This window comes from Aphis gossypii, chromosome 2 (assembly GCF_020184175.1).
Source record: "Aphis gossypii isolate Hap1 chromosome 2, ASM2018417v2, whole genome shotgun sequence".
Taxonomy (NCBI): domain Eukaryota; kingdom Metazoa; phylum Arthropoda; class Insecta; order Hemiptera; family Aphididae; genus Aphis; species Aphis gossypii.
Window position 1 is genome coordinate 2,344,683 of NC_065531.1, and position 72,089 is coordinate 2,416,771.

General features: G+C 29.4%; 1 protein-coding gene across 1 annotated transcript; it reads right to left on the reverse strand.

Annotated features, from left to right (window-relative positions):
* Positions 1 to 743: 743 nt before the first annotated feature.
* Positions 744 to 50,691, reverse strand: LOC114123722 (transcriptional repressor scratch 2-like). The gene is made up of 5 exons (XM_027986787.2): positions 50,227 to 50,691; positions 39,651 to 40,477; positions 17,971 to 18,073; positions 15,118 to 15,563; positions 744 to 7,574 (listed from the first exon to the last, which is right to left on the reverse strand). The coding sequence occupies exons 2-5, from the start codon at positions 39,913 to 39,915 to the stop codon at positions 7,039 to 7,041; spliced, it is 1,350 nt and encodes a 449-aa protein (XP_027842588.1). The 5' UTR covers positions 39,916 to 40,477; positions 50,227 to 50,691; the 3' UTR covers positions 744 to 7,038.
* Between the last annotated feature and the right edge of the window lie 21,398 nt (positions 50,692 to 72,089).

Sequence of the window (72,089 nt, forward strand, 5' to 3'; positions counted from 1 at the left end):
TGAATATATTATCATCCGTCACTGGTGTAAGCGACAATTATTTATATCATTATACCTACTCGTCGTCGGCTATGTACCTATTATTATTATTATTGCATTTCTTATGTTCATCGACGAAGTAAAATTAAAATAACTTACCTACGTCAGCTTTGTCTGCTTCTGACTTATTGTCTAAGTCGTTGACAAATGCAGAACATATCTTTTGCGCACATCCCTCATCGTTAGATTCAGGCCTTTATGTAAATAATTCAAGTCTTGCCCACAATTACCGGCCTCTCTCTACCCATTTACGCATAGAAGTTCTAAAATAATGTACCTATTAGTTGATTTGTACATACGTACTTGTAATTCGTATAACGAATAATAATGCACCTTGTGGCGCGACCATCAGTTATAGACAACTGAAAAGTGAAAACTATTACCTATGAAATTTAAAATACGTGTAAAAAAGAATAATAAATTATTTTAATGATTTCCATAATGGTCGTTGACTCTAAAACATACAAAGACCGAAATAATAAGTAGGAAATGATATTATCAGCAAATAGTTAGCTTATAATATAATAAAACTATATGTTTTTACGCAATACCCCAACGATGTTTTGCGATCGACTTTTATAGCTGAAAAATAAAATTGAACGACCAATAATAAATAATGCACAAACACTTTTGATTTCATTTTTTTTATTAACTAGAATCGTTTATTAATGAAACAATGTAAAAAAAAAAAAAAGTTCACATGATATTGCTCATTATTATTTATTATTGCCAAGAGAACATAATATTATGTCGTTGTTATTATTATCATAATTACAATATACATATTAGACTTTCGTACAATATGATATTATTATTACCTATCGTACACACATTGTGATACAATATTACAAACGATTTATTATTTAATTATATAGCGATCATTTCCTGTAAACGAGACTGAAACTTCCACGTGTAAATATAATATAATAACAATGTTACGGATATATCTAAGCACTTAAAAAAAAAAAAAAAAAAGAATGTTTGTTTTACAATACAATTATATAATACAAATACATACGTAATACTATTCTGAAGCGCATGGCGTCAGCTTAAAACTTACAAACAAAATATTATTTTTGTATATAAATATACTTGTATATTCCAAAACATGTCACGGATAATTATAATTATTATTTTTTGTTTCAAAAGTTTGGTCGTTTTGATTTTAAAATCAATTTCTCTTGCGATAGGTGATATTATTAAATATTATATTTTAGTGACAAAATGAATAGGATATATTTTATCACCAGTAACATAAGCCGTAATTCTATCACAACTGAATTCAATTAAAAAAAAAAAAAAAAAAACAGGAATGTGTGAGCTTTTATCGATGATTACCACGAGATCAATTTTTTACAAGTTTAGCGTTTACGTTTTTTTATTTACTCTAGCCAATCTAGAGATCTATTAATAAATCGATATGGGTTATAATTGTTAAATGAGTATGTATATGTATTATATAATATAATATGATTTTATTATTATTATTATTCTTATTTTTTTATTTTTTTTTTTTATACAAGCGATATAATAATAAATAATCAATATAAAAAAAAATAAAAACATTGAAAAACTACGGTAATAATAAATTACAAGAATAAACACGTACAAAATAAGGAATAAAAAAAAAAAAAACACTTAAAACAAACATAAAATTAGAATGGAAGGTTAGGTTAGGTTGATATCTAACATTATCATAAAATAGTAATACTTATACGTGACGCATGTGCGTCATAGTCATATTTATTATTATAGATTAATTAAAGATATTGGATGTAAATGACTAGATATTAAGGACTAGACGAGTATATGACTAGATTTTTAGGACGCGAGAGAAATTTTATTTGAGTAATACTAAAGACCGTAACAGACTTTATAATATTATATTATATATACAACATACTAAAAAGCCTGCGCGAATAATATATTATCTTAAAAATAATTTTTAAAAATTTCGGCACTGTATGGGTTTTAACGATTCTAATGTATTACAGCATAATATTACGGATAATTGTGTAATATTTTATACGAGTGGTACTGAAGGCTGCCGTTTAAAGTCCTGCCATCACACGGGTTGTCTGGTTATAACGGAAATACATGTTTAAACTACGGTTATATAGACAATTCAAGAGATTGCTGCAAAAACAAGATGAAATTAAAACTTTTAGGAATAACGAAAAATATGTTTATGATTATTTAATTCTATAAAAGATACTGGAAATAAACATTATATGGAACCTGTTGGTTCGTCAACTGTTTTATTAAGATTTTATAAAAACGTAATGGACTTAAACCGTCATTCAAAGAACTTTCCTCGTAATCGTCATTATATGTTTTTAAATTATTAATTTAATTTCAAATGAAACAAATCTGTATTTTACATTAACCAAGTTGTAGAATACATGTATACATACAACTTATATTTACTAGTTAAAATGTATCACTACATTATGCAATAATAAAAAGAAAAGTATATAAAACTATACTTTTATACATAATGGATTAATCTGGTTGCTGCGCCAACTTGTTGAGTATTTTTTATTTAAAAAAGTGCATTTAAAAATTGATGAAAGTGTTAGATTTTTGCAGCAAACACTTATATTATTTATCTAGTACTCGTGAAATCGAGAGGATTAATAATGGTATTATGTTTTGCATGATATTACGGAGCTTGATACAAATAAATAATGTATTTTTATATTCTTTACATTAACTATGTTTTTACTTTATCAAGAAGTCTTGTATAAGTATAACTCATAAGTTATTCAGCGAAAAACATTCAGACAATCAGACGTCGGACGGACTTCATTTCGGCAAAAGGTGACAGCCCCATAGTAGGTAACAAGTTTTGATGACGCACGTCGGCGTTTCCGGTAAGGTTACACTCGACATAGGTCTCTCCTCTATAGGCGCACATTATATAATATAAATACCTACGGCGTACACCAAATTATTTACGTTCAGCTTGTACTTGGCCCCTGAGACATAAAAAAATCTAATAAAATAATAATATCATGACGAGCAGATTTCGCGTTCGCGATACCGAACCGACATTGGCGAATATTATAGCAATTAATATTGTTCTTATAGTATTTTACCATTGCGCTCTATCATAGTTAAGTTTTATCTGTTTTAATATCGCTTTATCGTCGTTTAAACGCTCATCAGTGAACCAAATACGCGCAGAAGTGGAGGGGAACATTCGTATCAGTACAATAATAAATAAATTATAAGTCGCTAAATACTATCGTAATATAAACTACGACCGTAATCGGCGGCACTATTGTCACAAACATATGTAATATTAATTACAAATACCTTTATGACTAAAGCGTGACTTAAAAACTAATGTATGTTAAAATAAAAATAAATCGGTAAAACCCGCTACAAAAAATTATGTTAAAAAAAATTCTAAAAAATGTCTAATTACAATAATAATAATATTAATGATGACGGTGGCGATGCGATAATAACCATCGCAATGAGGCTAGTCATATACGACGCGATTGCTCACGATACAATAATATGATAAATATTACAACTAAAACGGATGAACGTATTTTGTTCTCGTTCACAAATCAGTACGATATATTATCTCATAAGAATAATAATAATAGTAATAATATTATATCGTTGCGTTATATAAAACTAAATATTTAAAATTTTATTGAGCATTACAAATCGTGGTTATATAAATTGTTTATAATATAGTCTCATAGATCATGTTCCGAAACCCTATCTATTAGTAAAATGTTAAATAACATAATCAATAATGATGATAATGATGATGATGATAATAATAAGTTATTACCACATACACTGCGCAATGTAAAATTGGTATTTACGCGTCGCGCCTAATTCTATACTTTAATATATAAATGCATAATGATTAATATATTATTATTACAATACTATATTTATATACAGAGTATGATTAAAAACGATAAAGCAAATACAATGTATACACATAATATATGTATATTTGTGTACACGTATATGTAAATTGATATATATTAATATATACGTATTGTACAATAATAATATTACTATACAAATTAAACTACCAAGAATAAAATACTAAAAAATACGATTCATCTCTCTTTCTCTCTACATCTTACATTAATAATAACATTGTATGATAATATTGCCAAAGTTATAATAATAATATATAATTTATATTATTATTATTATAAGTCTCTCTATTTACGCCAACGCGTGGCGAGCACACCGTGCCGTACCTATAAAATATTGGAAGCTTCGTGTGTATGCTATTGCGCGCGTTTAATCCTAAAATACAAAATATAATGAAAACGCGGTAACTTAGAATACCTAATATTATATTATATAATATATAAAAACGTCTAATGATATACAAAAGTGTTACTAAACTGTCGATCGTCGTGGTACGGATGGTCGTCGGAAACGATTTTCTGAAATCTCAAGATGAACATATTGTTATAATGTTATAGCACGATGATATTCGGGGCAGAAGCGCATAAACTCGAAATCGGAAAGAATTTATCTGCCACCGACCCGAGATCAAAACGGCGGTATCAAAACATGGAATACCAGACCTATGACTTAAAATATGACAAAATATATTATAGGATGATAAGGAATATAATGATATTATATTACTTGTTTATTATTGTGCAGAATTAAATGCTGTAAAACAATAAGATGTGATTTGGCGCAATACAAATAATGCAAAATGTGTATGTGTTTGGATTTTCAAAAAGAACTGTTGAAAATAAATAATTTGAAGTAAAAAGTAGTTTTTTATAGCGTCTTTTGTTCCACGACCATCGTACAACGTAATGCGAACCCACTGACGGGAATTCAATTTCTAGACTAAAATAATAATAATAATAATTATGATAATAGAATATCGTCTTTGGAAACAATAACGTTGCGGCGGTTGCAGGTTTTCAACCTTCATTGGCCATATTCGATAACGAATATTTCGGCGTGCGATTAACGATTGGATCATTAATTCGGATGAGACGCTGATACTGTACCACGGAGCATAATAACAATTAGTCTGAATAGTCGGCCAAAGCCGTGCATTTCGTAAACGTCTTTTTAACGACGTTCCTCGTCTCCCGTCGTGTGATTTCGCTGAATGTTACACTTAAAAATAATACTGGCTCGAAATGATAACGTTAAAAAAGTCGTTTTTCACAAATTTTCAAAGTTTCATTTCGTGGTTTAAAATACTATTTTAATTAAAAATACACAACCGCGTATGGGAATAAATTCGATTGCTCCCGTAACGGCCACCTACAATTTTCAGATAACCATCTCAACAGCAGGAAAGGACGGACCTACCTAACAAACTATTATTCACTATAATCTATAAATATTAAGTTTATACTCAGCCTTTGGTTAAATTTAAAAATGGTAAAATGTATAATACGTTTTATCACTCTAAAATACACTATCGTAAAAGTTTATAAGTAATAAAAATTGTGCTAAATAAACGCGTTTTTTGTATTATTATTATTATTTTTTTTTTTTTTGAAACTTTAGTTTAAAAACCAAATTAAAATCAATTTCGATATAGCACGAAAATTATTCAAACCATCAGTTCAAATTTTAAAATACTTGTATAATCCAAAATCACAGCCTGCTAATATATTATTCAATCCTATTTTGTCGTGTTCAAAAAGTTTAATTTAATAAAGAAATATTTGTACATAATTTTTTTTAATTTTTTTTGTGAAATTAATACCTCCATCTATGGTATAATGATGATAACAATAATCTTGTATTTTTGCTATATTATATTATAGAAGTTTTATCGAAATACTACGACTTATCAAATATACTTTTACCACATGTGCGAGCATATTTTATAAAACGTCTCCGTTAGATTTAAATTTTCAACTATCGAGCAATACACAAAATATATTATTACGCCAAACGGTTTTTAAACATTCATCACGCGTATAATAATGTAAAGGTTTGTATAAAAAGTAAAACGAAAAAAACATGATATATTTTTATTACGTATGTTCACCTTGCAATATTTGAGCAAATATTTTTCTGAATATTATATAACAATATTATTGAATTGTTGTATAACATCCGCCCAATAGTCAAAATCCAAAAACGGCTCAAAAAGCTTAGTAATATTATTAAAAAAAAAAAAAAAAACGTCTATTAAAATCATATCGTTGTATTATTGATCGACCAGGATCATTATCGAACGGACATATCATAATTTATATAAATTTGATAATACGTAAAATATCGAAATCGACGTCGTCTAACCATAAAAATTGTCGTAGAAAAAAAAACCGTATAATAAACACACATACCACGACGAGGATCGCCAAATCATATAAAATGAATAATATGACGATGAAAAAAAAAATTTCTCTAAAAATATATAATGACAGCCTAATACTGCTTAATGTATACTACATTAATATTATTGCTCGTTTCAAAACACACTACCTTACCTATATTATTTATAGTATTATGATATAGGTGAATAGGTAAATAAACTTCGCGCGCTTAGAGGTACTGCTAGGCACAGGCTGTGGTGGTGATGATGATGATGATGATAATATTAATAATATTGCGTTATCTTAAAAACTAGGCGATAATACTGCTATCAGATATAATATATAATAAAAAATAAGTGAAACCTATCCTCATACATATATACCTATGTCCTTAATAATATTAATAAGTAGGGGTACCGATATCGATATATCAAAGACTAAATACAATATAATATATCGTATGATCGTACCACTATATAATTATTACAATAATAATAAAAATAATAATATAATTATTTTATAGTTGGTGTCACAGTTGTCTGTTCCGTGTCTTTCGATAAAAAAAAAAAAAAATCTTTAAAATGTTACTTCGAAGGCGGCTGCTGCTGCATTAGTCCGACAGTTGGGCGGCGTCGGCGGCCGTGGCGGCGGCGAACCGTATGACCGACGTCCGCCGGGGCGTCTGCTGCTGCGGCGCCGCTCGACGGCGTTATCCGTCCCGGGTGGCCGTGTCCCGGTCGTCTTGCTGCTGTGGCTGTTGCGGCGAAGACGGGGACGACGACGACGCCGACGACGACGACGAAGTGGCCGAGACGGCCGCCGCCGGGGCGCAGCCCGCCTCCAGGTGCTTGTTCAGGTACGACTTGAGCGCGAACGACTTGCGGCACCAGTGGCACGCGAAGTTCTTGTCGCCCGAGTGGGTCATCATGTGCGCGCGCAGGTTGGACCGGTCCGCGAACGCTTTGCCGCACTGCGCGCACGCGTAAGGCTTCTCTCCGGTGTGCGACCTAAGGTGGCCCTGCAACAGCCACGGCCTGCTGAACATCTTGCCGCACACGCCGCACGCGTGAGACAGCTTGTGAGTGAGCAAGTGCATGGCCAGTGCTGGCATGCTGACGTAAGCCTTTCCGCAAGCGTTGCACCGCTTGGCAGACTGCGAGTCCAGGCTCCGGTGCGTTTGCTTGTGTCGGGACAGGTTCGACGAAGTGGCGTAGTGCTTGCCGCAATCAGTGCAAGTGTAACGGGCTGTGGACAGATAAAAACGGGCAGTATAGAAGTCAGTAAGTTAGTTATTTATTGTGACAAGTATAATATTATATAATACTATACGACAGATCGTTTACCGGGCAACCCCTAGTTTTTCGTAATAGGTTAAGTTTTAATTATAATTTTTGTTCAAATCCAGAGATTCGCTAGTTTTAAATACGCTCAAAGGCTACATTATCAAATCATCGACATTGTGTGTGTGTGTGTAGTATAAAATAAGTGTACGATACAGAATCTTGTTTATTCTTTTTCAATTGAGAACGCTATTTGCTAATTCGACTTTTGAACACGTTTTTTTTTTCAGATATTAAAATGATCGTATCAAGGAAAACGGTAAGGAAAAATATTTAATAAGGGATAATATATTTATTATGTTTGCTTTTATAAATGTTTTTTGTTCATAAATTATTGATAAATATATTTGTATAAATTAATAAAATTATTTTCAATTTCCCACAGTGATTCTAAAAACAGGACGTATAACATGTGGATATCTATTTCGGTTTGGTGTAAAATAGACCAATTTTTTCCTTGGTTTTTGTAAGGGCGAAAAAACAATGGGTTTAAGTCTACTGATTCACGCGAATGCAAAAATTCAACGATAAATTATACCTACGCTTGAGTCAGGCATCTCCCACCCACCATCGCTTGCAGCGTATAACAGACACAGAGCTCATAATCGGATGATATTTTTTCGCATAAATAATAATGAGAGTAAACATTTTTAAAACCATGGAGAATATTGTATACTACCAGAGAAAATTAATGTGGTGGAAAAATAAAAAAAAAAAGTCGCAGGGGAAATTATTAACATAATAATATATTATATTATGTGCACCACAGACAAGCGAAATAGAGAGCTTGGGACTTGGAGTAGCAGAACGGATTGGAAACTAAGTGGAAAAAAAAACAATTGATACGGTGAGGATCTTTAAATAAAATATAATAATATATATTATAATGTGAAGTAAAACGACGAGTAAAAAAGCCCTCAAAGAGTCTCATGTCAAAAGAAATACGCGTAACCATGTTGTAAATCTTAACGCCCTAGGTATAATTTCAAGGCAAATACGATTAAAGAACTCCGTGGCCAAATAGTGGTAGTGGATTCGACACCGAGTTGAACCGGAAGTATAAGGTGTTACTTAAAAAAATAACGATTGTAGTTTAAACGATTTATCATTTATTATTATTTCGGTATGGCTCGCGGTAAAATTGACGACTACGGATAGTGTGCGTGTTTTACGCCCAATATTTATTATTATAATTATAGTCCAACCGACTATAATACTCTATAGGTAGAAGGATTATTATTATTACAAAACGTTCATGAACCGAAACGTTCTCATTTTATCCGTTTGCCTCCACCCGAAACATTTAAAATTCGTAATAACAACTTGTACAAATAATAAACAGTTAGTAAGGTAAAAATATTCGTGTACCTCTCAGTTATAATGACGTTAATGCAGTATTTAAAATATTTGTTTTTTTAGTTAATTTTATATCAACTCGATAGTATGGAATGAAATATACTATACGTTTTAAATGTATTTATTAATTTCTCAAAGCAAACCAAAAATTGACTATTTTAAATAATTTTTTTTTAAACCTTTAAAAAATCCGAACATATTTTTTTGAAATTTATAATTTGTTTTTACGATATTAAAATACTCGGATTACTTTCAGTCATAATACTAAAATAATAATTACGTGGCGTGTCTGATCGGAGATTGAATCGATTACGACGGACGTCCGTGCAGTGACCAAGGGCAATAAATAGTAACTACACTAAAATCACCGGGGAAAAACTCAATATTATTAATATTATTATATCCCGTGATAGGAAATGAAATTATCGAGTTTCCGAAATGTTCGTGACCATTCTATATATGTTTGTGTATTGTCATTTTTTCCAACTTATACATTTAAAAAACTATTTTGATAATAATAATTATAACTATAGTGGTATAATAACGAATAGTAATTTTAACAGTTATCTTTGTATGATGTAATTACTTTATATTATCAGAATACATTTGGTAATTTGATTAGCAGAAAGCGTAAAAATAGATCGGAAGAGATGATTTCAGATTATTTTATGTACCTACATAAACTTAGTAGTAAAACATTGTGATTAATAGATAAATATTAATAAATTTTTATGATTCAGTTATCTTTTTAATAAAATATATTTAAATCATCTCTGCAATGGTCTATGTTCCCATCGAACCAGTTGCGTTAGAGTCTATCAATAGAGTGCAATTTAACTTAAAAATTGTAAATTGTAAATAAGAATTTCATTTTTGAATCACTCAGTACTCGTAATGTTTACAGTTTGAACAAAAAATTAAAATGGGAATTCATCGATTCGATCACCAAATTTGAATAACATTACTGTATCAAATACGTGGAATACGTTGTTTTCAATTACAGGAGTTGAAATGGCATACAGTTAGTGTTTGCTAGTCAGATGAATATTTTAATACTCTCTATCTCTATCTGTCTAGACCACAACGTGCCTTTCCCAACAAATCAAACGGTGAAAGGCCATCAGTTTGTTTTAGATATTTATCTATTGACGGTTTGTTTTCGGATCAGAGATGCTCATTTGTGGCCCAAATTCAAATAAATATATTGCATTCCCTGCAGATATAAGTATCCCAATTGCTCTCTAATACACCTTGGTTCATAAAATAATATTTATAATGACGAGTATTTAATTTATTTAAAACATAATTTTAAGATATTAAATATTATTATGTCTTAGAAAATAATCATGATAATAATAATAATACAGTCAACTTTGAGTGTATAATAATTATAATTTAATAATCTATAATTTTTTGAAGTTAAAATAAGTATTTTAATGGAATAAAATAATAATATATAAGTATAAGATGTTCAATACATTCACTCACTCGTCAACGCTCAAACCAAACTACTGGATCTAGTAACATAGAGAAGAAATAAGAAATACTTTTTAAAAAATTCGTATTTTAAACATGAGCTTACACGGAAAATTTGTTACGGTAATGTTATATTTTGTATAAATACCTAGTTTCCGTTAGTTACAGGAAATATAATAATAAATTATAGTGATAACGTAGAGCTTTCAAAAGTGACTCTTAACTATTAAAAAAAAAATCCTTTGTATTATTATTATTATTTTTTTTTAAATGTATCTTGTGTCTCACAAATGAATAATATTAAAACATATTATGGTTTATAAATGCACATATTAAATATAATAATATCGTATTAAACACACACATTTAATTGTCACGTTCAACGCCATGATAAATAATTAACAAATACATCATTAGCGGATGATCCTTATTCAAATCTATAGTTTACGAAAGATTTTTATAAAATAAATATTACAATTTATATTCAGCGCGATCTGATACATTTCTATCAACATATTATTTTTCAATTTCCAACTCATAAATGTAATTGTATATTACAAATTTGTAAAATTGTTCCAAGTACTTAATTCTCTAGATATTTATTATATTCAGTTATAATATCTATCAAAAACTCAGTATTTTCTACCTATACTGTATACATAGGGAATTGCAATAATCGGGATGTGAAAATGAATAGAGGCCACCGAAATCGGGCGATCTCTCCGTCTGGTTTTTACATTACGGTTTCCTGAATTTCGTCCTGAGAGATTCTTGTTGAACGAGAACCGTCCGTACCTTTATATACGTGTTGTACATATTATTATATTATAATATTATTGTATATAAATGTGTATAGTATGTACCCAAAACATGCATGTCATATGCGATGTGCGCATAATGATATGCGGGTAAAAAAAATCGATAGCCCGCTGCGGTAATACAACGGACATCGCGACGACTACGGTTTTAGCGGTGTTGCGCGCTAAAAACGTCTCAGGGCCGCGCCCGGCTGCCACGGCGTGTATATTTCTACGGGAAACGATATTAACGGTATAATACACGCGGGTAAGGTCGCAAAGTTCGTTTACGAAAAACGAAAACAAACTCGGTTGTTTTTTTTTTATTGGGAAACTTTTAATCGCGCGCGAAATGCGAGAATATCGTTTCGAAACGCGCGGTCGCTTGTTTTCGACACGGGAATGGAATTATGTTATACAATTGGTATTACGTATTAAGTTTCACGACATTTCCGATAATAGTCCAAAGGCGTGGGCATTGACTGAGTCTAGTTAAAAATTCAAACCCGAGTCAAAAAGTTAAACGTTTCGACTTTTGAACTTAACGGGTTAATCGATATTGTAATAATTTTCTTAATAAATTAAAAAGTTTAAACGTCCACTTTACATGACTAAGTTTTTTCCCGGTTAATTCAAAAATTAACATTTAGAGTTAAAACCATCTTATACGTCATACGCTCATACTATTTACGGCATATGTATAAGAACTAAATTAGTTAGTTAGTTTTGTTTTATGTCCTATCACTCTGCCTACACGCTGCTTTTAAGTAAAAATAAACAATTAAAATATATTTCTTGCTGTTGTTTAACTTAATACAAACGTATAATTTTTTAAACTTACTACATTTTCTAAATAATATTCTAGTATGCGATATTCTTAATAATAAAATACAAGTTGTTAAACTATATTTAAAAACATTTTATGTTCCTCAAACATTATATGCACGTGACGATCTTGAAAATGATAATTTTTTAACCGAGTTTATTTAATAATTTTATTCATATTAACTTAAATAAATTATTTCTTAACTTCTAATTTAAAATTTGACGTTCTTAACGGTAACTTAGCTTAGATAACTATTTTGAGATAGTTTCATGATTAATTCACACACATTTGGATAATACACACACAATATACGTTTATATGATTTTAAAAGTATCTACTATAAGTATAGGTCCTAGGCATAAATAAAAATGTAAAGTTCATCTCTGATTGGTATCTAACACCTTTAATCGATTTCTGATATAATAAGATGTTTTGGTTTTTATATTTTTAAAATCGATATGCATGCATCCTTTCTATAGTAAATTATGCGATATTCTTGGAAATTAAAATAGCATTTTTGCGTTTTCGCTCGCTCTGCGAAATTAATGAAAAAAAATCGTTGCGACATTCCGACGTTTAATGCCATCCACCATCCGATTCCTTATCAGTCACCCCGTTCGTATTATTATATTAATAAAATATTACATTCAAATATCGAATATCGTTCTTTTCTTATTCATTTCTATTCTTATTATTTCTTCGTAATACACTCCGTGCGTAGGCGAATTACACCGAAGCACCGCTTATGAAAATTTTTTCATACATATAATATATCGTATTTGTCGACGTTATACGTATATAATACCATAATAATATGAGTACAACTCAACGGCACGAGTGGGCCGACGGTTCACACCGGTGTGCTGAATTATTGAAATTTTGCCGAGACAGGTCAATTTAATATACATGAAACACGGCGACGGTAGCGAGCGGTTCAATTAATTATATCGCGAGAATATAACACGAGCTATCGTATATTATGATGTATATACATATATAATATTATAACGTACTCGGGTGCTGCTGGCGAAGAACGCAAATTATTCATGCACGGCGCCGACGAATTTCGAATGCTTTGATTAATAATGAAATAACTGAAACAGCGCACACACGCCTTTCCCGGTTACGACTGTTTTGTACCGTGCACGGTAATAATACCTAATACAAATGTGATGTGTTCGAGTCGGCAGTTCAACAAGTATTGTACGAAATAATGTACGACATCACATCTCATGCGAATATCATTATTATATTAATCATCTTTACTTTGCGGTGTACGAATATATACAATTGATAGTTATAATTGTTATTATAACTACAACGACGATTACATATTAAAAAATCACGATTTATAGTTAATTACGTGCATTTTTATGAATATTTAAACCAAAAAAGTAGGCCTTTTTTTGCTAGTTTTTTTTCTGACATTGAATACCATAAGGCTCTTTAATTTAGTTTTTTGGACAGATTTTTTGAACAATATAAGTGATGCTTAAATTTTCCAGAAATTGACGGGAATTAAATAATAATATACAATTTTAACAATACAAATCAGTAATTATTTCAACCCATTAGCATACGAATTTGAGTTAAATAGTTCCAAATTTTTTGTGACGTGTACCACTTGTCACAGTCACAAAACAATAAGTAATCGTCGATGAGGAAACTGACAACAAATTGGCTAAGAATTAATATTCTGCAATAATTTTCCTCAAATTTGGTTATTCTCAATATTGAAAAATATGTACCGCAATTTAGTAAACAATGATGGTGGAATAAATTAATTTAAACGTATAATTTAAAGTAAAAATATTAATTGTATTGAAACAAGTATATTTAAATTACATTTTCAATACAATTATATAGGTATTCAACGAATTCAAACTATTCTATATGGTTATTTGCATATATTATATTCATTATATTTTTTTCATGAAATTTCCTGAAATCAACTATGACATTATTTTATTTCCAGATTAAGTATTTTAGTATATTCATATAATACGATTTCATTGAAATATTTAATAAAATAAAAAAAGTAAAACCCTGTGATATAATATTAGTTATTGTAACTCGGACGCTCAGGAAAAAAAAATCTCAAATGTGATTTAGTAATTATGGTTTATCGGCTGTACGTAATATACTCGGATATCAGATGTATCAGTATAATTGTTTGGAAATGTAAATTCGGAGCATCTAATACTATAAATATACAATAATTAATATTAGTATTCTAACATTGTAAGCATACCCATATAAAAGCAAGTATGATTAATACTGTATTTTATTATTAATTTTCCACTTCATATCATAATATTATTATTTGATATAACTTTTTTTTTTCTACGAATTTATCGATTATTTAAATTATAGACATTTTGACAATTTCATGACGTCAGTAGTGGTGTATAAATAAGGTGTTTTATTTATATAATATGTTACATTTATATTATAGCCATATCAGAGTATATAAAAAAACATTAAAGTAGAGCTTTGCAGCTGAATACAGTTCAGGTGTTCAAATGCCGTAATATATAATTTGAACAAACGTTTGGGTGCTTATAACTGTTATAATCTAGGTTAATACGGATTAATACCAGTGTTTAATAGTTAGGTTAAATCCTAAAAAAATTAAGAGTAATCAGAAAGGTGTCATAAATATATAGTTACTACGAGAGAAATATTTTTTAGATATTATCTAAATAATCTAGCTCTTCAATATGTAAAAAATATTTTCATTTAACCTATCCAATACAAATGTTCGTAATAATTAATTATTTAAGTTTAATTTAGTTTTTAGTTGTCAACCGTAATGACTTATTCGGGTTAATTCTGGTATTTGATTTTTTACGGGGTTTTATAAGTGTTACGGATTCGAGTTAACTCGGTCACAAAATATATTCCTTCATTAAATTCGTGTTATTTATGAATACTAATACCTAAATCATAAATTAATTGAAGTCTCAATTTTGACAATATTATTGAACACTGACCTTTGTTTCCGGAGTTGCATCCGACTACGACCTGGGTGGTTGTCGTGGTGGTAGTAGTGGAGGTCGACCGACGGTGTTCCGCGGTTGTCGTCTTGCTGGTCTTGACGTTTAAGTCTCTTGACAACAACGGATCATACGACCCTCCGTCACTCCTCTCGATAACGTAATCGATCAGGCTGTATACGGTGGTGGTAGCCGTAGCCGTGGCCACCACGACGGCCGAGGCGTTGGAAGTGCCACTTCCTGTGTCTGCTGGTATGTTTTCAGCGTCCGACGAGTACTCTGAAGCGGGTGGTGTAAGAGGCGCTGCCGAGACACCCGCGGACACGTACACGAATTGCGGTGACGCTGGGCACCCATCATTCGCTCCCGGGCCAAGAGGTGTCTCGGGTGGCGTGGGTGCGGCGATGGTCACAGTACTCGGTGGTGGCAGTGGTGGCAAAGATCTAAGCAAATAGGTAAAAAACCAAAACGATTAACTATATAATACGTATTACGAAGAAGCAGTGTAGATAAGTTATCGCAGTATTGTAGTGAAAAATAACTGGAATATTATGATACTCTCAAAAATATTCTAGGTGCTATCGCTATCTAGGCGGAACCGGACACGATTAGAATCAAAACAAAATAACTGATCAAGTTGCTTTGAACTTATGCTTAGCTTAGCCGTATATTAATATTTGTGTAATTGTATGAACTTTCGAGCCTATCTAATAAAACCAGGAAAAACTTTCAAAATTGATTCATTTCATTTGGTGAATCATCTTGTATGATAATATTCGGTTAATATAAATCTTATAACATATCACTTTATTAATATCAAAAAAAAACACACTTAACATCTCACATACCACTATAGATCCAGTAAGAAATTACATCTACTCCACGATATCGTATCTAATATTATAATAAAAAAATCCAGATTATTCGGATTACACAAGCGATCATTTTATCATTATTATTATACTATACCTATATAATTTTGCATTCGATATTCAAGATTATGCTTTAATTTAATTTTTTATTTTTCCAGTCGTTTTCGAGTTCGAGGAAATTCGTTACACCGTATTCGTGATATCATTATATCTACTGAAATAAATCCCCTTAGTTTATTCAAAACGTAATTCCAGCCATTTCATAATGGTATATATTATTTTCTCCAACAATTTTCCAAGAAGTATCACAGACGTTTTTTTCCGCATGGATCATTACGACGTTTATATTATTATGGTATATTATAAAACAAATTATATATTATTACTACTATGAAAGCGAATCAGAACACATATATACCTTAAAACCTACCAAATTCTTGTATTTATATATTTTTTTTTTTACAAATTATTGATACTCATAATATTAAAATACCGAATTAACCAATATAATAATGTATACTATTTTTAAATATTATTATTTATATGTAAATTATAGTCAAAACGTACACGCCTGTATTATATAATATGTTCATTTTTGCGCATACATTGAGTTATAAATAATAAATGATACAATGATGTTATAACTTTTATCATAATTATTGATTTTAAAATATAATTATAAAATGTATATTGTTAATAATAAATAATAATATACATATTATATTTTATGAACAATTGTTTTAAATAGTCGATTATATTTTTCATCTATTTCTGTTAAGTATAACATTGGCATACAGTATGTATAAAATATTTTAAATGTAGACTAGATGACTAGATGATTGATTTTGGATCATAAGCTCCTTTAGAGAAATTAAAAAATATTACCAGAATATTATTGTACGAAACCCATTACATAGATGTTATTATATCCACTCCGTACGCGTTTTACCTAATACGTGTATTCTTTTTTTTTTTTTAATACTTTTACGGTTAGTTTTCGTTCAACAACGGACACTGTTTTCATTCTATTATCGCTTCGGGACGATTAAAAAGAAACACATCTATCTTTGTAAAAGTTTCAAAGTTACCACAATAGAGAGTAAGTTTTACACGAAAGAATATGAAACCGACTGGAGTGGATAGTATTATTGTCACAAATTTTTGTGGGTATGGTGAAATTCGTGTCGAAACGAAACTTTTTAACTGAGTTATTTCGATTTCAAAGAACCCCCTCGTCGAGCCTCGTAAAATTCCCGCTTGCACAATAATAATAATAATTTCAAAGGATTGTTTTAATTTCAAAAGTTATTGGCCTCTACGGATTAAATTCTATGCGTTTTTTTTTTTTTAAGACTACTTTTAACCTATTATATTTATTTTTCGGTAAATTATTATAATCCAACATTCAAATATTATCATTACAATGTCGAATCTGCATTTATAATAATACTAAAAATCCTATTGATTTGAAACGTATCAATAAATAATCATTCGTCTGATAGTTCTTGTGGGTGTGTCAGTGTTTTTTTAACGGGAAAACTTTGTTAACGAGATTTGCGTCCCGAAAGCAATAATAATAATATATTACAATTAAATGCAACCTAAGGTCTAACAATTGCGGTGTAATGGTTTTCGATCATATAATTTCATAATACACATGTTATAGATATATTATTATTTATTATATTCACTGTCGAACGTTATTTTTACACAAATTCACAAAGTTCGAAGAAAAAAATACAGAAAAAGGGGTTAATGGTAAAATTAACCACATCATTTTGATATACACTCACATATAGCGATTTTTGTGCACATATTCTAATTATCAATTAATTATTGATTTTTAATGTTATTCGGTGATAAGTTAGGTTAGGTTTAATATTTATATTTTTATAATTAAACTGTAACTCTCACATTATTTTTAAATATTATTCAGAAAAAATATTTTATGAAGATTATATTAAGAAGAGATTTTTACCTGGAGAGTTCGAGTAAGTCGTGAGCGGCTTCAGTTTCTTCTTTGCTTCGCTCCTTGAATAAGTTTTGTTTTTGATCCAGCTCATAACAATACTTCAAATAATCTGAAAATATTAAAACGATTACTATCGTACATACTCGAACGCTAATATGTAAATTAAAATGTGTATGTGCACGAGAATTAATTTAAATAAAGACAACGGATTTACAGTATTGTGGTTATCGATCACAGTCAGTCTACCCTATCCTTTAACTACAGATTTGTTGTTAAAGATATTTTTAAAATCATCTTTACTTGTATGTCTAAAGAGATAAGAACTCATTTTAATAAATAATTATGGTGCTCAAAGTAAATAAAAATAACATTCAACATCGAGTATAATACATTGTAAATTACTTTATGTATATAATAATATACTGAAGCATGTCCATAGGCAAAAACTGTTGTGCCAAACACTGCGACGACTTTTTGACTTTATCTCGGATGAGGCAATAATCGTAAATTATCATTTTTTTCGTATTTGTGAACTTTACTTAACATTTCCCAGTTTTTTCTTTACTTTCTTCGAAAACATGAACGTTCGTTACACCACTTTTGACCCGTCATTGCTGTCGACTACTGATTGTACGATAATGTGTTATTTTAAACGAAAAACCCTCTAAAATATCAACACATATTTTTGTTTTATAACAATGTTATTCTTTGAATGTTAATGAGATGCTCGTATCCATACAACTACATGTATTTTTTTTATAAATATAAACACTTCGTATTCCGCTTGGGTTCAACTGCAGTGTATTATATTTAAGTATACAATATATAATAATATAAAAATAACCCACGAGTAAACGTTATTATTTAATTTAAATGTTTAGATATAAAATAAATATCTTCAAGTTTACGCTTAGAATTTAAAGATACCACATTTTTAAGTATTGTTTGGTATTTGGTTTAATCAAGCAAGTGTTAATTGTAGTTTTGCTATATTTTATAGCCAATAAAATAGCGTAAATACTGTCTCTTAAACATACTTGACCGACTTAATTTGACCTATTTGTGAAAGGTTACATAAAAGTGGAAAATATTTAAATGTTAGTCTTAATGAGAGAGACATATATATTTTGAGAAGACGCTTATCTTTGAGTTCACTTGTGTTTGTAATACTAAAAATAATCATTTCTTAAGACTCTTGAGCAATTATGCTCAATATAAAAGGAAAACAGAGATTAAGTTAAGCGAAAATATAACCCCAAAATGTCCAACATTGTGACAAGGTTATCACCAAAAATGTAGTGCTGATATTTTAGTGTTTTTAATAGAACAATGAAACGTGGTGTATAAGCTTCAACTCGGTTAATTTACGGTCCAATTTTCAATCCACATTATTTTGTTACAAAAATAAAAAAAGAGTTCAATTTCACAAAAACACGTGTACGATTAAAGAAAATTTTGACGAAATTTATTTTGAAATACTACCTCAGATCTATTATTCGAACACGCTGTACACACAATGTGAGTATGTATGCATTTATTGCATCATTTTGCCGAACGAGGGAATGGCACCGAATCTACTACCTCAAACTCCGCCATCACTACTACTGTTGCCGCCAACGCTGCCAAACGGACTTACGGACGTGACGAATTCGCGTGTTGATTCAGTGACAACCTGTAGCGACGGCGACCCCGCGTACAGGTTGCTTTCGACTGAGGCGTTGAGACCGACAGGTACATGGTTTTATATTATAATATTAATAATAGTAAGTTGTTTATGCAGCTCACAAAATACACAGCGATATCATCAGTAGGTATACTAACGATGACGTAATCATGATTTTAACTGAAATAACTGTAAATTTACCTTTGCCAAAATAAATAAATTATTATGCAACATTCGCTAGAAATTTTAAGTAATATTAACGGCATTAAATGCGTGTGAGATAATTTGGACCATCTAAACATGATGATAACTACTGACTTAAAAGTATATACCGTGTCATTGGAGGTTAAAATAATAATGATATAAAAATATGAATTCGGTCATCAGCACGATACGCAATGTGACAAATTTAATTTGACTAGGTCATCCGAACAGATTTTATAACTATATATTATCGTGACACCGTGCTTTAACTCAGTGTCCACCTGTTATCAATGTGAATAACGATTTTATAATATCTGAAGCTTTTAGACATAAAATTACATTACGTTTCCAACGAGATTTCCAATAGCGTATTTCATTTATATATTTCCATGTACGTGGTGTCGTGCCTGGCGAAAAAACTACATTCATTCTTTCCTTACCGAACATTACACACACACATATACAGAACTAAACAAACGATTGGGTGTTGGGGGAAAACCAATTTCGTCGAGCCAACACTCACGCCACAACCCAAGACAAATGTGCAACTTTAAAATATCGTTGAAAGGTTAAACGGTGAAGAGCATCACATCTACACAGATGGTGTGAGTGGGTGCGTTTTCTGCTTCGAAATTAAAATGCCAGTACTGCAGCCGACTCGTTTGTCACAAGCAAAAGCCGTATTTCGACACACGACTACGGAGCTTCTACATGGTCTAAAGTCTAAACGAAACGTTATTTATAGATGTTCAAACTCATAGGTTAGGTAGGTTCGTTTTGTTTACATGTATTTGAGATCATCATAATCATCATCATTATTTTTCGTCAAGAAATCTTTAGAAACGACTGCTGAGCGACAACTTATTTATTATGGATATAATAATATTATATATACGATTTCAAATAAAAATAAAATATTTTAAGTAACCTATAATTTTGGATTATACTTTTATCTAATATAATGAAGAAATGGTTTTAATATAGTTTATCGATAAACGTATTATTATACTAAAATAATATAACATCATAGTATTAACAAAAAAAAAACTGCCCCACGACAGCTATGTACCTATTTTGCCTATTCAAGACGCCGGGCATAATAAAATGGTATACGTAAAATTATTGCTATAATAGTATAATACATAAACATGACATTGGGTGATGTATTTTATAATACAGGGATGGCCAAACTTTTTTTGGACATGATCTACTAAAAATATACTTCACCTTAGAGGATCGACTTCCATAGAATTTTATTTATTATTGAATAAATATAATTATTAGGCCACATATAGGGCACGTTACAATAAAAATAAATTCTAACATAATTGACTTTGAAATTGTCCACGATCGAGTGTTTGGCCGCCCCTGATATATTAGCTGGGTACTATATACAGAATCATGTAATCATAACATATTATATGAGTAGTACACCATAATTTTTTTCAAAACATGAATACAGAATCTGATGGTTTGTATCATTGTACGTATATCAGTCACCAATACGTTTCAGAACTATCTGTCAAGATATTAAAATATATCTAGTCGTGCACGTTAATACATATTATTATAACATTGGTTTGCATAATATGATTCCTTATTTTCATTTATACCAAATCATGTACTCATATTCAACTAAAATTTTAAAATCGGATAATTAATTCTATACCTTCCGATTAAAATATGTTTGTCCGATATTATAATACTGTCTTGCACATACGAATGTGTACTCAGGTTTTTGACTAACGGATGCTTTTTTTTTTGGTGACTCTTCTCTCCCTGGCTAAATTTAAATTATTGAAATATACATTTTATAGTTTTTATATGATACATAACACACACTTACGATACGATACACAATTTCATATTAAAACATATTTACTAATAGAAATAACATGGTAAATATACGTTTTTTAACAGTTATTTTAATTGCAAGAACTTATAGAAATTATTTTATATCCGACATTAAGTATTTTCATTGATACAACAATAATTAAAAAAATAATAATGAAATCAACCTAAGTTCTATAGTGAAATTATAAATATTGTATTTTCAACATAAAAATGTAAACAAATCTGATTTAAAAAATATATACAGCAGGATACAAGACAATTTCTAATGCGATAGAATAAAAATTAAATATAAATTAAATTTATCAATAGTATATAATATGTTAAGTACATATAAATATGTCCTCGTTACATAGATAATAAAAGCCAAGATAGGTGTTCCACTATGTATACAAAATTGAATATATATAAGTTATAATATTATAACTGAAATCTGATATAAATTTGATAATCGGATGAGTGATATTAGTCGTTTTTGTCAAAACTTAAATTAAGTAAAATCCTATATATTAATACTATAAAATATATTTTTGTAATTAAAATTACTATTACAAAATATTAAACTATATTTATATTATTATACCGTATTAATTTAACAGTAAATAATCATACCATTTTAGTTTTATTCATATATTATAAATTAAATTAGAATATTAAGTTATTATTTTATCATTTTTTATTAATGATGTAAACAAAATATGTTCATTTAATACGATTTTAAATTATTTTTTTCAAAATTATCATTACTATTTGAGTAAAATAATTATACTAATATAGTAATATCATAATTAAAAAATACTATCTAGGAATGAGTATAAAAAGATCCACCAGGTGAGAGGATATCTCCGCGCTTAATACCTCTCTAACGCGAAGGTCATTCGATTTTACCACTTGGTACTGTCTGAAAAGTTACTGTTAAAATATCCCGTGAGTATAACAGTTTGATAAAAACCATAAGCTATATCATGAAGGTGGATAGTCGACATTTTATATTCTACTTTTTTCCCGCCACTCGCGTACACGATTTTCGTTTTAACACGTTGCACACGCTACACGACTACAACAACGACCTCTAAACACGAAGAATCGCATATATATAAATGCATTATATATGTATATATGTATTTATATATGTGTACATTTATAGTGTAGTCTGTTCAAGCGAAAACCGATTGACACGGCACTGGTGAGTCGGATGGTGAAAGAGAGCGGTAGGTAGAAACAGAGAGAGAATGAAAATCTCGCTCGACAAGCGGGCTCGTTACCGCGACGGAGCGTACGCGAATAAAAGTGGTCTTGATTGAGTGGTGCCGCCGTCGACTTAAACGAACCGTGTTAAAAAGTTTACGGTCGTGGAGGTATAGGGGTTACCGTGTCTGGTGGTGGTTGAGGGATGGTAAGAGAACGTAGATGTGTAGGAGAGTGTAAGAGCTAACGGATTCGGAGGGGTAGAGTAAAAATGTTATACGTGGTTTGTTTATATTAAATTATTATTATTATTTAAAAGTGTATAAAGTACTTTGCGCCACTGCTAATATAAAAATAAAGGCATCTGGATTAAAATATTTATATAAATAAAATTATAGTGGTTAATATTAAAGTAGAATCTATGTCACAGAAAAACAACCAAAAAAAGTATGATAATATGACATTTAAATTTAAAAAATATCTCGATTCACGAGCCATATGGATATTGTCGTCATTATTATATTAGTGAAAAAAATAATGATCTATTATTTTGTATTTTTACATGATAAAAATATTCAAACCTAATGAAACGCAAGACTGGAAAGCCCCTGTACACAGTACGCATCAAGAGATTTTAACTCAACAGAAACAAAAATACTGCAGCTTTTCGTGAAAATTATACGTAGGTACACACAATGTTCACAAAGCATTTTAATTCCCATATTTTTCCTTTAGTAATGAATTTAATCAAATTATGATTTTAAACTTTGAACTAGTATATTATTTAAATACTATTTTCAGAATCATACAGTTTTAATATTCTTCTAAGGTGATGCAAACTTTTTATTCTCTTAAAGAAAATTATCCTTTTTTCATTATAAATTCTTAATCAGAAGACTCTTTTGATGATATGTTGACGTTTATAGATCGAAGTTCAATCGAGCGGTTTTTTAGTTATTTTATTTTATTCATAAAGAATAATATAGGTTTATGATAATGGGTTTGAAAGAAATGAAGCTATAATGATTTGAAATCTTGAATAATCGATATTAATTTAACTTCGTTTCATAGTATTCTGTATAAATATCCCAGTATAACAAATACAATATTTAATTCAACATCTGTTTTATTAAAATTATCAAAAGTTTTAAGGATTATCATTTTTGTTAGGTGATATTTTATATTTATTTGTACATTATATTTTTTTTTACTTATAACGTAGAAACAATTTAATTGCATTTTAACTCAGAAGAATAAAAAAAACCTCTACTGAAACTCTAATACTAGTATAGGTTTTAAATATATTGTATCAATTTAGGACATTAGGTCTTAAGTGGTATGGTACATTTTTAAATCGATAAAAACAATTCAAAAAAAAAAAAAAATGTAAAAAAAATATTTGGTAAATCTATGTTATAACGATGACGACCAGTCCTTAAAAGCTTAATTCAACTGAACCCCAAAACTATTATACGCACTATATAGTTTTATCATTTTTGACCGTTCAAAGTTAAATAAAAGGCCAAACCGATGGTAAATGGCTATGGTACAGGTTAAATATATCGTTTGCTCGTCATCAGTAATTAGTGTTGATTTAGCGTATACTATTTGTACCAACCAACAAATATAATATCATACAAGTCCATAATATTATAATTGTGTACTTGACATAATTCTATACACCTACCACTTACTACTCTCAATGTCATAATATTTTGAGTGTATTTATTATAGCTTGCATTCCTTCTGGGATACTATATATTTTTACGCGTCCACCGAATCGCACCGTTGAACCACTAGGATTGAAAACAGAAAATAATATAATGAATGCAAGTAAGCTATATTCTGGAGTGAACATCAATAGAAGAAGATATATAATCTTCTTAGAAATAATTCACAAGCCAGACAAGAAATAAATGTATATAAGACGGTGTATCACGTGGCATGCGTCCACGTGCGTATCTACCCGATAACGGCATTATGGATAAATACCGGATTATCGTGTAAATCGCAACTTTTTACTGTGTTTACTAAATCCTATGGAAAAAGTTATAAATCTGAATCAAGTGAAGTAGATTAATTCAACCAAAGCTTTATTTTTACTCCGTTTTGTAGTTTTCTCTTTAAATGAATATTTAAAATTGTACGTCTTCAGAATTAAATTTTTTCGTTTTATTTCAGTCGTTGTAATATAATTTTTGTATTATGTATAATAATTAAACATAATACAAACATTATATTAACAACAATAATTATTATTGTTTATATTTTTTTATCGATATTGTTGTTGTTAAATAAAAACAATGTAACAAAGATACTGAAGCTTCAGATATATTATTTGTATACAAAAATTAAATATAATATTATCCATAATAATTCTGAATATTATGGTAAAAGGCAAATTGTAACTGCAGGGGAATACAAACTTAGAAATGTGCTTTCCAGTAAATATTGATATAATGTTGAAAATTAAATCAAATTCACTATATGTATACTTAATATACAAACACAAATATTAAGATAAAAATAACTAGTAATAAACAAATAATTTCTTATGTATACATTTAAAATATTGTTATTTTATAATTATTCCTAATATCAACACAAACAATGAGACTGTTTACATTTTGGCATTTAAATTTTACGCTTTTCATCTCTCTTCTGATTAAAACCTGATTTTTGGTCATATAATATAACCATTATCCGCTAAAAGTAGTCATAAAAGTTTTTTTGTCCAACACATTTAGTTTATCAACCGGATCTAGTCGTATACCTAACTTACCACGAACAACGGTTCCATCGCGTTTACATGTCCGTAACGAACGGATATAATATTATTACTTTAAAATAAAAGTTCTAAAAAAGTTCCTAAAAGATTTCAGTACTGAAATCAGTATAAAAATAATTTCCCTTCAAGAGCAACTTGTTAAATACGTATACTTTATGTCAGTTAAATTTTCTCAGAATATTTCAACTTGGTGGTTAAAAGCCGTATATTATCGTTTTTTCTTTTAAATTATAATCTTAACAAGAAGACTCAACTAATGTTCATTAAAAATGTAATATTTATTTATTTTTTTAAAAAGACTATTAACGATACATACAAGTACCTGTAATTTATTTTTCTACAAAAATATGCACTCAAAACGTTATCAAAATGTTTAATGCCCATGACATTTTTATCTTACCTACTCTATATAATATTTTTTTACAATATTCAAACACTAAATATAAAGATATATTTTATTTTTACACAGCATCATTCTAAAAAAAAAATAGAAATAATATTCTACTTCAGAGATTTAAGAAAGTTTTCCCTCGGCTGTTTCACGATTGTTATTATTATTATTATTAAAGACGAAGGTAATTCAGCGCCAGTCAAGGACCTCTTTATTTAATGTCGGTGTGCGTTTTATTATTAAAATTTTTTAATCGAGTTTACTTAAATCATGCGTATATAGTACAACGACTTTCTGAAGTATCAATTACGTAAGTTTTTAGCGTAGTTAAATGTAATAATATCACGTTGAATACATATGAATAAAAAGTCTGATAGAAATATTAAATAATAAATTAAACACGTTCTTATCATTATATTATTTTGGGGTTGGCAAAATCACAATATTAATAATGTACATAATAATAGTTATAATATAAATTATGATTAATTTAAAAGTATATTATTAACGCTTATTTTTGACTGGAAATTGAATACCTATACAAATTTTTCATTGTGCATTATTATCTCAATAACACTCAATAAAAGCAGATTATTCCATTTAAAATTATTTATAAGGACTACGTCTAATTTTTAAGGCATATCATTATTAGTCAATTTATTTCTAGTTCTGATAAACTGGAAAAAAAATTAAAAACTTTAAAATAATAAATCGTGTGGATTATTTCAAATGAACAAGTAATACATCTTAAAAATATAATTTTAAAACAAATATTAAGATATTTCAATTTAAAAAAATAAAAATTAAAAAGTATGAGATTCTACCAAAACACTGTTTTATATTTTCTGGTGATTTATTTTTTTCACGCAAAATATACTCCAAAGATTTGTCGAGTATTCCCAACTGATATAAGTGTAAAACGCTCGTAAAATCAGATTTATTGGTACCAAAATCAAATTTTTACAGACATTCATCTAGAGTAAGCTCCCCTAACCTCTTCTCCGTTCACTACAATAACTCGCAAAATCTTACCGCAACGATTGCATTTCGTCTGTCCGTCTAGACGTTGAGCATTTATGATGGCAATTTGACAATACAAACTTATACAATAATAACATCACATTGCGTTGGGTTGTCATCGATAGAAAATCTTATACCAAAAACACTTCTGCTTTGAACTATCAAAATTAAAAACAGCGATTGCCACGAAAAAAATGATACAAAATAACCAGTTATAAATTTATAATAATTGTTAAAGTACTTTGACTAAAATGGCAGTTAAATAAAGCAATATTATCGTTTTCTGATATTTTAATACACAATTATCGTGTTTTTTATCAATAAAAATATCACTGGTTCACTTTGTGAAAAGTTTTACGGGTTTTTTGTATAAAATTAAGTATGATTTAATAAATATAAATATCTATTAAACAAGGTATGTTATCTATAATTATTTCAAATGTGTTTCTAAATTATATATTTACATTTATTTGGAAGTAACATATTTAATACAAATAGTTACGGTATTTTATATAAATATTATTATAGATTCTAAACGATAAAAAAAAATCAAGACGAAGAGAAAACTTACGCATAAAATGTATGATTTTCGTTTGAAACTAAACTTTCACTATTTTTTTTTTTAAACAACCATTTTGTAAACTCGGTATGTAGAAGATGCAGAAAGTTCATTATAATATAATACTGTTTTTGACACGTACACGCGAATAGTATACATCGATTGACAAAATTAGTGAATTTTAAATTTAAAATGCAAAATATAATAATAGGTATTTACATATATATTTTATAATATAATACACATAGAAATGACGGAACTTCTATCAGCCTAGATTCTATTGATTTACTAAAATCGTACCAGATTCCGGTGGTGTACACATATCGACTACCAAACCTAGGCACGTATGATTTTTTTCTTAGAAAATTTGATTAAATTGACGAGATACTATCAACGCCCCTTAAAGTTCGTATGAGTATTTTATCGGGTTATATTTTTTGGTAAGAATATCAATATAGCCAGAAAATACAAAACCATGTTTTTCATTTGTTGTTTTTTAAAGTTTATTATTTATTAAATTATGATTAAAAAAAAAATAATAATAAATGTAATCAATTTGACTACGTCAGTTACTTGAAGCTATTTTATTTAGACCACATTTCCCGTTCTTGGTAATAAAAACAAGCGAAACTCGCAAAATGGCCATTGGGTCATTATTGGCCCCTATTTAAATACCGTCGCGTATATTCTATATAATTATAAAATTCTAGCTTGGGTAGTGAATACTGAATACCGTTGTTAAAACATTAAAATACGGTCTAAACTCGAGGCAATTGTAAATTTACGTTATAAATCGTATTGGACATTATAACATAATAATTAAAAATGTATTAGATTATAATTTAAAGCAGACACTCGAGTGCAAAGGAGGGTGTTAAAAAAAAAATTATTTAACCGTTTACTGCCGGTGCTAAAATGTAAAAAAAGAATAATAAACACAAGTAGACGAGGAAAACCTATCCTCCTGAAAGCACCGAAAGGCTTTTGTCCGTCCCGGGTCGACGACGACAATTTAATCGTGTGTATATACACGCCACCGGCGGTGAATCCGACTCCGACGATAATAACAACAGCAACAACAACAACAATACAATACACGACATTATTGTTATACGAGCTGAATTTACACACGCGCTCCCTTTGCATTTTGAAAGCCAGCTCGCGCGTTATTTATATTAAATTTAGAATATTATTGTGTTTGCGAAACTCTCGCGCCAGTGTGTGCGTGTATGTGTATTCTCGACCTACGCAGTGTTGCAGCAGATAACCAACGATGCCACATATAAATTACAAGCGGAATAGGATCGACGGGGTGGGGGTGGCTGGGTAGTACAATGTAAATTTTGCGAGGAGGTGCGAAAAACGAGTTTCGGCTTTTATTTTTTCAACCATTGTGTGTCGTTTGTGGTAGACGCCTCTGTGCTGCAGCAGGTCTCTGTTCCTATCTCTAACGCTATCTTTCTCGCTCTATATATGCCAGTTATTCTCTCTCTCTCTCTCGTTTGTTATTGTATTCTCTGTCTGAGTTAGTGTGCGTTTATCATAATAATTATAGTGTACGACGATAACGGGTCGTTTTGTTTTGTTTTTATATTACGTCTGTAATTTGTTTCTCGACCACGCGAAAATCGGTCTGTGGTATTAAATATGTGTATTATTATTTGTACTATCATAATACGATCATTGTTACTACGCTAACCCAAAAATAGGATACCATACATACGTATAAACGTGATGCGACGATCCACTGTATTTCTGAACAACCATTTCTCACATACAACCGATAGCGTAAAAAACAAAATAAAAAAAAATAATCGATTTCTTCCAACCCAAGTAAAATTTATGAACTATAATATGAATGTTTTTGAATTTTTTGCTATTAGTTTACAATTCAGGTATTTTAGGTTTTAAATCTCAAGTTGAACCAAGAATGTAGTATGGTATCGCTGATTCTAGGGTTTTACTATATTAACTGTAATATTTAGTGTTATGCAAAATCGATTAGAGTCAGAAAATCAAAATGTTTGTACTCAACCCAACAAAATAGATTACATATTAGACATTTTAGAGCAAAAATCTAAGCTACTTAATAAATAACAATATTATAAAAAAAGGTTTCCACTGAATCTCTAATGTCGATATTGTTTTAAACTTGTATCAATAATCAAAAAAAAAAAGATTTCATGCAAAACAATTATAATGGAATAAATAATAAATATATAATAATAAATAAATAAATAATATTAATGGAAATATTTTTGCGGTTTCCGGTGGTCTTTCAATACGTCATTAAAACAACTCGATACTATTAAATAATTAGAACGTATTCAATCTACAGTTGCACTGGTAACAGGTGGTAACCACGAGGTGTCTAAAACATCAGCTCCTACCGGAAAATTATGTTTAACGAGAACCAACGATAAATCAAAGTTTTTATATCATTATTATTATAATACCATAAAATCAGAAGAAATTTCTATGTGAGTTAAAATACTCAAATATTATGAAAATTTTTTTTCAGCAATCGATACACAAACACACAGAGTTAATGAATATTGTTCACCGAGTGCATCATAAACGAGCCCCAAAACGAACTATGATCGTAAATGTGCATAATTATAATTTACGAATTATTATAATTACACAAGGAACAGGTGTTAATGACGTCTGTGATTTGTGCGTTTCGAATTTAGAACACACTTTACGCGGTTTCGTCAGATATTGTATAATAATATAATATGATAATATATTGTAATACAATATGACATTATTCACTACCGGCAACATATTATTCACAACAACAACATAATAATATGTAACCGCGTGTGTAGTACCCTTTTCTGTGCCAATACAACACTCAAATCAGACCAAAATTATTGCATGTTTAATATTTAAATATATATTTAGTTTTGATACGGCTAAAGGGGCCCATTTGAGAAGAGGGGACTCTCCGCTGGAATAATAATATGAACTTCAAAATATATTATTATAAAAATACAAACTTTCATAAATGACTCGACAGCATAAAAGTATATTCTTTTCTTAAAACTGATTACCTATATGAAATAAATATTGTTTAAATTAAAAACATTGTTTCATTCAGCTAAGGCCAGGTGCAAATGGTGTGTGCACGATGAGCGTTCATAGTGTGATCTTATACAAGGGTAGTTTAAATTCAGCATGATATTAATATATTTAGAATGATACCAGAAAATTAGTGACTTATATCTACTGCTAATATTGAATAGCAAATTTGATTGTATTTAATTTTTATTGTACAAGTCAAAATTCATTTAAACTATATACATACGTATATTAATTATTATATCATGATAATTTGTATTTATTTTGACAGCTGTCCTTTCTCCGCATAGAATTAGATGTGAGTGCCAACGAATGCATCGTATAATTCCAACCGAACATTTATGTTAGAGCTATTGTTTTTATTAGGGCTATAATTTTGACTTGGCACATAAAAGGTAATAACCATGTTATCTGTGCATCGTAAATAAAAAAAAACGTTCCATAACCTTTAATATAGACGCACTAATACCCGTATAAATTCAAGGTAAAAATTGTTGATGTTGGTGTGAATCGTCGATTTATCGATATGTAATATTTTAAAATAACAATAATTCACGATCATTCAAGTAAGTAATGATGTTTATTATAACCTAACCGGCAATGATTCGTTCGATGAAAACTTCGCACAGTAAACAGACAAAATGAGAGGTGTAATTCTTAATATTTTATAGTAATTATTATAGTTTCGATCATTGTTATTAATAATCTTACTTCTATAAAATGTGTATGTAAGTTTAGCGCTTGACCCATAAAAATTGTTATTTTGGCGATTTTTATATTTGTTTGTGCGCTATTTCGGTACTGGAATCGATTGTTAAAAATTGACAGCGTGCCAAAACAAAATATTCTGTGCAGGCATATTATTATATTGTAGTGGATATTTTTTAGAGTGTTTTTGGTTTTGAAATATACTATTCTATATTTTCTGTTTGTTTCATGTGTCTCATATATTATAATATTACAAAATATACAACATTTGTTTTTTGTTTTTTTTTTTCAACAAAAGATAAAAAAAAAGAAAGAAGAAAAACTGGTCTTCTACATAAAAAAATGTAAGTACGTACAATAATATTCAAATGTTCTCATATTTTTGAGGTTTGACGAAATATTGATAAAATAAAATGAATATTACATAACTTTAAGGTTTTTTTATTCAAATGTTAATATAGTTATGTCGAATATATTGATAAGATACTCGTATCCGAATTGCAGTATATATTTCATAGGTATTTCAATCATAATACTAATATACAACTACAATACATAATTATCATTTAATGAGCAGATAAAATGATATTAAACGTAGTTGTGAGTATTACGTGACACCCACTCTATATATTTCACGTAGAAAAACGTTTATTTTTTATTACACCTACAGAATAATTTAAAACTCTCAGTTACCTATATTGCATATAATCATAATAATATACATCGTTTTATTTATGACAATACGGCCCGTATGATAAACTATTTTTATTCTTTCGGAAAATTTGTTATTCGATAACTGTCTCGGCTGTCAGCGGGACGCGTCGCCATGGTCGTCGTCCCGCAAGAGAAATCTTTATTAAAAATATTATTATACTCTCGAATATTTTATATACGCTTTATATCCCACCGCTAACCTCCAACGACACTGCAAACAACAACGTTGGATTGTTATAATGCATATTGTAATTTCTTATACTTTTACGGTGCTGTCAAATGTTATTCGTAATTTGTTACACTTCCCTTCCCCCTATGATACACCATCAAGAGTAAACCCCGATCCGTTGTCTGCAAAAATAATAATATTGCACAACCATGCATCTCATCGAATTTGGACGTCTCAAAAAATCTATTCAGTAAACAAAAGTTTATGCAGATTAATATCGTAAATTTAGATGCATATAGCAATTTAAATAACGTCAATATATATATGGGTGCAAGACATAAACATTTGCTCAATCGATATTTGGAGTTTTTTTTTTTTTTGTAATATTCTATAATCTATATTAATAAAATCCAACGTTTATATTTTCGTAAACCTCAGACAAGTCTATTGCACTTACAGTTTTTAAATTTAGCACACAGTAATCCTATACCCGAGAATGTGCATCTTAAATCCAAACAAACTAAATTATTGATTTAAGCATCTTTGGAGTTGTTAAATTTCAATGGGTTTAAGAAGGGGTATATATACGAGTTTAATTCTTCACTGACAACTTCGTGTAGGATCTGCTAGTAGATAATAATGTATTAAAGCAAATTTTTATCACAATGTAGTTTATGACTTTGTCATTAGATTTTTTTATCGCTCTTTTTCTAGACTTTTAAATCAAGATTGAAAATTAGAAATTGAACGACAGAAGTGCATATGCAGCGTATTATACCCTAATGCTTTTACCAGTGGTACGTACGTAGGTTTTGTTATTGACGTTGCACTTGTCTCATCTCACCCACGGCGAACAATACATTATGCAGTATACAGTATGCACTATAACCGATTCGAGTAGTACCTATAAAAGTTTAAGTTATGCGAGAAATTGTTTCAAACAACAATCGACCCAGAAAACGATAACGATCTATCGTTAAGAGGAAGTCGCGTGTTGTCCGTGTCTGCTATACATTGCAAATATGCGTTCGGAAAGATAAATTTCGTGCCGTCAACTTAAAGTTTGATGTTATTATTCACTGTTCTAATATTATTAAATCTAACGAAGCAAAATCAGTTCTTATTAAATCGAATTTCCTATTATAATACTAAATTGTACGTTCGTTAGACGAAAATAGCGCGCATATGGGCGTGGCGTGTTTTTATCGTTGCCGTTTCCTGTTTCGATCGAAGTTTGAAACAATGTTTCGTACTGAGATAACATATATCACCGCAAAGCGCAATAGAAGAACCTCAACTGCAGTATACAACAATATAATATTAAATAATAATAATAATAATAATAATAAGGATTTTATGGTGGTATAACCACCAGAGACGCAGCGCACTTATTTAAACTTTGAGGTATCTTCGAGAAAGAGAAATATCGCATACTTGAGTGCTTTAAGAAACCATTATCAATGAACTATCGTATAGTGATCAACTATTAAGTGAAACACACATGTGTATTTTAATAACACGTCTTTCCAGGATCGCAGCTTATATTATAATACTATTTAAACGCATAAGTACTCTTATATTATGCAATTGATATCTTATTATTGTTATTATTTTTTTTTTGCATTTACAAAATATAAATCGTTAATACAATTACTACATACGTCGAATAATAATTCAGTCATCTAGTGTTTTAGACTGTTAACTTCACACACAATACAATATGATTTTAAGCAATAGCATTGCACCCTTTAAATTACTACTTTATAATATAACTATACAAATTTTACACATACTATGCGTATATTAATTTCAATACTACAAAACAATCATTATTAGTATCGCTGTAGTAGATGGGAATAAATTCGTATTATAGAAGTAAAAATGTCAATTTTTTTAAAAAGTGATAGTTGAAAAATAAAGTATTGAAACCCAAAATAAAATTTATTTTATGACATTATTACTAAAATATTATTCTGTTGAATGTTAACATAATATACCAAAATAAAAACAAAAATTGTTCACTACGAGATTATATTGCGCATTCGATGACCACTGAAATAATTACTCTGCTCAGTGAGTATAAGTAAAGTCACTATTATAATATTAATTAATGTAATAATATTCGAGTAAGAATCGAGACAGAGTCAGAGGGATGTGTTTTTTCTTTCAGTTTGATATAATAATAAACGATTCAAAGATTACACTTAAAACGAGTGGTGTAGCTCTTTTTGTCATTCCGTAATAAAAATGGCAATTAAAGCTGTACGTTCATGTTAAGTACGATGAAAAAAAAACGATTATTTTGCAAGGATTACAACGATATCTCCAAAGCACAGACTCTCCTACCGGACAAAAACTACCTATGTAAAATGTATATAAATACACAATGATATCATTATGTGACAGTGTCCAGAATATAATATAATAATTATCATATAAAATGATATTTTTCAGAGCTCCCAAACGTCTACTGTACAGGTAATAACGTAAAAAAAATAACTTGTTTTGAGCTTTGTTCATAATGAACACTATCTATTGTAATAATAAAGAGCCCTACCTGCTGCTATGTAATTAGTTGACGTGAAATTCTAACTATATCGAAATATATTGTTTAAAAATATGTTCTGGTTCTAGAGTTCATAATATTAAATGCAAGGAAATAAAATCATACCCACACCCTTAATAATATTATAATGCATGAAAAATGCGTGCCTATATAAGATAAATCGATTTTGTTTTTTTAATAGTTATATTGATAAACAAAAATACATTTTTATAACATTATCTTTAAATAGTCTCATATAAAGTGTTTGAAGTCTAGATTTTGCCTGATGGTTTATAGAAATAGGATGGAACAGAAAAGAGAGACTATAACAATCAAATAATGTACCGACGAGTTAAGAAGTGAAAAAAAATGTATAAATCTGTAATAAAATAATTGGAATAGCACAATAATTTTTACAAGACGTGACATTTTGTTAATAAATCGATTAACATCTTTTAATAGAATTTCATGAATTTTTCAAACGTTATTCGTAGGTATACACACACTCGTAACTACGTGATAATAATAATAATATGACATACATTTTAGACTGTAGTTGAAATCAATGGAAATATTGTCAAAATTATATGGCAACAACGATAATAATGACATAATATATATTATACAAATCCCCTGAGGGAAAACCGATAATACATCGTGGCAGTCAGACTATTGCTGAGCATTGAATGTTTCTTATGAAACTCTATAATATAAAAAAAAAAAAAATACTATATTGTGTTTACTTTATACTAGCATCGTTTTGTAAGAAAGCACATTTTTTTCATTGATTAACCTAGACGTCTACGGTGAATTCGAGGAAAAGATAGAAATTATTGTTAACGGTCTTTCGTGGTATTTAAGTGCATGTTAAATGATACACACATCATGTGTATCATATGGGCAGTGATTGTAATATCATTGTAATATGACTAAAAATACTATTAGTTTATTATTGATAATCTATTGGTATATTAGTATTTAAATTCATTTTTTATTTTTTTATTTATATATTTCATCTTAAATATAATTAATAACGGCTCGGTTGCTGACCACAGGAACTGACATACCTTTAATGACTATTGATGATGTGTGTGTGCATACACACAGAGACAATCTATCGTTATCTTATCTCTTAAAATAGTAATAAGGCATATTTTTTAGGGTTACATATTGATATTTATAGACGATTAAGGCCAAAGAAAAACTATTTAAGTATAGTCGAAAAATAGACTTTCAAGTGAATAAAACGGTGGTCATAAAAAGCGAAAATATTTATTTGATATCGCTGTCTATTATTCTTTGGTCATTGAGATTTGTTTTCGTTTCCGACGTGAGTTTATCACCATAATATGCATACATGCTAAAGATGAGTCGCAACTATTATTTATTTACTCGTCATGCAAGTTACCGTATCTGAATGTGAATGAAAATACAAATGAGCCTACTTAGTTTGTAAGTGTATCATCTAGTGCGAGTACACGCACTAAAATTGTAAATTTTTCGATCTTGCGTGCAATTGACGGTTTTGCTATTATACTCAGCGTGTTGTGTGTATTTTATTAATACTTCATCTTCACTTCAATTTATCACTATCCTACCGAGTTGTATTCAAACGGTTTATAACCACGACTACAAATAAGACATTTTATATTTTATAGAATAATGGATTGTGTATAGTTACACAAGTTATTATTAAATTTCCGATCATACAACCTCAAACACTATAAAAACATCATGAATCTATTGATTTACAACGTAAACGCTTACAAATATTCTCTGGTTTCAGACTTAAAATTTAACGTTATTAAAATACTAATTACATTAGGTGTCCGTCACTGATGGTGTCATGATTGTGGGAAGCGCTGTAACTTTTTACGGATTAACGCTGCCTGTATACTACGTGTCATCACGTTAAATATTTCCATGCGAATGATATCAAAACGCTGACTGCAATCAGTGGCGTGTTGGCAAGCTGCGGTGTTGACTCGTACCTTGAGTAGTCACGTTTACCGTATTAAAGGATTGCGCAAAACGTGGTTTTAACGACTTTCGCCGACATAAACTATATTGTTATCCGAAACTGTACAATAATATTCTTTTGAGATACAATAAACGCTACGATATCGTTATTACGATAGCAAATGTAAAGATTTACCTGGACATGACAAACGGAATGTACAAAAAAGAGATGTGATGAATGAGAGTAGCACAACTGCAATATTATAAAAACTGGTATAATAATTAAGATGTGTACATATACCGTATTTATTTTCAAGTCAATGCAATAACTGTACTCTAGTGATTGTTACAGCTGATGATGTGCTTTTTATTAATTTGTATAGTTTGATATCGAAATCGTTTCGTATTTTACGAGTTAGGTAAGTATGAAATAGGTACCTTAAAGTACACGATATATAATAATTAATAATATTATATATACCTACATTAATATTACATTCTTACAAAATATTTAAAAAAAATAATAATAATAATTACAATGCGATCATCAACTTGCGAATGCCGTAAAACTATGCTAACTAACTGAACTATGATGACACATAAATCTGTGTTTCGGGATATGTTTACATTCGAGAATTTACACCGATATATTATTCCAGGAATTTAAGCAGAATATATTTTCTATTTCAATTTTATTAATAAAAATATCGATATTGATTTTATATAATTTAAATTTTTATTTCGATTTCTGGTATTGAATTATTCCGATATTTATTTCGATTTGATATTCATTTTGGTTTTTAACGGTTCTTACATGTATGTAACTTGTATTGAATGTTTTCAAGCCCTAATATTATTACCAATCGTCAGACAAAAATTATAATCCGAAAACAATGTGCTTAGTTTATAGGCTTTTCAGTATCGTAGGCGTTCGCAAATCCATCCGAACACCGATAATGTGACAACAATAATGCATTAGTGAAGAAAGTTTAACGCGGCGCGTCGAGTATGCAATTTCGCTACATCAACTTTTGCGATACACAACGTTTATTTTTTTTTTTTTAATGACTAATATGCCTATGATTTCAATTTTAATATTAATACTATTATTTATAACCCAAACTTTCAGAATAAATTCAACTAGTTAGTATACAATTTGAAAAAATGTACATACAATTCAGTAAATTGATAAAGAATATTTTTAGAGTAACAAATGTATTTTAAAATATTCATTTAATACAAAACATAATAATTATGATGTCTTTCCTTTTAAAAATTATTAATTAATAAATAAATTTTAATATATATTTTTTTTTGAATTGCTACTATCTATTTTTACAATAATATCATTCAATTTTAACAACAGTTTCAAACAAATTTTCACATAATATTTATTTTAAACTACATAATTCACGTAAATATATCTTTACCCATAACATTTACTTACCTAGCTTACATATTTATAATAATTGCATTATACCATAGACTCAGTTATAACTCATATTATTAAAGAGTTAGACTAGGTAGTAGATAGTATACCTATTTACTATGCATATTGAATAGATAGTAATTTAATATGTTGTTTTCAGACGATTCGATATCATTCAATTCGTAATATTATATCAATCATTTTATTAATACATATTGATATAGGATATTTTTAGTAATGGTTAGGGACTAGTCCTGAGTTCTAAGCGAATATATTTTTTGTGAAAATAATGAATTTAAATAAAAAGTTAGAGCTTACACGTTTTGTTTTTATATTTTATTTTCTATATAAAAGAAGATAATAATTTTTAACAACTTTTCAAAATTCTTATACCACATAAGGGAATATAATTCATATATGTATAATTCATTCCCTATCCCTATAATTTTAACTATATATTTTAAAGAATTTTTAGTTATTCTAATTGCATATTCTCATGCATAATTTAAAAATGTTTTGAACCCTATAATAATTATTTATTTATAAAAAAATTAACTACATACTTTAAAGTATTACTTGGTAATTTAAATTGCATATTTTTAATATTTTTAGTAAAATAATAAGTATACCAAACCATTGTTGTTGTTAACATTCATTTTTAATATAAGTTGGTCGAAGTACCCTGATACTTCAAAAAATATAAGACCCTAAACCTAATAAAGGATTGCGAACCCACGAACAGCTTGACAAACACGCCAAACCATAATAACTATCGACATACGTAGGTACATATAAAGGATATAAAGGTTTCAACATAAAAACCATTCATAGCGGCAACCAGTAATCCAACCGGAAGACTAAAAACAAACTAGCAAATATACCACCACGTATTTATAGACACGATTATACATACTGGTTAATGAACACCAACGGCCAAATGTAAATATCGCTGTGAGCAATCGTTATTTGTTGTAAAATATCGCATGGGTCTTGGAATTTATACAATAAACAATAAAATATATACGTTTATTCCGTGTGGATCTTTTTCACTCTAGACCCCATTTTGTGTCGTATCATATTGTAGTGGTGAGTTTATCCATCAATAAAGACACATTTTACCTTCAAAAGTTGTTTAAAAAAATAACGAGTAACATAAATATTGAAATCATTCCTTAACATAGCATATAATGCAACAGTATCTAATATTGTAGTAGAATCATTCAAGCACGATTTATATAATCATTATTTTAATTACGATGTCCTAATTATTAAAACCTAATGTTAACTTATCAATTTGAATTGAGTGTTTTTTTTTTTTTAAATATAGAACGTATTTAATCATATTACTAAATAGTATTATGGGGTAGGAGAAATTTTTTCTTAACCTAATATTTTACGAACAATTTTTTCTTACCTTTATGTTTAGACATGGTGACGGATTCCAGAGGCTTGTAGAGTTTCACTGACGTGGGATCAGTGAACGGTGGAGGGGATTCAGTACCAGATCTAGAACTGCTGCACTCATCGTCCTCCAGCTCGTCCATGGTCGTCTGATGTTGTTGCTGGTGTATAAGTAGTATTTGTTGCTGTGGCTGTTGTTGTTGTTGCTGTTGATTTTGCTGTTGTTGGTGAAACATCAGTTTTGGTCCCAATTTCTTCACCGCGTAGTATCGGGGCATGGTAACGAAGTAGAATCGTCGTTGAAGAACAGTGAGAACAAAATTCTCGTCTTATATTGTATAAATATAAAAAAAAAAGCCAAATCTAGACTGAATTGAGCACTAATCGATTATCGCTCTGCAGATACTGTCTGTACTGATTATATAATTAATATATATCGTACACTATAATAGGTTACTATATAATACATATATTATTGCTTTTCGTTCATTCGGACAAAAAAAAACACAATTCTAACGTTCCGTTATCACTATAATATTGCTAATTATCATTATTATTGCTGTATTGGATACAGTAGTCGCGTTTTTGTAAACCAGCGTTTTCGCATGTGCGTCCGAAATATCAGTTGTCGTCCGAGTAGCCGACAAATGATTACACTGGTTAATATTGCTTATCGCTCAAATCGAATGACAAGTTCGACAAAAGACACCTCGTGGCGGAAGACTTTTATTCGCCAACCGTGTCTGTTTTGACTCATTCGACAGACGACGTGAGGAATACGAGTTGATGGCAAATGTCGCCGTCTCGTCCACCGGTGACACAACCGCGACGTTGTCGAACCTGAAACACGAAGCGAAAATCGTCTGATATCAGAAACATACAATTATACCGATAACGACCTCAGATGATCGTACAATATTATTTATTTATATATTATATCATATGTAAAATAATTGATAATAATAAAAGTGCACTATAAAAATATAAAATGTGCTACAAATAATACATGGCATTGACTTAATTGTCGATATAATTTATGATCATTATTATTACTATTATTGAACGCAGATAAATATAGTTTGGCTTTCTTTTTTTCATCTTAAAAAAAAAAAAAAAACATTAAATCATTTTTTTAGCTAACAGTAAAATAACTGTGATCGTCTAATCGCGTTACTTATAATATTATCAGTACATATAACAAGTCCAACGTTATCAATCTTAAAAAAAAAATATTTTTGTTCGGATCAATTTTTATATAAGAGATGTGACAAGAATTATGTGTTAATTTTTTATAATTTCCGAGGAAGGATATCACTCGTTTTTACATTTTGAAGTTTTTCGCGCTTTTATAAAATAAAACACTCATATCGGTATATCACTCCTTTTTTTTTTATCCATATTCATACAATATAAAATAAATGAGCTTGATGCTACATATTTTATTAATTTGTGTCAAACCTTTAACAGAGATTGTGATTTTAACTGATTCTTTGAAAAACAAAGTTCATTTCCATTCGGACGAATAGCAGTGTAATATTATTATAACTCTATATAAATAAAATTCGTGTATTTGTAAAATATATACACGTTTTGACATTTATTATAGTTTCAGTTATACATTTTTGTATTTCAGCAGTTTTATAAAATATATTTTCCAAATTTTTACATAAATTTATTCGAACAATTTTGGATTTCAAATACGCGAATCAACATATATTTTTTCCATATATATTAAACTATGAGTAATCGTTCTGTCAAAAGAATCAAGACAAAAAACTTCTCGAAAATATAAATTATGCAATTTTTCAATTTAATTTTTTTAAAGTTCCGACGTATATCCTGAGTAATATAATACTTATCCCACCACAAATTTAAACTTCGTTCCTAACAACCATTACGATTTTTTCCATATAATATAAAGTTCAATCAATGCGTTCAACAATTAAAAAGTAAATTATTTGAATAATTATTTAAATACTTCTTTTAATAAGTATTTGAAAAATATTTAAATTACATTCTTAAACTTATTTATTTTTGAAAACCAAATACTTTAATAAAATTACTTTTCAAAATTTAAAATAATTAATCTTTACTTTCTAGATTGTATGTTAATAATCATTGTATTTTATTTATAATTAAAATAAAAAATTTTGTTTTATATTTCATTAGCAATTGTTTATTATTGTTTAATTTTTATATACGATTTATTTAAAATAGTCTAATTTACTACTTTTTTCAGTAAAACATAAAGTAGATAGTATCAAGTTATAATTATACTTAAATTTAATATTTCAATGTCGAATTAGTAATTCTTAATATTATAAAATTAATCTACAAATATACTTGTATGATTGTGTATTATATTTAAGTATAATTTTAAAATTATTTTTACAAAAATTAAATTCAAATCCCGACTACCTATCTAGCATATTAACCGATTAAAATGTTATCGACATTTTAAGCGTATGTTGTTTATGATATTATAGTTGTGATATTTGGTTAGTAGTATGTAGTATAGCATAATATTTAACATTAAATATCACACAAACCATTTGCAGTGAGCAAACGGGGTGCCAGGGTGTGCCAACACGTTAAAGGTAACTCTGTATGATGGTGAAACGTTACGACCCATTTTGTATATTTTAATATAGACTGTATACTCGTGTAAGCTACACACCCACCGGACTGAGTTAATATTATTGTAATAATATTACAATATTATATTATGTTAATTGGTGCTCATTGCTCAAACGCGTACGTGTATAATACTATTATTATAATAATTGTTATGCGGCAGACTCCGTCGACACCGCAATTCGCGATCGCATGAAAGGTTATTGTATAAAATAGCGTTATTATTAAACTACCTAGCTGACGCCATCGCGGTGACTGCTTTAATTTTTTCTTATCATCTTCGTCGTGTTAAAAACGAATAATTTTTAAACGGCCCCGCGGACGAAAACGTTCGTGATGCGTGTAATAATCGGTAGACCACGCGTGTTGTATAGTTTTAGCAAACGGCTATTTTTTTTTTTTTTTTTTTTTTTGTTATACATTATATGTAAAGTACCTGTAACGCCGACTATTTTAATTTTTTTTTTCGGAATTTACACTTTATTATTTAATTCCCCGTCTACAACCGGTCACCTACCTACTAAAAAAGTATATATATTCGAGGTTTTTCATCATGCAAATGCGTTTAAATAACTATGTGCCCAACGCATTTAAATAATATTAAATAAATATACATACTAATTACCTGCTGTTAATTATGTTTCCCTAACTTAAGCATGCTTTTAAAAATGAATTTGAAAAAAACAAAATATTTTAAAATAGGTATGAAATAGAGACTTGTTAATTTAATTCGCATATTATTAAAACATATTTTAAAATCGCACGGTAGGAAAAAACAAAAAAAAAAATATTATTGTAAGACTCATTTAAATATTTTAACCTTACAGTATTAACCAATAACCTAATATGGAAACGTATACTTTATACAGAAATAATTTACAAATTATGTGATCAACAGACTACATATTTTAAACTTATTCCTATTCAATATTATTATTTTTTTCTTTATTTTAGTATAAATTAAATTATTTTATTAATACAATTTGTTACAATATGGTACGTAGTTAGTTAATTTCATTTATCAGTAAATGTTGTTATATTATAAATTATTTTTATACATATCGAATACCGGGGATTTAAATATTAATCAAAACTATAATATATATACATATAGATTATTTATATTCCAAATGTTATGTAAAACTTCATTAATTTGACGGTTAATTAAATAAAAAAATTTTTAATAAGCATTATTACTGGTAGACGCTATCATGTAATATTTTATCGTCCATGAAATAATTTGTTTTCTGTCAGCATTTGTATATAGATTCTTAATTTATATAGTATTAATGACTAATAGAATTTATAAATTTATAAATAATATAATAATGATAGCTATAGTGTTTCACTAAAATATATTTTTTTTCAAAAATATCAATAAAAAGTAAAAATATTGTAGGTAATAGATAACTGATATAGTAGAATATCAATATAAATATCGAAATATCAAACCCTTATCCAAAGCGTTATTTAATATCTCGGTTTTTCAAAACCTTTGTAAAGTAAAGTACTAATCCAGTGCATAAATATGAACTGTTTAAAATTTAACAAATAACTATACGTTTATAAAAATATTATATAATTCGAGATAAGATATGTCTTATATTTGAGCGTCAAATATTTGTCACAACATCGTTACTAAATAATTATCGAATCAGTTGTCAAAGTATGGGACGGGCATGTCATTATTTATATTAGTTGTGTTACTATATTTTTAAGTTATTATTGAGTGCTCCTACAATTATTTATTCTAAAAATACATATTCATTATTCATCCATACAAATTATAACAATTTTAATCATAAAGTACTTAGTATTATAAAATATTTTGCAATTAAAATTTTAAGTTTTTACGAAAACCATATTCTTAAAAATATATTAAGCTACTATATAACATGACTAGTAAAATTCTATAATAGTATACAAATTAGATAATCTAAATATGTGTTGAAGAATATTGACCAACATAAAATACACATTCAACATTTTTCATATTCAACCAAATAATTAGTATGTGTTATTAAAAAAAAATTACTCACTAAAGCTTATTATCATATTTCATCATTAACTACATGAATAGACTCAAAAACGTTAATTAGACAACCATCTACAAGCCGTATGATTATAAAATAATCAAAACATAATAAAAACAGTATCAAAAAAAAAAATCGTTTATCCTGTATATTATTATAGAGGCTGTTTGTTATAAAAGAAACTAAAATATTTTCATGACAAAATACGCTCTATTCATTCAAACAACGTTCATGCAAAAAAAAAAATGTCTATAAATGTTCTGCTAATCAATGTTCTAGTTGTTCATACTCAACCTAAAATTGAATTGCTCGTTGAAAGGAAAAAAAAAACTAAAAACTACCTACAGCTGTAATCTATTTCTAATATTTTATCATTTTAAATTTAAACTAAATAATCACTCCACTAATTTCCATTTTCTACAACGTTTCAAATGAGTTTAAGGTACTATATTATAATATATTATTTTCTTAGTCTATTTTAGTTTAATAACATTTAGTACAATTTAATATTTTGAAATGTAGAATTATATTTATTACCAGCTCTTAAGTTATTAATAAAATTTTAAATTAATTTTATATACTGTAAAAAATGTTTAAGTTGCAGAACACGCTTTTACAGTAACTTTTGACCACTTTGACTTATATGCTGTAAAACAAAGCTCAAATTATATTTAACTTTTGATAAATAAAAAAATATCAAACGTGACCGTTTTCGGTGAACTATATATTATATATGAGTGTATTAAATTATAAAACATTAGGTGGATGACCTGTATCAAGTTCAATTATTTTTAAAAAAAAACGAAAATGAATGATATTATTTGACAGAAAGTTCATCTATATGTATATAATATGAAGAAAATATGTGTAAATAATGGCTATCTATGTGATAAGCGATATTATATATCTATAATACAGCATATTAGTACAGTTGGTATTGTTTTTTTCTAACTATAACCGCAAAGATTAGATTAGTGTCCTCAGAGTAGTAAAAAATATTTCATGAAATTGAAAATAAAACAACTACAAACTTTAAAAGTGCTTTTGTACATAGTGGTGTGCAAATCGGTTTTTTCCGAAAACCTGCAAATTTTCCCGTAAACGTATAAAAAATAAAAGTCCGCTGGTAATATTGTTATATAATATACGACATGTGAAATCGACGCCGACTTTGTTTTAAATTTCATCCCTCGTAGTACAATCACGATGGGTATACCGCGTCGTAACGGGACATCGCAATAATAATATGTTATTTCGTCTACCTACGCGGCACGGTGTAACGCAAGTTTGCATGAATATTTCATTCGTCCTGGTGACATTTAAGTCTCCGGCGTAATGTATTATGTATAAACAACGTGATCTGCTCCGTAGATCTAAAAACGTAATAATAGCAAATTATTACGATAAAATAGATACTAGAGAAAATAGATACGTTGAAAAACTATCCACGTTTGTAAATAACATTATTTCAACCAATTTTAGCAGTCTGAAGCAGATCTTCTCCAAATACTTCTAAAGGTTGTATCACAATAAATTAAAATATATACCGTAAATACAAAAACTATAACTATTGGAATATTATGTTTTACAGTTTAAATAAAAATAAATATGGAAATATTTATAAAACTAAATATCATGGGATTTAATTACTGCAGAGTAAAAACAAAACGAGATGGATTCAACAATGTTTTCGTCATTTGATTGTATAATGAGTTATTTAGCATAAAATTCGCATAAATAATAGTTAAAGCTAAATTGCGTCAACACAATTTTTTGGCTTTATATTTTCACTATAATCAACACCAAAAATACTGTAAATTGCTTAGATATGGTATTTAATAGTATATACTTTAAATGTATAAATTTGAACTGTTTGTAAAAATATCGAAAAACTGTTAAGTATATATTTACGTATATTATAAAATTATTAATACTGTTAAAAAAAGCAAGTCTCTTACCAATACTGAAAAATAATAAAAACAATTTTTTTTTTCGTGCATTACTTATGATTTAATGCAATAATTTCACATGCACAATCACGAACACATAATTATGTAATATGAAAGAAAAATGTAAATCGAAAATTATTATATATTTTTTTTAATATTTAAAATTGAATTTGAAACCCGAATATAACGCATATTATAGTTGGTAAATTTATTTCATTAGTAGTCTAGAAAAAAAATAAATTAAAAACACTGTTTGATGGAATTAATTCGAACGTTTAAAATGATAATGTTCTGTTTTTAGTAATTTTATTTCCGTCTCACCGTTCGACAGCAGTGTGGATTCGCGCACTGCATTATATTATACTGTTGCTACGTTGCTATCTCTGTGCGAACGACCCTTTCGCAAAACGTTTTAGGGGGGAAAAGGGTCCGGAGACTGCGGCTGTGGACGTATATATAGTCAAATCGAACGTTTGTTTCCTTAAAATCCTCAATAATAATATAAAATAGCCAAACCACCTCTATCACAGATACCTCCACTGATACCATTTCTACGACAGCCTGAAGAGAATTGTACGTTGCAGTTCTGTATTCCATACGATTATATTACAATATTTTTCAAATATTTGTATATTTTATAAGTTATTATTATCTAAGGTAATTTTTTCGTTTGTATGAAATCATCTATATCATTACACCATGTACTATGATAATATAATGCGAAGAAAAATATAACTTTTCCATATTTGTATCGCTTCAATGGCATATTTATAAAAAATGTAAAAGATAAACATAACGAACACGTTATGAAAAAAAAACAAACTAAGGCAGTAATTGGGGTGCTTATCTACACTGCAGGTGTCATTCATTTGTGTACCATGTCATTGGCTAATCCAAAGCAATATTTTGAATTTGACTTAAGGTTATACTATAAGCGTTTTTAATAAACGATTTTGAGCGAAGAAGGTCTAACATTTTGATTACCATGGTTACCTAACAATTATTTTAACAATAATAATATTTAAACAAATATTATTTTACCGTATTGTTTTAAAAAGTACTGAGAAGTTTCTATTTTTGGTCCACTAAAGTTCAAACTAGATACAATTTTTTATTAGAAACCTCTCTCGTAGTTGATGATTGGAGGACTTTTTCTACTAGAAAAAATAAATAAAAACCACATAATTGTAAAATCAATACATTCATCTCTACGCTTAGAATCTTAAACAGAAAAATTAATAATAGACATAAAAAGTATATTTTTTCAAAAAAAAAAAAATATAGAACTTTGTGTACACCTTGGCTTAGATAATATTATTAAATATTTGTGTATTTTAAAGATGCATTTACGACTGTTAATCCGTCTCAGATATATACAAAACGTAAGTCAAAATAATATTTATTATTGTTAATGTGCACCCAAAGCTATCCAAAAGGAAGAATAATAAATTCGTAAATTATTATAATTTGTGTTCAATTTAATAAAATATTATTATATTAAAGACTCAATTCGATTTAAACGGATCAAAAATCGGTGAAATAAGAGCCTATTTGCAAATTCGTTATTTGTTTAAAATCCGGAAAAAATATACACAGTAAAAATGTTTATAAAAAAAAACGTGATAAGACGCTAAAAAAATCTTCAACACACAAAAGTTTTGTGGAAATTCCGATTAAAACATCCTTAATATGAAAAACTAAAAAAATATGTTCTATGTATCGATCGAGGTACGTCTATATTATTATATTATAAATTAAAATAACGGTGCCACGACGGTTACTATGGTTGTATTGTATATAATGATTTATTATGGTCCCTAAATTTCAGATCTTGTAGATGATAAATTATGCATAAATACTATATTATCTATATGACCAGTAAAATGTTTAAATATAATTTTGCGTACGAGCATGTCCACGAATTTAATAAAACACAGCTGTTGCCATCATAGCTTGAGTTATATATGTAGACATGGCAAAAATCTTAAGATTTGTGTGGCAATGGTGGCTACGGTAGCGGCTGACCTCGAAAAGTCACGTTGCTAGTGGAAACGAGGTTAACAGAAAAAAATTCAGGAAATCCCAGAAATGCGAATCAGCGACCAAAAAAAAAAAAAGTCATTGCCGGACAATATTCTATTGCTCGTTCCCGAATGCATGGCATTTGGTATTCTACTCTCGACAGAAAAAAAAAATAATTTTAAATAATACAATACATAAATACATATTATATACTAGGCGATTCATTATTTTCATGTTTTCACTTATTTTTTAAATCAAATTTTATGTTATAGTTATAAAAATATTAAAACTGTTTTTTTTTTTTTTTACAAAAAACAAAAAAAATTTAATTTTTACCATTTTTTTACACTACGGTTCTAACTAGGAAATACATTTTTGTAATATGATTTATTTTTTCAAATTTTATAGTCAGAAATGGAACATTTCAAAATATTTTAATTTATTAATATTTTTTGTGTTCATATTTATCAGTGAATATCAAACATACAGTTTATTTTTTTGTTTTATTACTAACAATAGCCAGTGTTTAGTTGTAGAAAACTACACTTTTCACTTAAAAATTAATTCCAAACCCGCAAAAACGAACCACTTTTTACATAACAATAAAGCAAACGACATGACTGAAAACTTCTATGAAGTATAGAGCATATTTTCACATACCATGTATATGTAATTATATATTTATTATATACAATTATACACACGTGTGATGATAATGATAACGCTTATTATAGGTATATTTATGTTATAATAATATTATAATCACCTACCTAATTCATACAAAAAGTATAAATATTATAATACTTTGTGTTTACGGAACCTCGAGTGATTCTTAAAGTACTTACATACAAAAAAACAAACACACACACTCACACATTGTATACTACAATATATTAAAAATATGTTTAAAAAATATAATGGTTTATACGATATTATAATGTTCGCCTCGTCGTCGTCGTGACGTACCTGGGTGCGACGATAATATTATATGCGTCATCGCCGGGACGAGGGATCGTGTGGTGGTTGCAGAGTAGGTGGTGTCGGTGGTGGTGATCGTCGTATTGTCGTGGGGGTAGTGATAGGTGGGGTGAAAGCGCGTTAAGGGTGAGCGTATACTTATATTATATATATATATATATATAAATCTGTACGCACGATAGGACGTCCGGAGCCGCCCTCGCGAAGTTGCGGAAACGCACCGAAAACGGAATTTCGTGTGTATACATATATCATATCATCGGTCTGACGATAAAATGTAATCGTTATTATATTATAAACGTATGTAATAATGTTCTAGCAATAATAAGGAGAATGATTCGACTTGTTGTCACGTCCGACACGGACCACAGTAACACAGCCGACTAGCAGAAATGGTGTCTTAGAAATAATAATGTAATACATTATTCGGGTACCCATATTATAAAACTAAAATATATCATCGTTAAAGGTATACCGCGGTACAAGTAACAACAACAATAACAAAAACAAAAACGTAAATAATAACTACAACAATGATTGAGATATGTTTACCTACAACGAGGAGAACACGCGCTCCGCAGACGAGACTCGTGCAGTCGTGGCTCCCGTGTGCGGGTGCGTGCGCGCGTCAAAATCAATGCTGCCGGCGGACGAAGCGCGCGCGTGGGTGTGCTCGCGTGTGCGTGTCGCGCGCGCGCGCAAACGCGTAAATTTCAATACGAGTGCGTGTACGCTATTTTTCTTGCGTATACAAAACTGTGCGCGTATCGCGCGCGTAATCGCTGCAACGGCGACGGTGGCGGCATCGGCGTCGGCGTGACGACCACTTGTTTGTGAGCGCTCACCGCAATGCGCTACCACCCACCGTCTGCTGCCCGTTTCGCCTACACCACCCACATGCACGGCCACCTAAACCTCCTCCACCATAACTGCCGCCACAAAATTCCGCCACCATGACGGCGCACCCTTTTACCTGCGTCGTCCAAAGTCGTCGGTGTCGTCGTCGCCACCGCTTCCGCCGCCACCGCCGCCGCCGTAGACTTCCGTGACTGTAGTAATACGCCCAAGCTGTGGCGATCGCGTAACGTCCCTGAATGGTCTGACGGTTTCCACTTCCTCTCGATCGTGACGTCTCCTTCCGGGTTGATTCGGAAACGGGAAGGTGTAGGACAGACGCGGACAGAATGAGTTACGAGAAATAGCGATTTGAATAGAAGCGGAGAGATGACGAGCGTGAGAGCGCGTGGATGGACGGAAACCGTCGTCGGGAAGGTCAGAGGGGCGGAAAGCGTAACGCAGGGGACGGTGGAGGGGGTTGGGGACAAAACGACGAGAGAAAAAGAGGTAAATGGAAATGAAAAAAAAAGAGAGCGCACCCGCGATCGGCGCCGAGCAACGGTCGTTGTGTTCGGTTTAGCGGGCACAACAATACAGAAGACACTTGTTGAGCGGACGCCGGGAGTCGCTCCGACGTAGGGACGCGGCGTCGTGGTCGTCGCCGTCGTCGTTGCGCGCCGCCGGTGGTGGTGGCGGTCGGCTGAATTCGTTGGCGGCGCGTGCGCGTCCCCGCGGGATCGATGCGCGGCGCACCACCGCCGTGCGTATCACGCGCTGTCCGCCGCTGCTCCTAGCGCCCGCGACGCCGACACCTGTTACCGCGCCATCCCTCTCACCCTCGACTTTGGTGGGTGCGGTGGGTAACGACGGCGGGGTTAGGGTGACGAGTCCGGAGGTATAGGAAACGGCGGCGGTGGTGGTGAGGATGGAGGCGGAAGCGGTACGAGGAGAGAAGTATCGATCGCGTTCAACCCCTGTCGGACGTTCGCCGCCGGCGAAGGGATAGGGTCGTTTCCCTCATCCCTCCACCGCCGCCGCCACCTTCACCACTGGTGTATTATTGCACATACTCGCGTTTCGCGCGGGGTACGTTCACCCTGACGGTCGCGCGTAAGCCAAAAATCTTTTTCGCCGAAAGATTATTTTCACTCGCAAAGTCTGTCGTTTCTAATCGACTATTGTTTTAATTTATTATATTATTTTTGTCGTCCCGAGACGATTCGTTTTCCCGTAAACCCGATTAACGTTACACGTAAAAAATAAGATTGAATTGAATTCGTCATACCGACCACGTGATATTTTTAAAATATATATCATTACTTGCACTTAAATTATTATATTATTTGAATTGAAATATATGACCGAATCATTATTTCATTCATTTTTATCGTCGTTATTTGAGTTGTAATAATAATAATAATAATAATATACATCGTCCTCCTGCGATAGTGACTGACCTTGAAAATTGTGCGTAGTATTTTCCAGGAAATACTACAAGGTTTATTTTGCATTTTAATTCAATACGCACAATTACGGTATAATATTAAAATATAACCGTGACAACTGCAACAATAGTTATAGTTACGGGTGGAGAGGTATCTCGGTAGTCGCAGGAAATTATTGTTTACATAACTTTGGGAGAGAAAAAATAAAACAGGACCACAATAAAATCCGTCGAGTACAAATTTCAAATGATAACAATAACATGCAACGGTCATGATCGATTGCTAAAAATATTTTTACCTCAATGAGGTATGAATGATTATAGTTATAATAACGTAACTTATTACTCAAGAGCGAGAACATTTACGTGTTTGCATTCGTCGATTCATATCGCAAGATTCGTGAAATACGATCGCTATTCTTTTTAGTTTTGTTTGTTGATCACGGTCGTGTTATCTATATTTTTACTTGACAATCAAATAATTATATTTGATATATTATGCATTAGGTATATCAAATATTAAGTGGAATAATAATTCAATAATTTCTAAGAACCACAGGACAATTAGGATTTTTTCGGAACGTAACAAAAATACATTTAAACCATATATGTATGTATTATAGATGATCAGAAAAATCATACCTATGCGTTTGAAGCCGGAGTCCTTAGATTTTGGTACCATCTTATAGCAACGATTTCATAATCATGTCAGTAAAACAATATGTACATAATACACGTAACAGCCATAGCCATCGGCAACCTATAACCTATAGCCGTACGTTTGTTAAAGAATTATTTTAAAACCTAATTTCTGATAGAATCAAATAATATAATTATTCGTTATAAATAAAAAAGTATACTCTACTGGTGAGTGTCCTCGGACTGTCTGATTTAATATTTAAAACGAAGTTAACACGTTATACACGTTTGATTTTATTTTTTGTAGCAATACATATATTAATCATTCCTCGCTTCGTTTTGTATCGTTTATACTTAACCATGCAGTCACATATTTCATCGAAAATATTATTTTATGGATGATATTGGGACACACTGAATAATTAACGTAAAATGGGGGTAACGAAAATTATCAAATATCATAATACTATACGATAATGAATAGATACTATTACCGATTTTAGTCATAACTTATACGCATTGTTGGCCGTCTTTATGTATATTGTATGTCCAAGAAATATGTCTCTAAAAAAATAAAAATAAAAATGTACTCCAGTTGAAAATTACTGCTAAAATAAATATTCCTTTAAGTTCAACTGACATATTTGTATTTGGATACTGGACAGTTACTACAATTAATTAATATGCCTCATACAATGATGTATCATTATAATATTATTGTGTGTGTGTATATTTTCGTCATGCGAAAAACGTACATCGTTTGATACACTTAATTTTTTAGAACAAATAACACGATTTCCATATCAAATGAGATTATCGTAGAACGAACACTAAAGTAATTATTATAACATTTTTAATTTAGTTTGAATGTTTTAAAAGACGCACGTTATGTGATTTACTAGTTTCACCTGTGTAAGTCAAGTTTTATGTATTTTCACCTAATTTATGAAACATATGTAAATTAATATAACAGCATATTAATAGTTTATACTAATTAACGATTGTCGTTGCCGAAGATTCCTGGACTAATTATAATATTATTATAAAATCAAAATTTAAAGGAACCCGGAAACTGTTTGATATAACACATTATTTTGTTTTTATTCATGGTTTTTATCATCTAGTTAATTTATTTTCCAAAAGCGTTTTTTAATCCTTTCTCTGAACTGTTGTTACTCAAAATTATAAAAAAATAATACTATATAATACTATTATCATAACAATAGAAACAGCTAGGTACACTCATACAATTTTTTTCCACACTTACCGCTACAATTGTATTTCTCTGAAAAATAGAAAAATTTCTGATTATTATTTCGTTTTAGCCGTGGTAAATTATTATATAACAAATAAAAAAAAATTATAATAATGATAAAATAGGATTTAAGAAATCTTTCAACAAACGATTTTTTTTTTCTTTAAATTGTTATTTAAATTTTTTTCAGATTTTTCGCAATAATTTTCACCAAACACATTATAATATTATTACATCACACACAAAAATAGATTTAAATCACCCATTTATGCAAAAATACTATTGTAAATGACTAAAAATATTATTTACAGCCATAGTAAAACTATAATATTATACCGTTTTGGATTTTAAAAAAATAACGAAAAAAAAGTAATGCTTTTAATTTTCTCGTATCGTAATAACATTTATTTTATTATACCTATACAACCACCGTATCACATGTAGTGAGTCTTTTTATTTATTTTATATATATATATATTAAAATAATATCCATAAAGACCATATTGCAACTTTTTTCCATACTATATAATAATATAGTAGGTACCATAACCCGCGTATTTATGCCAAAATACGCGTACCGGCTATATCATCATAACTTGGCGCAAATCCAAACGGAATTTCTTTTATCTCCGTTTTCAGCTACAGTGTTCAATGTTCATGTATACGTTTTCCCGCACTCGCATTACTCGGCTCATTAGCTTAAGACATTATTTATACGGTGATGGAGACGGTGTTACATACGCGTATATATTATTATATCATTATATAATATATACATTTGCCCGTAACCTAACGCGCACTATTACCAAAAAAGTGCATTTTGTAATATTTTTTTTATTCTACAAACTAAAAAAGAGTAAAATAATTTTTAAACGGTACAATGTAAACGTTTAATACCATTAGCATTGCAATTTACGAGACGCGTTTACGCACCACCGTCGTCGGTATACAAAATGATTCTACAATAAATTAATAAATTACTATAATTATGGATTTTCATAAATTTTGATTTTCAAAATTTTCAAGTTTGCTTATAAACTATATTGTATTTATCGTACATTTAAATTGTGTTGTGTTGTAGTATAATTATTTTTATACCTAATTGAAAGATCCTGTTTTTGCCGTATAATATTAAACAAATTATTTATTGGAAACTTTTAATCGAAATTTTAGCCATTTATCATTAAATAAAAAATATAATTTAATAATCCATAAATTACTTATTAAAATAGATTTTATTTTTTAACTATTACTTATCAAATATTAAACAAAAAATCATCTACATGATAAAAAAAAATGTAGTTAAGAGGATGGTTCTCATTAAAAATAAATACATTTTTATCTTAAGAATTATCCACAGGATATTATCATTATATTACATTAAAAAAATAAAATACGACTTAAAAATGAAATCCATTTCATTTTCTCCACAGATAGTCTTCGATGTAAAAAAATAAGCAACAAAAATATGTATAATTATTATATATATTTATAAAGCGTGTCATTAACGGACGGCGTTTCTCGATCGATCGAATGCAAAAAAGATATTCGAGCAATAAAGCGCAGTATAGAAAGCGATCATTATTAATAATAATATAATACGTCGGTATTTGTCCAGTATAATATAAATTAACATTTTTTTGGAGTATGCATGGCAAAGTAAGCGTATGCGCCCACAAAATATAATATAATATATCATAATATTCAAAGATTACGTGACGCAAAACTGTGTAAAATTTTCAAAACGTTAATAATTAATTTTCACAACTTTCGACCCGCAGAAAACAGTGTATCAATATTATAACAGGACGTGGCGTCCTCCGTCCTAAAGTTTTGTAAATAACGCAAAAACCCTTGCAAAGTTGTGTCGACGAATACATGGACACGTTAAAAGCGTACAAACTATTATACTTAATTGTATTACATATTACACAAACATAGATTATTAGGTACATATTATATCTATTTCTTGTTGATAATTATTATTATGACTTATACAAATCGTTAATGTACGTAGATATGCAAGAATAATCTTGTCAAAAATCTAAAATGTGTTGAACATTTTAATTTTAATTATTTTTTTAAGATAAAATTGAATTTTTTTATTTACAAAATAATATAATTTGATAGAGACAACATGTTATTATTGACTTAAAAACTACTATAAAATATTGATAATAATAATTTGTGAAAATACAAATTTTTAGTACAGCTTGAAAACCAACAAAGATTTGGTGTAAAGCAAGAGAGTTCGTATAACCTACAAACAGCTAATACGTAATATTTTAATTGATAAAATTGTGAGCTTTTAATGGCTATAATAATTTATTAGTGAGTAAAATTATTTATAATTACTATTTAAGATATGATACATAGTTATCATCGATGTAATAATAATAATTTGTATCCAAGTCTAATTCCGAGTTTTATTTTAATATTTAAAAACTGTATAATATCTATATGAAAAATCAAAGATACAAATATTTAACACAAAGTGTTAAATTTCCGTGATACGCTCAATAATAGGTATATGATTATTTTAATATGGTGGGTGTGAAATAAAACAAACTAAAAGATAATTCGTACAAATCTATGACTCATAAATATACGATAGACGCATTGAAGCAGATAAATCAGATGATAATATTATAACATTTTTTAAAATGTATTTTTATAAGTTTTCGGACTTAAGTTTCCCAATTCTAATTTATTATACAGCAAAATAAGTATAACATCGTTGTCAAATATGCATATATTATCCAGACAGGAAGAGCACAACGGTGAGACTGTTATTATTATCGTTAGGACAACTAGGGACAACGTATAATGATAATAATAACAATAAAAATAATAATAACAATAATCGTTATTATTGCGGTCGGTGGGAGGGAGGGAGGAAAATATAACACGACTTACCAGAGATTCGTACGTAAAATATGCACTTGTACGATACTCCCGGACACACCACCATTCGACCTTCTTCCGCTGCAGTGTCTAGACTACTTGGAATTAATCTGCGTGTTTATGGAAACATGGGTAGTTAAGCTTTTTTTTCCTATAGTACAATGAAATTCAGACACACGTGAGATAGATGATTTTCATAAAGATTCTTGCTAATAACTGGATATTTAGTCTGCCACGTCGTCCTTAAACACTAAGATTTTTTGAAAGACATTCTACGCATTACTATATCATAAAAAATATAATTATGACAAAACATGATATACACACAACATATGCTTTGCAAAAAATGAACTACAACAACATATTTTTTACACTTAACATTACAAATTTGAATGCAATGATAAGTATTAATATATAAGAAAAACAATTCTGAACGGAGATAATTTGTTGACAACTTAGGTTAAATACTTTCTATTGAGTGGTGAAACAGGTGGTTTATGTTTTAATGGCCTAAATACCCCGAAAATAAATAATGTACAAAAAATTTCAATTTAAACAACAGGTGTATGTTAATGGCGGACAATCGCTCAAGTTCTTTTATAATTATTATAAGCAAAACTTACAGAAAATGTTGTATTAAATTTTCAATTCTTAGCTACTTATACAAAACATTTTGTGAAAATTTCAAGTATTTACAGTCATTAGTTTTTGAATGACAACCATTTAAAAACTTTGAATTTGTCGAAAACTGGTTTTGCGTAAAAATTCCCGTTTTTCCGTCACTTTGTTTTTCAAAAAATTTTGAAAACTGTTGGAAAATTTTGACTTTTGGCCTTTATAATACTCCACGATATTCACTTTTCTATCTAAAATCACTCCTAAAACAGCAAATGTTCAGAATTTTAAAATATGAGTTTTAAAAATATTTAAAAAACTATTTTACATGCTTGATTATCTTTTAAAAGTTATACGACAAAAAGATTACAACTGACTTGGTAATAACAATATTTTAAAAAGGTATTATTGTGTTTTTTTAAAGAACAAATTAAGTAAGTAAATATTGACGTTGACGATGATGTTTGACACGTTTTGCCAAAACTATTTCTCTGGAAGTCAATTAAAATTAATTTTTAATTAATTTGTGTTAAACTGACATCCATTTATACCATATTTAAATATATTATATGTGTTTATTTCCTGAGTTTTCAGTCACTAATATAGTTGTAATATTTTTGTTTGTGTTTTTGGCAATACTTAAACCGATTTTACATTATTTCATTATATTATACACATAATTAATTAAATTGTAATAACAGCTTTATGAAAAATATAAAATTATATAATAGAATAGACTTAAATGTTTTATAAAATATACAAAATTTAAAAATGAACTATGAATTTTTTTTGCATTTTCAGAGATCCATGATGAAATAACTGCCTTAGATATTTTCATAATAATATATTAAGAATAAAAATTACGTTTAAATTATATTTCCAAGTAGAAATCCATTTTATTTTTAAATTTAAATAATTTCCGCACGTTAGTATATTTTAGAAAGTATATTGGTGTATCATGTAATATTTCACATCAACCGCGTAATCGTGTAATTATTAAAGTTTAAAGTTTTGACAGGAAACGGGCCGCATTACTACCCTGCCTACGTATGTCTCCGTCACTCGGCACCCATATCTCTTTTTGAAAAGTAAAAATACACGGGCCGTAATTAGAAAATCAAAAGTTTATGACGTTTTAGAAGACAAAAGGTAGCGGAAACGAGTTCGTAAATGAAATGTTTATGGTGGTACGTATCTTAAGTTCTTTACAGCTGCAGCAGTTGCAGTATAATAATAACAATAATATTATTATGTGCTACCGTCCATCATGCACGTTGCCTAATGTTTACGTCAGAATGATCGTAGCGTAAATAATGTGGGTAGGTAGTATAGGTATTATGATACTACATATTACGCGCAGTTGGTATATATAGTACCCTTACACCACAAATAACTTAATACCTATATTAAATATCAACGAGTTAAATAATTAATCATACAAAGAGTAAACCTTTAACCTGGCTTTTAAACGTATTTATATGCATTTTAATAAAAATAGAAAACTTTGTATTATACGACCTGTATAATTATTAATTTATAGTTGAAGAAAGTTTATAATTTTTATGGACCTATATACATTTTAAATTATATTGAACAAACTTTTTTTTTATTCTGCAGTCAAGCATTTATAGTTTAGTGATCGCAGTAATGTGTTAATATATTTTTAATCGTATATTATAAAAATATAACATGAATAATAAAAAGCTGTAAGTTTCAGGAGGATAGATGGTTCGATGTTCAATAAAAATCTTGCATACTAATGTACATACAAAATATATTCTGTAAATATAAAATATAAAATACAATTTATGGATGGAGATAGAGTAAACTAACCGTAAGTGCGACAGTTGTGTTGTCGTAAAAACGAAGACACAAACACGTCGTGGCAAACAAAATAAAGAAATGAAAAAAAAAACATGGTGGTTCGCGTAGTGCATTATAATAATATTATTATTATTATATATCATTCGAACAAATAAATATTATTATTCACAATTCACACTGTCTCGTGCTTATTCGCTGGTGTGTATACAGAGCGTATGTAGAATATTTAACGATTTACTTCCTCCAAATATACACAATACACCCCATCCCTATGTAGTACGAGTAAATCACGGACTATGTTTTGAAAGATGAAAAAATAAATGAAATTTTCACCAAAAACTCAATAATCAGTCACTACATAGCTCTAATCATGATTAGACTCGATAATATCGTTAAAATAATTACAGTTTAATACTCACGAGCAGTGATTCTAAGATTCTAAGTTAGAATTTTAAAGTTGTTATTCACGTTTGCTTCATACTTTAAATTTTGTAGCCGATATAAAGAAAAATTTGATAAAAGAAGTTGATTATATGAGTAAAAGTAATAGATTAACATGAAATTTTTATTTGATCCCTTTAATGGTCATTCATAAATTAAAAAATAGTTTATTCGTTATCGTTATCAGAGACACTATCATTATTTTTTTTTAAGAACAATATAAAAATATTTTTACGAAAATTTTACAATATAACACGCTAAGTTAATATAAATCTGACAAGAGAAGAAGAAGAGTAGCTAATTCACCGTTGAACAAACGTAGTGTTGATCACTTAAATAATGCTTTCCGGAAAAAGAATTAATCGATTCTGGTTGTATGGGTAAAATAAATTATAAAGAGGAGTCAGCATAGAACTCGCTTCTTTTTTTCTTTTTCTTTTTTTATTATTATTATTATATATTACTATTATTATCAAAATTTTTCCCGCGGGGACAATAATATTTTGCTCAGTTGAAATTTCGTCACTGTAACTATTTCCTCGTCGCTGATACAGCGAGTGGTCGTCCGTATTATATGATGATTGAACGGTTTCGCGTGTCACGCACGAGCAGCCAGCAACGACCCTTCATGTCGTAATACGTCTATGTCGCAGACTTTCTCCCTACAAAAAAAAAATAAGTCGACTACTGCGATCCATCGCTTGTTTGTTCGGATGACGGTACATAGGCCCAGGTAGTTGATGGGATCGAAAAAATTTTAGAATCTTAAACTATGAATTGGAAATAGATGGTGCATAATTGAGATGCATAATATAGCAAATATTTTTAAATTAAGTATTTCGAAAACGTTTTAAATGAGTAAAAATTAAAAATTGTATAGTACTTATACAACAATAACATGGATAATAAAAATATACAACGAGTGACAATATTCTGTATAACAGAATATGAGCAATATATGGATATAAACAGCGCAGATAGACGTGAATGTTAAATTATGTTAAACACTGGTGTTTATTGAAGTTCCAACATGTATTCATTACCATTGAATCTAGAAGCTTTCCGCATTTTCAGACCCAAACAAGAGCGACATATGATATCGTATGATTTATATGTAAAAATAATTCGTCGTTGAAGTCATAATTAAGATATTTTGAAGGAAAAAAAATATAGTTTCTAGTTTTTACTCATGTCGCAAACACCAAAATGTATTATATTATTATATAATTTTATATTTCAGCGATCCCTATGATCTGAGACCCACTGAAGATTCCACAATATTCATGTCTGGGATCCACGGTATATCCTTAAAACATAACATACGTCAATATGTGATAAGATATAACTATAAATTTGTATATTTTGTTATGTCTACTTATATAATTTAAATATAAAATAATTATTATAATTTTGGTTATGATAATATGAGATGCAAAAAAGGTACTTGGAAAAAAAATTGTAAAGGGGTCCGCGACATATAAAATTTTTTCATCAGAGTTCCGTGATTTACTACAAAAGGTTAAGAATCACTGAATTATATACAATATAGTATATTTATTTGTATAATATTTCTGCGATATAATATATTAAATGTTCAAAACCTAATAATACTTTGAAATACATTATGAGCCGTGCTACATATTGTGCTAGAATGAAAATTTGTAAACTTGACTTAAAAGCCGTGATGGTAGCAGTAAGGTAGGTTAGTAAATTTTTTTATAGCAAAGCTGATTTCTAAATGTATATATATATATATATAAATCGAATCTGAGATGATTATCGGAATGCGCTAGAGTCAAAATAACGATTTATATTATTATACGTATACACCGAGTGTATTTCATCCCAACACACCGCATCTCTTCCTTCCCCAATCGAACCAGAAGATATCACAGCAACTCCTTTTTTGACGTCGATTAAGCTTGTCACACGCCAACGCGCCAGCAGAGTTGATAAAACGGCTTTAACTGAACGATGACTATACATAATAATATAATATAATTTTTAATTACTGACGATTGCAGCCAATGCCGCTACGACGATTTAGTACGATATAGTATTTGCTTAGCGATTGCGTTTTCCTATTATATTTACACAACGGCGGCAGCCGTTTCTCGTTAAACAAACGTCCGGAATGAGCCTCTTATAGCAGCTACTCTCCGACCACAAAATTTAGTATAACGCTCGACGGTAGTATTGTCGTTCAAATGTATTTTACTAAGACCAATTCGACAACCAAACAAAAACGATTAGTAGCGATGATAATAATAATAAGAAAGCAAAGAATATATACAACAACGATTTCGCATTTGATTTTGTTTTTTGGGTTATTGTTATATTATATCAATGGAAATATATACCAGGCATCTCACTTTATACAACAAAGATAAAGGTTGAATATAATCGATCGGGGAAAACCGTATCGTATAATATTATGCTATTATACAATTCGACGATTTATTATAATTTCAAACACCAATATTGTTAATAGTTTTAAAATTGTTCATGCCAACATTTTTGAAACTAAAACTTTATCGTCGACTCAGACGCGGTTCGCAATTATTTCAACAGATTTTCTATCGATTTACTTAAAATATACAAAAACTATAGATGGCGTAATTTAGAAACTCAAACAATATATTATGTACGTTTTGGTGACTAATAATATGAGAGTAATAATTTTGATTGAGAAAATTGCTCATTTTATATTGTAAAAATCATCTTACCAAACATTGTGTTTTTCATAACAGTAAACGCAAAGAAATTAAATCCTTCAAGTTTGAAAAATTTACGCCTACTAGGAATGATCGGATTTCGATTTAGTCAACATCATTAAGGCTTATCGGATTACTGCAGAGGTCATTTAATAGCTTACGAATACGTTATATACTTACAAAGTTGGAGTTTCTTCTCAGTTACTAAATTAATATTACAATATTAAAAAAGTTCAATTCGTGTTTAGAGTATAGTTTACAGTAAGTTCATATTTTTATTGTTCATTGAACATATAGATCAAAAATCTTTCGACATCGCTATGAAACTGTATTATTTTTTATAACGTAACTATCGAATGTTTATATCATGATAACTGAAACAAAATATAATATATAAACACTATAAAATATAAGACATAATTATATTATAACGTATTTGTTAAAATTGTTTTCTACTATGAAAACGACAATAATATAGTATATTATATAATATCGAGTTGAAAAATACAATTTCAAGAGCTATAATGTGAATTTTATTGTAATTGTGTTGGTGTGAATATCTGCTCGTGCACTCCCGCAGGTGAATTCATGCCATACTCAATATGAAATAGGATATAATAAATACAAAAGCAATAGTGGATTATAAATGTTTTAAAGTTAATACTTTTTTATTTAACAAAAAAACATTAATTATGTTAAAGGTATTGAATATTTAAAACAATAACGTTATTCTCTTTAATAGTTAAGCAATAGACTACATACAAAATTCTCACAGAAAAGAAAAAAATTTTGATACTAGAAAGCTTTAGTAGAGAGAAATTGGTCTTATATGCAATAAAACAATGAAATGAACCTTGACAATATTATTTAGGTTAAAAATTCGTACATACATGGGGACTATTTATTTTTTCTGAAATGCTTCAAAAACCCTATTAATTTCATCATCGTATTTCAATATGTCAAGGTAACATTAACTGAGTTATTTTTTAAATTCCGGAGATGAATGTATATCATTTGCCAACCAACTGTTTTTGTGGCAAGGCACGAGTTATTGGATCCAAAACTCATGTATAATACATTTAATTCAAAATATTACCGGACCTATTGTACCAATAGGATCATATAACCCTGATATCATGGATAGAATGAACCAATTTGTGCTTTGCTTCCTGGAAACTAGTATGATATCTATACTTTATAATCCATATTCTATAATCATTTCCCAATAAAAACCTAGAACCATAATAGAGTAGTTGTCTTTCAGTGAATTTACTGTTCATTAATTTTATCCAATACGGACTGGTAATTGCTAGCCCATTTTTTCAATCTAAATTATCACCAGCGTATACAGGCACAACTTGACTTTTAACTTTGCATAATTTAATTCATGATATCTGCTTTGGTGACAATAATATTATTAACATACGTAGAGGTAGTCAATGTATTACGACCAACGAGTTCCACGAGTTTCAGTATACGTATAACAGTCCGTGAGCTTGGTATTATTGATCCGAAAAACGTATTGCAAATTACGGAACTGCGTTCATACCATCTTCCATATAGAGTATGGTACACGATTGAAATTCTTAAACTTCTTCGTTAAGTGAATTCCGCAAATGGTGCGCTGGTATACCCGATCTTCCTCACGTATTAATCTTTCGGTAAACTTTATCTATGTCAGTGACAAAAAGGTATTTGTGAAAAAGACACCGTAACAAAATATCACTGATGTCGAGTTGTTATTTAGTACCCGTTGCCAAACAATCGTTTAAGGACTTCTCGATGGAAATTTTTGCAAAACGTCGAAAAATCACGCTTATCTTGAATTTTCAATTATTGTGTTTGATGACTGCATGATTTGGAATAAAATATTTTTCCAGAATGTTTTTGGATCGTATAAAGTCAAATGACAGCTACTTGTTCATAAATTGTATGTTAGTAGAGTACAATTTAGGATTCATTATACATCGCTCAATATTGTAATATGAACAATTTAATGTTAAGATTCGGAAAAACCCAAGGCTTATGAATAAAGTGATTATGATTTTATAGTTCTTGTGTGTAGCACTTGGACATTGATTTGTGTTTAAATTGGAAGAACGTCAAACAACTTTCTTGTCGAATCACGACTCACTATTCATCGAAACCAATCTTCACATCACAAATATTCTGACGTTATGGTGACTGTAGTGCCCGGTTCCTCTACTGTCTAAATATGTTGTAAATTATATAAGAACGCGAATTCACACACGAAAAGTGCACACGTGGAAAACTCGTAGCCAACTTGTAACAAGAAACTAGAGAGATACGCTATGTGTAAACAAAACAATGACCATCAGCATACTTGTCTTAACCTACAAAGCTCAGATACAGTTCTACCACTCATCTCTAATGTGTTAGACAAACGTTAATTTGTCCTAACCTAAGATAATCTAATCGATACAGCAAAATCTTTAAAATCAAGACCGAATAGATTAAAATTTTCGTTTTACCAATGTGGTATATAAAACGCTAATTTTTGTTTTAAACAACCGATATAATTTTATTTAAAAATTGTAATGTAAAATAATAGTATGTTACTTAAAATAATAAATATTTTTTTATAATTTATTAAAACTTAAGCCAACATTACTTGTTTTTTATTTATGAAAACAATTTAGAAATATTATATGCGATCCTTGAATATTATCATAATATTACGATTATTGATATGGGAAATTTTACATGAATCCAAATTTGATGAGTTCTCGATCCTTATCATTTTTGACATGTAGGTATGATATGTCTTTGAATTAAAGCGTTATTTGAAAAAAGATACTCTTCTATTACATTTGGTATTACGATAATATAATAGAACAATAGGTTAATTAATACGATTAATGATTATACTTATATATAATATATAACTATATAATTTCGTTACACTTGGCCATGTTATCATCAGTTGTTATGGTGACGTAATTCGTTACCATGATGAACAAGTGTATACTGTATAATATATGATTATAATTTTAAACATTATCTTGCAATTCAAAAACCATGTTTATGATCCAATTGCTTTGATGGAAATTCTAAAAGATACATAGTTTGATACTTTGAATTTAAAAAGGTATATTATGCTAATGATAGCAGAAGTATGGTTGATAACATATCATATTAAATCACGTATCATACCGAAATAATATAATAAATAATACCTTTATAATTTATAAAATTACGATATTCTGTCTAGCCTGTCAATTGTCCGATCGACTACGTATCCTATGGTCTCCGAGTATTCGACAGACATATTTTCTATTATTATTATTGATATTATTCTGGGTATTTTACATATAATATATGTAGGTAAATACGTTGAAGTGATGGCCGACCGAGCACGTAAAACTGAAGACCGCAAGCGTATAATAAATTCAACGTGCACGCCGCTGCGGTATACGAGTGCGCTATGAGTTTGTGGTGAAGGGGGGGGGGCGTTTTTCAAGATCCGAAAGGTCTGCTGGTTGCCAGATTTATGGCCGTCGGGCGATGTGCTCGTATTATTTCCCCTCGAGTGTTCTTCGTCCTGTAGTAGTAATAATAATGCGGATAGCGCAAAATGTCAACGAATAAAATTAAACGCTCGCCATCCCTCCTCGACCATCAGCCCTCCAGTCAAACCCGACGATATGAGCAACGTTGTAACCGACATAGGGCGATGGAAGGGTTGGTAGGGAGAGACAGTTACAGCAGAAATAAATAAAAATTTAAAATGAAACACAAATAATGCGACGCTTACGGTATAATATATGTGTTCTAAATCGACCACCATGGCTCTACGTTCAACTGGTCGTGCCTGAAAAACACCAAGATGTAGTGTCGTGTTATAAAAGGGTAGAATATTGTTAGGATGTTAGGAATGTTGTCAAAAAATACACGTTCACAAATTCAAAAATATTTTTATGATCATTAACTAATTCATTTTTTACTAACCACAATTTGTTATAACTTGCAATTAAATGTATTTTAACAGTGTACTTAGTTTCGCTAAAAGAAGAAAGCCATATAAAAAGCGATAAATCTGTTGATATGATGGACACATATAACGTACTGCACTCATAACATTAATATTAATTATTATATTATTGTAACATGCACACACAATTAGTTTTATGAAGTAGCTTTAATATCATCTGTTGATGCTGAGTACGATTTTACTGGTTTAAATACAAAGTAGTTAAACTTAACATAGTATTAACTATAGTGTTGAAAATAATACAATATATAAGTCAGAAAATATTGAAATACATGATATTATTTAAGTGCTTTTATAGATGAAAATTAAACGATAATATATTACAAGAAAACACGCCAACACGAGTATTACTACTACTACAACATACTCGACAATGTAAATTTTAATATATTTAGTATTTTTAAAAAAATAGTCACAATATAATGATCATTATCAACTCTTATATATAAATCACTTGAATAATAAATATTTGTTTAATTTGTCCATACATTTTATTTATTATGTAGATTTATAAACTACACATCATTACAAACAGCTTAATAATTTTTTAACTGAGTTAAAATTATACATATATTATCAGTTAGTTACAATCGATAATACCGATTAATTATTATACAATTATATTGATTATATTTTTAACAATTTCTAGTACTATACTATATAGACATATAGTTGCAAAGGAACCCAAACATTTAAACGAGTAAATAAATAGTATTTTAAATAATATAAAAATTATTGTAACATTAATTCATTATTCAGTGCGAGTTGTTATTTTTAAATTGTGAAGTATTAATATATTTTTTTTAACTATACGAATTTCGTGACTAGAAAACTATACATTTTACACGTAAAAGAATCGAGTCAAAGTTTTACCAAGTATTAACATGCTACGTTGTATCATTAGTTTACTATTATTATTTATAATGCGCTCTTATATGCTGCTTATATTATAATACACTTGATAAATTTTACTAGCATCGTTTAAAGTTTAAATGATTTTAGTTTTCCTAAATTTAGTATACAAAATACGTATATATTTTTTTATGAAATTGTTATTCACATCTGAGTACATTTTATAATATATCTCATAAACATAATCGAAAAAGTTTTAAACAGCTTTTATGTATTATATTTTTACATGGTAAGATTCTTAGGTTTTGAACTATAAACGTTTTGCTATAACAAAATCAACGTTCATCAAAGATTTAATGATTATGTAATTTAATTAATAATTATTATACTAAATACTTAATGAATTATAGAATAACAATTTAATTGATAATAATTTATATTAAGAAAATTAATTAAATATATATATTTTTTTTAAGTTCGTTAAATCATATTTTTTTTAGAATATCGTTATGACTAAATTATAATATAATTTTAATAATTTCTATGTTTATGAAATAATATACTTTGTAACATATTCCAAATAAGTATTTTCCAAGTTGTTTTTTTTTTTTTGTTTTTGTTAGTTAATGTACATAGTATTTAAATATAATATTTTAACTGAATTTGGGATAAACATTAATATGAAAAAAAAATGCATGTTATTAATAGAATGCATCTATTGGTAAATTAGTAAACTATAATAATTGTATTTCTCACAATTTACTACGATGTAAATTGTTTATTTTTCAACAGTTAAATTCGATTTTTTTAAAAATTTTGTTTTACAATAAAAACATTTTAATTTCATAACATGATCTAAATAAATAAAATGATTTAAATTAATATATAATATAATATTAAATTAATAATTAATTGTATCGATCATAATTCACGATTTTTATGAAATTATTCTTATAGTCTAAAATACTCATGAAGTCATGACATTATTGTCAAAAATTAGTTTATTTTTCAATATAATAGTACTGTGCTAGGACTCGCGAGAGATAGCTATCGCTCAAAAACTCACAAATCACACCGACGCCACCGACCTTAGTCCGCGCTCGAGGATAAAAAGATTGTTGTTGTGTATCGTGTGAAACTTGAGGTTTAATTATAAACACGGGTTTTTCCTACATCCACTCACCGCACTAACTCTCTCGAACCAATGTCGACGTCTACTCCTCGACCCTTAACATTCTACACCATTTCGCGTTCCTTTACATTAATTCAAATTGCTCGACGACGACGACGACGACGATGGTCATTATTCATTCGCCGCATTTCTTTTCGCCACCACAGTTCCGCGCGTTATTATTAATAAATTATTTTTACCAAAGAAAAACTTCTTAATCTAATATAATATATATTATATCCCGCCGTAAATTGGAAAATATGCGCGTGGAAACTCACCGTACTTCCCGAAACAAAATTACCTCTCCATCCGCATGTTCAGACGCTACCATTGCTGACGCCACCGCCGCCTCCACCTTGCCCCATGATTGAAATTCCAGGCATAAGTCAATTTGAGCACGTTACCATGGGAATAGTGTGGAGTTTCAATTATTTATCCGAACGGGAAAAGCTGGTCGTGGCGTATGTGAATGTGCGATGATGGTGGTGCAGCGTGTACATTCACACACAGTATACATATATACAGGTGTACGCGTGTCTGTGATATGCGACGGAATAATGTTAAGAGAAAAATTACTATTTTCCTCTTTGAAATCGTAAGATCGGTTGTACGCATTATACACGTACTGTTTTTTATAGTACAAGTACTACAAGCACAATATCCATGCACACAGTATTGTTCATTTAATAATAATAATGTATCGATGTATTATTCTATATACTATGAATGTCTACTGCTGTCGGAAAATAATCATTTTCACGCACGGCCATATACATCGAGATTTTACTCAGACTCACACATAATCTAACGATGAATGAATAAAGTAAATTTTACAATTTATTTTTTAACTAAGACTATACATATTATATTAATTTAATAATCTGTTAGACATAAGTATTTTCGTGCAAATGTCTAAATTATAAACGGTGAATATTAATAATAAATAACGCCAATTGTTTTATAAGACTAAATACTTTCAAATGATTAAATTACATATCAATAAACATTTTCTAGATATACAGATTCAAAATAATTAATAATATTTCTTAAAAATAAAAATTATCCGAGATAATAAAATTTGTACCCTTTATGTCTTTAATTTATTACTCGTATTATTATATACGCACGTTTAGCTGACGCCAGATATACTCAGAACAATCTAAAATTTCGACATATTCAAAAAATGTGATTTACCTATAAAGTTTGATGACCACGTCGATTTGTCCAACGGCGATCAAACGTTCGTCATACCATACTATGATGATTGTATTATGAGATATTACCACACGACGTTCTATTTGATTTGATTAACGGTATATAATTATTTACCACATCAGCTGCAGTTGCGGTTAAGTTAATTTAGTTACCTATCTTTAATCGCCGTTCCTGTTACCGTGTAAGCGAATAAACACCACTACAGTACATGTATATAATTTTCAAACTTTTTAGACAAGTCGCGTACTGCGTTTTATATGTAGGTACCGTATGGCATTAAGTAGAAAATCGTTAGCGCATACAAATCATAACATATTATTATAATGCGTTATGTGCTATGTGCCACGTATAAAAGTTATATTCGTGTTGTAGTGACAACAGTTCGAGTCGAACGATTCGTTGCGATGGAACGGCGCACGATAAAAATATAGTCGTTATATTTTAATATGATCATGTTTAATAATCCGTAATATCCCGTATATCATACATAATAATATAACCTAACACGATCTATACGGTTTGCACAGCGTAGGATCATACTGCAAGCATTAATGCATTATGACGGCACGACCTCGATAATCGCACTCGGATTTATTTCTCCGGAACGATACGAATATTCTACCCATACGATCCAATCAATTTACAGGACTAGTATATAGGTATTATCATTATTGGTAATATTATCATAATATTATGATTTACGGCCGCAATCAAAATATTGTATTAGTGTACAGCATAGTGATTTAATTTAAACTGCATGTGAAACAATTGAAATATCATAATATAATATAATGATCTAAGGGCAAAAAGTATATTATTCGATTTATTGTATCGAATCGAAATAAAATTCAAAGGAAAACTTTAGAAGCTTAGTACACACACACACACACACAATCAAAAGTATGTATATGAATATTGCAACAATTGGAATTACGCTGGTGGAATCTAATTGTTACTAATCGTATTTGTATTGTAAAAATGATTTTATATTTAAATTTAAACTGCCAAGATAAATATGATAGAAAAATATATAACAACTATATTTCTATATAACATAGGATTGTGTTCTGATAATTTTTTAACAATAATTACCATTTATGTTCACAAGCAATTATAAAACGCCATCTATTGGCGGTGATTGTCGTTTAAGGCGCCAGCTCTTGTTTTATTAACGATGCCAATGCTCAACAGATATATACGTACCGCCGTACCACCATAACACATATAAACTTTATTCGACGACTGCTAACTGGGGAAACGTTTGATACAATGCACTAAAAAGTTAAATATTGCGTATATAATATTGTCAATAAAAAAGTGATTTTTATCAATAATATTATTACATACTTACCTATTTTATTTCGTTATAATTTGTTCAGTTCTATGATCTTGAATGCCATTTAAATTTAATTGTGTCACGATAAGATGGAAATAGTGTGGCCATAAATGCTGAATAATGCTGTGGCCAAGCTGCATAGTGTTGCTAATTCTTAGATAAATGACCACCACACGGGTTCTTAACGACAAAGTCATATCCCATATACGAGAACACGATTTTCAAAAATCTACCATATTATACCCCCCAAAAAAATCCCACACCCAATGAGTAATGGCTATAGTTGCTAAATCTTATTAACAATAATAATTAATTCATATTTAATATTATAAAATATGTATGAAAATGAAACATATTAATAAATTTATAATTTATAATAACATGGTGTCAACTAGCCATTTGTATTTCTGAAGTTTTAAATAATACCATGTATCTATAAACTGTTTAATAAACAAGCACACATACGCCTATGTATTGACTACTAAGCATATTACGCTCCACTTTCCAAAGCAACGCTTTTACCTATGCGGTTATGATTTAGTAAATAATTGTTAAAAAAAAAACCCTATTCAAACGGCTATACATGATTCCAACTAAATTTCTTTTGCAAAGAGAAATTGGTAATTAAATTTTGTTTGTACCAAAAAAAAAAAAAAAAAAAAATGGGATATACCACTTAATATTATATTAAGTGAGCACATAAACTGGATTTTTTCTGTCAACCCAAAACACAAAAGAAAGTCAAGTAACCAATAGTGAAACACAAAACAAATGGTACTCCAAATCTTACGTCTATTTTTAGTGAAACCCCCATTATAATACAATATAGAATAATAGGAAAGCAATAAATTGTTTCTAGAAAATTTAAATTCATGCGCGTTGTCAGGTACCTTCTACCAACACTCGTGGTAAAATTACTCGTATACAATGGTAAAATATAATATAATATATTATTTTATAAACGTTACTTTATTTTCCGAGAAGCATTATTGACATCGTTCGATGTCGGTCAACATTAAAATATCTTGGTCTACACATATTTATTGAAATTCATAAAATCTATCGTGTAAAATGAAATGGGTACAAAGTACGACTACTGTTACATTTACATAGTCGCGTAAACTTTTGCACACCTGTTTGAAAATGTAAATCCGTGTCCCATAAACGTATTCGTTTATTAAATTCTTACTATACATACTCATGTCATGTGAAATTTACATCAATAATTTTTTTATAAGTTTAATAGATTGAATCATTGGAAATAAAATATTTTGAAATACAACCGTGAAAGTGCAGACGACTCCGCATCCGGGTAGAAAGCCATGTTATTTTTTTATATCGTAGTTAGTAAGTAAACGCAAAAGCACTCTATTGAAAATTTCAGATTGAGCTCTCGAATATACTACAAATGGGACAAAACGCGTCAGAATTCAGAATACGATGTCACTGATATTAGAATATAATAATCGTCTCGTCCGCGGTGTGGTGGTTATTTGTGCAGCGTATTATACCTATGCCGTCATCAGTGACGAACGTCATCGCGATTCTGAAACGCCGCCAAATCGTGGATTCTCATC

Excerpts from the sequence above, each read along its gene's own strand:
- LOC114123722 (XM_027986787.2), bottom strand. The coding sequence starts at position 39,915 with ATGCCCCGATACTACGCGGTGAAGAAATTGGGACCAAAACTGATGTTT. Across the intron at positions 18,074-39,650 it reads CACCATGTCTAAACATAAAG|ATTATTTGAAGTATTGTTAT; the intron begins GTAAGAAAAAAT and ends TAATATTTTCAG. Across the intron at positions 7,575-15,117 it reads ATGCAACTCCGGAAACAAAG|CCCGTTACACTTGCACTGAT; the intron begins GTCAGTGTTCAA and ends ATCTGTCCACAG.